Below are 72,089 nucleotides of genomic sequence, written 5' to 3'. Positions count from 1 at the left end.
GACTCCCAAACCAGATGGCTTTATGGCATTAGGCGTTCAAACACCCCTACGGACTTACAAGCTCAAATCAACTAGGCTACAAATTAAGACAACCTCCATCTAATCATTTCCTACTTCTCACCTTTTGGGAGAAGTCCTCACTTTTTATTGCTTTTGTTTTTGCTGCTTTTTTTTTTTGTAAGCAAGTTCAATTATTAACCTAGAGTTTGGGCCCTCCACCTTTCGGCGCGAGAAGTTCAGTACTTGATGAGGCTAGAATCCCGGCTACCTAGTGAAAATGGGTTGTTATCCACCTTTATCAAGAATGAAAGCTTTCAATGCACTACTAGCTCAATTGGGATATAACCAATTCAATAATCAACAAAGCATGTACCCCACAAATGCATGCTAGTGTGCGCCTGTGCTAGTGTAGAATCCTAAAGTGAATCTCAAAACAATCACAAAATCAAGATGATGTGGACCACAAATGCAAGCAAGATATCAATCTTTCAAAAAATTTACTCCTAAATGGCATCCACAAGGCATACAAGGAGTATTGGACTCTCAAGTCAAGCAATTTTTAAATTTTAAGCAATATAGTCCTCAAAAGATCAAAATCATAGCTAACATCAATCCCAAATCTCAATCATGCAATTAAAACTCAACTTTAAGTAGAATGCAACAAGACATCTTACCCCCAAACTTAAACCGCACATTGTCCTCAATGTGCAATGAGAACAATAGAAAAGATCGAAAGAGTATACCATGGTGGTGAAAACGTGAAGCCCGGCAATGATCCAATTTGAAAGACGTCTCCCCCAAACTTGGAATCAACAACCTACTTTAATAACCACACTAGCAAACTCACATCAAATATCAAATGGGATAAGAATAATCAAGCATTCTAAGGCAATATAGCACAAGGTGAAAGAGAGATATGAGATCAAGCCCAATATAAATCATAAGGTATGCATGACTACTCATAAGGGCACAATGGTGAATCTTTTTATATATATATATTTTTTATGAAAGCAAGTATATACAAAATACAAGAAAAACAAAGAATAAAATGCATGAACAAAATGCAAATGTAAAAATAAAGAAAACAAAATGCAATGAAAGAATATATACAATGTAAGAAATGAAAAACAATATGTACAATGTAAGTATATACAAAATTTTCTTACTTTTTTTTTTTTTTTTTTTTTTTAACATAACAAGTATGTATACACACATAAAAATAAAACAAATAAACATGCAAGGAAATAAAGGATACAATTTTTTTTTGTTTTTATTTATTTATTATTATTTTTTTTAAGAAAGTATGTACAATGAAACAAAATGGAAGAAAAATAAAGAAATAAAAATGAAAATTAACATGTATTAAACAAGAGATAAATGACACAATGTGTCATGTGGGTGCTAAGTTTAACGTCTCTAAGAAGACGGAATGCTACATTGAAAAACTATTTTTTATTATTATTTTTTTTTAGATAAAACAAATATGTATACAAACAAAAATAAAAAGGCAAGAAATAAAAATGCGAGAAAATAAAGAATGTAAAGAAAAATTTTTTTTTATTTTTATTTTTAGAAATTATAAATTAAGAAAAATTAAAAATTAAAGTTAAACAAAATATTTTTGGATTTTTTTTTTAATGAAAAATAAAATAAAAGAAATATTTTTGGGATTTTTGAAATATGAACAAAAATAAAAATAAAAGTAACAGTAAAAATAAATTTTCAAAACCTGCAAGCATGTTCGATCGATCTCACAAAATGCTCGATCGATCTGACAGAGAGGTGAAATATGCAGGTTTTCTGGGTTCAGAAATTTTCTAAGTGCTGGAACTTGAGATCGATCCAACGATGAAGTTGGATCGATCGAAGAACTTCAGATCGATCATGAAATGAGTTCGAACGATGGGACCGAGAGCTGAAATATGCAGGTTTATGCAGATCCAAAATTTTTCGAAGTATTGAATCATGAACGGAGTTCGATCGATCGAACTTGGAAGTTGGATCGATCGAAAACCTCATGATCGATCCAAGAGTTAGTTCGAACGATGGGACTGAGAGCTGATTTGGATGCTGGTTCCTGCAGGTTGAAAATGTTTCTAAGTGTTGGATGCAGAATGGAGTTCGATCGATCGAACTTGGAAGTTGGATCGATCGAACTCTGCAGAATACTCAATAATGACATGAAAGCTCATGCATTCCTCACCAAAGTTCCTTTCAATGCATATGAACCCAAAACAAATATCTAGGCTTCACAAGAAATTAAATTTAAAATAGAAATGAGGGAGGAATAGAATTGTGAAACTCTACGAATACTAGTGTTTAACGTCTCTAGCAAGACTTTGGGTCAACTCACTAATCAAACGAATCAAAAACTGGATATGAAACATTCTTGTTGACCCTCTTTTCACCTTTCTCATTTAATGTCCCACTTACAACAATGAAATCATCCTCCAAAATAATGACTTGAAAAGAAATAAAAGAGATAATATTGTTCCTTTCATCCACGATCTTGAAAACAAAATCAATCATGGTTAGCCTTGCCTCATTTTAGTGCTCTTGAAGTGTATTCAAAAAATCACTTCCTATGTGAATTGGCAAGTCAATGTCTTTCAAAGACTCATTTGGAATATCAAGAAACACCTTCTCTTCATCCCTCTTCTCTTCCTCAAAAATAACCATCTCCTCACCTTCCAAGTTAGCTAAGGAGTCCATTAGAGAGTTTATTTCATTTTTGGAGCTTTCAAGGTTAACACCACAATTTTTATACATTTCAAAAAGGCATGTCTCAAGAGGGTCATTGGAGATAATAGAAGGAAGACCCTCTTCAACAAGTTCCTCCTTCTTCTCTCCTACCTCAAGTGTGGTCAACATCTCCTCACTCTCTAAAGTAGCCATGTCATAGATAAAATTATAATCAAAGCAAAGAAAGTCCTCATTAATCATGTTATGCTTTATTGGATTGGCTACTAACTCACTTGCCACTTTCTCCTCTATACAAGATAGAGTGCTAGGCATTAGCTCACTTGCTACTTCTTCCTCTTCACTCTCATCATCCTCATCTATATACATTGAAGTTCTTGCCATTTTTTCATTTGCCTCTTCCTCCTCCTCTTGACGAGAAAGAGTATTTGCAATCTGCTCAACTTGAGCTTCAAGCTTGGCTAAAGTTTGAGAATGAGAATTAATAAGTGGAGTTTGTGAAATATGCACATCAAGTAAAGCTAACACTTTTTCTTCAAATCCGGGTGAGTACCTAGAAGGTGGTGGAGTTGGTTCATCATAAAATGGTAGTGGAGGGCAATAGTCATAAGAAGGATTAAATGAGTGATCAAGTCCATGATAAGATGATGCATGTTGAAATGAATTGGACTCAATCTCATAAGGATTAAAATATGATGGAGGAGCATAAGGTGAAGGGGTATAATTTCCCCCCAAACTTGGATCAAACAATTCCTCCATTCACAATTAAAATCCAAATGCAAGAAAATATTGGCCTCAACAAGGGCCTATGCTTAGACAAAGATAAAGCAATATAATGAGCCTCAATAAGGGCTATCACAAGCATTCAAAGAAGTGAAACAATTAAAATACAAGAGTTCCAAGAATTGCTCACAACGGTCCTTAAGCAAATTCAAATTTTAATATTAGCTTTAAGCTCCAATTATTGCTTCAAGTTCCAAAATTTGCCTTCCTTGTAGTCAAGTACCTAATTGAACAAATAATAATGAGAACAAGAGAAAAGAATATACAATGAAAAATAAAATAAAAATAGAAGCAATCAAATGACCACTATTGTCTAGTTTAATTCCAATGAAACCTTCAATCCCCGGCAACGGCGCCAAAATTTGACGGAGAGGCCGTTCCTATACGCTAAATTGATGCAGTAAATGTACGGTTCAAGAAAAGCCTTTTGGGTCAAGTTTAAATTTATAAAAACCACTACCAACACTACTGCTAAAGTAGCAAGAGTGAGTAGGGATCGTCCTAAGGGATTATACGTGTTGGAATTTAACTTTGACTCTAGCGTATCACAAGATTGCAAATGAGAGATTGATTGTTTGAATTAAACTAAAATTCAATTAATTAAAATGTAAGTGAAAGTAAACTAGTGAGAGATAGGGATTTAAGAGATGAGAAGAGAGGACTTAGGGTGTTGGAATCACCACTAAGCTCATGTAATTAACCACTTGCTTTCCATTAATGGGCAATACATTGTTGTAAACAAAATGAGACTACTAATTGCAATATTAAGCATGGACCATCTAATTTAAGCATGAATTGTCTTACTTAAACTAATTGTAGCACAACCCATCTAGTTTAAGCATGACCCATCTAAGTAGCAATAATTGTAGCACACATCAATCTAGAGAATCATGGAATTTGCAATAATAAGTCATGGAATATCTAAGCAATCATAGATTGTCTACCTACCTACAAGCATGAATTAAATTGTAGAACAACCCATCAAGTATAAGTATAAACCATCTAATTAATTGACAAACCCATTCAATGAAATCCCATGCTTAGCCATCACTAAATCCTTAATTAATCACGCATAAACATGCAACCAACATAGAGAATCTAGTGTAGAGATCAATTCCCCAAATAATCACACATAAGACAACATGTAATTAAAATAGAGAATCAATAGAAAGAATTAATCCATATGAATCATGTAAGAAATAATTCTTAATTTAATCACACATAGACATGTAAATAAACTAGAGAATTAATAGGAAGAATTAAACCATAGAAATCATAGAAATATACCAAGATTCATGAAATTCACAAGGTAGAATACTAATCACAACAATATATATAAATCCCCAAAAATAGAAATACAAGGGTTTAGATTACAGAAGACTTAGGGCTCATCCAAGCCCTAAGTGTAGATCTAGCCAGTCATGGAGGAGGTAGATGTGGTCATGGAATCGAGCTCCAAATATGGCTCTATCTTTTTCTTCCTCTTCTTCTTCTTCTTCTTCTTCTTCTTTGAAGCTCTAGAGATGGAGAGAGAGAGTGGTCTAGAGATGGACCCTAATCTTTAACTTTGTTAGAGAGAGAAATAAAAATTACAATGTAAAAGTAAAATGATAAAAACTTCTTTACAAATGGGTCTCTTCCCTTTATATAGAAGGTCCTTTTCTTAGTCACTAAGTCAAGAATATAGCCCCAAAAATATCTAATCCTATATTATGTGATAGGTGGACTTTTGGGTGCGCACGGAATAAGACAGCTCGCTGCCAGCAATGTTCGATCGATCAGAGAAAAAGTTGAATCGATCAGAGAAGTTGGATCGATTAGAGAAAAAGTTGGATCGATCAGAGAAGTTGGATCGATCAGAGAAAAAGTTGGATCGATCCAACTTGGCAGTTTTTCAGCATTGGCCTCCTTTTGCTCCAAATTAGCCTCTTTTTGCTCCGGATCATCACTAAGACTTAGTTTGACTCCAAAAAGGCCTTAAGAATCCAAGCCCATTTTAACATTATTGACCTGAAATAGACAAAAACACAAATAAGTACTAAAATGGGTAAATAAGATAGATAAAGGTCCTAGAACACTCAAGCTTAAGGGGTTTAAAAGTGTACTTTTCTGCGCTCATCATATCAATGAGTCAATTACAACAAGTATAAGGAACTATATTAAACAGGAAAAATCTCCAACTTTCAATATCATATCAGCAGCCATGGTCCCCATATGTCAGTTTAATCACATGTTTAACAATCTCGATCCCCAAAACTTACAATTTTAATCATGTGGCTTACTATCCATACTTATATCTAACTCATGCTATCACTCAATTCACAAGTAAACCTTTCAAATTTTGATCCCCAAGGTATTTTTCCTAATTTTTTACAGGTATGCATTTTTTTTCAAAAAGGATACTGTGCAATGTTCAAGTCTATTAAGCTGTCTAATTCACCCTTGTAACGAACTTTTAGCCAATGAATGCAAAACCAGATGGTTTTAGGGCATTAAGTGATAAAGCACCTCTCTAGACTAAATTATTCAAGTAATCTAGGCAACCTAAACCTCTTATGTAACAAGCTTTCAGCCAATGACTCCCAAACCTGATGGTCTTAGGGCATTAGGTGTCAGAACACACCCCTAAGGACTTAATTGCTCAAGCAATTTAGGTAGAGACCTGAACTTGACCCTTTTCTACTTCTTTTCTTCACTTTTTCCTCCTTTTTTTTCACATTGGTTAAAAACTTTTTTTTTTCATTGCATACAACCATATTATTTCTTTCATCATTTTTTTTTAATACCTTGGTTCTCAAAATCATCAAATTCACCTGCTCATTTCAATTTAACACAAATTAGAAAAAGATTTCAAGTTTATACCCCACAGAATGCATGTAAGTGTGAACATGTGCAAAGTGAACTGTTCTAGGAATCATAATCATCAAATTATAACTTCCCTGACAAAGTGGACCACATGCCACCAACTGATATAAAAAAATTTCAAAAATCCCTATTTAGCATGAATTCGGCATATGGTGTGTTGTCGAAGCACATGCAAGAAAAGTGTGTAGTGTGGCCAAGTTTAAATTTAGAAAATGTTAATGGTCGGAGGCCGCACTACCACCAAGTTTGAGAGTAAAATTTAAGGCGAGGGCCAAGAGTTTTACATTTATAGAAGCCACTACTACCTTTCACTATAAATTTAGCTAGGGCAAGTAGGGATTGTCCCAAGGGATTGTGAGGGTCAGACAAGGTTGTGGAATCGCTATTAAGGCTAGTAGGTTGAGTGATCAAATAATTGGTTGGTTGGTTGATTAGACTAGAGAATAACTAAATTAAACTAAGTGATAACAAAAGAATGCAATTAAGAGCAAGTAAGAGAGAGAAGAGTCTTGGGGTTTAGAGATCACCATTAAGCAATGCATTCCTATACCATTGACAAGCGATTAATGAAGGCAAATGGTGTGTTGCAATATTGGTGTGTGTGTGTGTGTGTGTTTGGTTGATTCAACAAGCAAGGATGACTAGTTAAGCATGTATTGTCTAAACATCATGTGAAAGGCACAATATATCTAAGCAATGCAGTATATATTGTCTAAACAACATGTGAAAGGCACAATAGATCAAAACAAGTCATTAATCATTTCATTAAACTCACAATCCAAATACAACACAAGGTTAGAGACATATGTTATTTGCATTCAAAAGCTTAGATCATCAAACAACAAGCATGGATTATCCTCCCATTTAACACTACACTACAACTACACTACTAGCATGAAAATAAACTAAGGGAGAGGCACAATCCATCAAGTAATAAGTATGAACCATCAAGAAAATCACAAGAGCATTCCATTAAGCACTATGTTTTGACAATCTCTAAATCTATAGTATCAATACACATAGACATGCATCAATAACACAAAATCTGGAGACAAGCACATGAACATCTATTCTAGCATACATAGACATATGGTTAGAATGAAATGATCAATTGAAAGCATTTAACCACATAAATCATTCAATAATCAAGATCTATATATATCAAAGTGTCAAAACATTAATTACAACACTAATCCCTCAATAATACACAAGATTAAGATATAGAAAGCATGCTTGGGGCTAACTCTAGCCCCAAAAGGATGTCTAGCCACTCATGGTGATATTGCTCCAAACCTCAAGGGCTAACTCCATAGAAGAAATCTACTCATTGTTGATGAAGAACTCCAATGGTGTCTCTAGCCTCCTCTTCTTTTCTTCTACACTAAGAATAGCCTCTAAAGTTGTATCTACCAAATGCTAAGTCTCTCTCTCAAAAAGTGCATCATATTTCTTTTATAGGTAGGTCAAGTGACATACCAAATGAGCTAGGGTCGTGCAAAGAATATTCTCTAATGATTGGATAGAGGACGGATTGAACAAGCTGGCTTTTTAACTTTTTCGCACTGGAGGAAGTTCGATCGATCGAACCTTGGACTTGGATCGATCGAATCCATCGAACTGAGGCTAGATCGACCCAACTGGTTGAGTTTTTTAGGAAAAGACAAATCCAAGATATTTTGGGAGATATTTTTGGGAATAGGACAAAAATGGTTAGGGGGTGGTACAGCTGTGGATGAGATCAATCATTTGAATAAGGATAAAAATGTTCGATCGATCGAAGGTGGTGTTGGATCGATCGAACTTTGGACTTTTTGCTTTTGGGTCAAGGTTTAGATCTATCTTGAAGTGCTGAGATCGATCAGTGTTCGATCGATCGAACCTTGAAGTTGGATCGATCGAACTTTGCTGCTTCCCACTTTGGCTTCATTTGCTTCCTTCTTTCTCCACTTTGCTCCTTTCTTTGTTTAATCCCAGAATTGCTTCAATTAAGCTCTTATTTGGCTGAGTTAGCTTATTTTCGGGAGAAGTGCCTGAAAATGAAAATAAAACAAAATCAATCTAAAACGGTAAAGTAAGATAGATAAAGGTACTAGAATGCCTAAGCTTAAGGGGTTTAAATATGCACTTTTCAGCGCTTATCCTACCCCCAAACTTAAATATTGCTAGTCCCTAGCAATGAACTACGAAGTAAAGAAATGAAATGAATAACTATACAAGTATGAACTAGAAAACAATAAATGGATAACGCCACTTTCATAAGGAACACGATTGCACTTAGCACATGCAACAAGCCTTTTAAACCCCTAGGTTACTCCTAGTGGACGAGTAAAGTCTCGTGAGGGTTTCTAGAAATGGTACCCACAAACATTAAGCTCATTCTTTCTAAAGAGGCACCAATATTGCAAACAAGCATCGGGAGAAAACTACCTTAAGTATGCAAATTTTCAAACATTTCCAAGCAATCTCTCAAAATCTCAACATCAAGCAAACAAGTATGGTCCTCCACACATCAAGAAAATTAACATACAAATCAAAACAACTCTAGAATCCTTTTTGAGTGGACCGGCATCAAATGTGTTACTATCTAAGTCAACTAAAGAAATGATCACATCCTTACCCTCAAACTAGCACACAAATCTAGTACCGATCATCAAGACAAAAAGTAGACCTTTTATTAAAGCTTTATTATTCTAGGTGCACTTATTCTTTTCACTCGATTTTTTTTTTTTTTTTTTTTTTTAGGATCAAAGATGGAAGCATGGTGCAATGTGTTGATCTATTAAGCTTTCTAGTGATTTATGAGGTCGAGCGTTAGGTCAATGACTCCCAAACCAGACGGCTTTAGGGCATTAGGCATTCAAATACCCCTACGGACTTACAAGCTCAAATCAACTAGGCTACAAATCAAGACAACAACCATCTAATCATTTCCCACTTCTCACCTTTTGGGAGAAGTCCTCACTTTTTTTATTGCTTTTGTAACTTTTTCTCTTTTTTTTCTATTTTTTTTTTTTTTGAACAATCTCAATTATTAACCTAGAGTTTGGGCCCTCCACCTTTCGGTGCGAGAAGTTCAGTGCTTGATGAGACTAGAATCCCGGCTACTTAGTGAAAATGGGTTGTTATCCACCTTTATCAAGAATAAAACATTTCAATGCACTACTAGCTCAATTGGGATATAACCAATTCAATAATCAATAAAGCATGTACCCCACAAATGAATGCTAGTGTGTGCATGTGCTAGTGTAGAATCCTAGAATGAATCTCAAAACAGTCACAAAATCAAGATGATGTGGACCACAAGTGCAAGCATGATATCAATCATTCGAAAAATTTACTCCTAAATGGCTTCCACAAACCATACAAGGAGTATTGGACTCTCAAGTAAGGCAATTTTTAAATTTTAAGCAATATAGTCCTCAAAAGATCAAAATCATAGTTAGATATGGACCAATCATAGAAATATCCCTCAAATACACAAGTCATGCTCAAAATTTTGAAATTTAAAGCTAACACTGCAAAGCATCATTTCCCCTAACTTAAATGGCACAATGTCCTCAATGTGCAAGAGAACAAGGGAAAGAGTATACCAGTGCAACTAAGCAAGAATGATCGGGACTGAAGTATCCAAAGTGGGTGGCATGGCCCCCCCCCCCCCCCAAACTTGGGATGAACTGTGGTCCTGAAAATTGGCACTTGGATAAACTCATCAGATAACAAAATGGGATAATTAGTGCATAATGGACATGCAAGTGTAAATGGGATAATGAAATAAAATAGGGAGAGAGATATAAGGGTGGTCCTGAAAATCGGGAAGTACTCTCTCACTGAAGTCACTGTGATGCACCTGATAGAGTCAAACATACAGATATGAGAATATAATATATGACATCCATAGCAAAAACAGATATATATATATATAACAGATAAAGTGCAGGTACAATAGAAATATCAAAGCCGACAGACCGGCTGCAAAAATAATAGTACTGTACAGTGATAAAAATAAAGTATCAATATTACAGAGGGATCATAAGATAGAAGGAACTGGGAACTCAGGAGGATGAGGTAGGATAGGCAGGTCGGGCTCCGCGGATATCTCTGGATAGATCTTGGAACATAATCGCGACATCCTTGCGAAAGGCAGTAAAATCAGCTTTGTGGGCTGTAAGATCAGCTCGTATGGCAACAACAGCATCCTCAAGAGTCTGCAGGTGTACTCCAAAGCCGGGGGTCAGATCTGGAGTCTCAGGTATAGATGAATCAGAAGAAAACTCCTGAGTCTGCTCCTAGTCGTGAATAGGCGACCCAGCTGGAGAGTACTGCTTTGTGTCGTCTGCAGGGCGCTCTAAATCAATATCTATATGCTCGACAGCTGGATCGACTGGTGCGTCATCCACTGCGGGATCTACTACTGCTGCCTCGGCTGCTGTCTGAGTTGCTGCCTCTGCTTTCTCCTCAGCCTCTAGCTCCTCTGCAGCCACTACTGCGTGGTCCTGCAGTCTAGTAATAATGGCGTTGTAGCTCTTGGTCCAGTCATTCTTTAAAAAGTGACAGGAACCTCTCTCGGGGTACTCCCGAGTATGAATAGGGTAGTGCTGGTCGATAAGAATCTGGGTGATGAGATGGCTGAATGGGAGAGACTTAGCCCGTCTGGGCGTCTCTTTGCTGATATACTCATCATATAGCTTCTTCATCACGCTCCAGATGAGCGCGGGAATAGATACCCAGTGCCCGGTGTAGAAGGTGTAGAGGGCTGTCAAATAATCTCCCCTCCTCTGAATCTTGTGCCCTACCATGTAGATGTTCCAGAAGAGCATGGAATCGAAAAACCATAGGTCATCTGGAAGGAATGTGTGGGTGGCGAAAGTCTCGCCAGCAGCATGGAGACCTGTAAGAAAGACTATCATGTCGGCATAAGAAGGCCTGTATAGCCTCGGATATGTCTCCTGAAGCTCTGGAGGACAGCGGTGTGGGCAGTGGTAAGAGCGGGCTAGTGAGTCCACTGTGATAGTGATCTGATGGCCAACTACAGAAGTGACCAGCTCTGCTGTGGTACGCGGAGATGGTCGGAGGTTCTGGTAGAACAACCGTACCAGCCGTGGGTAGACTAGCTCTGTAACTGGGGCAAGAATAGCTGTCAGGCCCCTCTGAATGATATCATGGTAAGCTAATCGGGTCAACACCGATCTGGAGAAAAAGGTCGTGTCAAACACTGACTCATGGTCGACCGCCATATGCGCATATCTAGGCATGGGCCTATCACGCTCCTGAGCTGGCTAAGCTGGCTGGCGTGGTGGAGATGGTACGGGTGAATGCTCAGCTCCAGCACGTGGTGGAGATGGAGATGGTGTAAATGCAGGCGGAGCTACAGAGGTGGATGGAATATGATCAGCCTCTGCCTCAACCTCGTGAGATGGTGACTAAGGTGGGGTAGCCTGTGCTGGCTCCTGCTGTACATGAAAGGGCTCTGCTGGGTCCTCTGTCCTTGGTCTGATATGGCGCTAAGGCCCGTGTTGCCTATTGGCAACGGTCTTCCTCTTAACCATGGCCTCAAATCGAAGGGAGAGAAGTGGATACGAAGATTAGATGAGAAATCTGAGATGAGGGAGAGAGTGTAGCTTGGATCTCGCCGGAGATGAGGAAGATGGAGAGTGGATGCGGTGGCGATGAGAGAAGCAAGGGTTTGGAGGGTTGGATCGATCTAAATGATCGATCTTGAAACCCTCCAGGTCTATTTTAAAAACATTCCCGACAGAGTTCGATCGATCGAACTTCAACTGAGATCGATCGAACTTTGATGAACTCTCCTCAAAGTATTTTTGGATTTTTGAAATTTTTGAAAAATGCAAAACTAAAATTAAAAATTAGAATTAAAATTAAAAATTGTAAAATAAAATAAAATAGAATAAATATTTTTGGATTTTTGTTATTTTTTTTTTTTGAAAAATAAATAAAATAAAACAAAATCTTTTTGTATTTTTTAAATATTTTTGAGAAATAAAATAAAATGAAATGAAATGAAAATAAAATAAAGTAAAATATAAATGAAAATATTTTTGGATTTTTGAAAATTGAAAAAGTCAAAACAAAGTCAAACAATGAAATGGAGAACTGAGATCGATCGGAACAAGAGTTCGATCAATTAGACAGAGAGCAAAAATATGCAGGTTTTTGGCTCAGAAAATTAGCTAAGTGTTGGAACTTGAAGATCGATCGAACTTGGAAGTTGGATCAATCGAAGAACTTCAGATCGATCTTGGAATGTTTCGATTGATGAGACAGAAAGCAAAAATATGCAGGTTGATGCAAGCTCAAAATTTTTCTAAGTGATGAATCATGAGATCGATCAAACTTTGAAGTTGGATCGATCGAAGGTCTCCTGATCAATCTAAGAATAAGTTCGAACGATGGGACAAATAGGTGATTTGGATGCAGGTTTCTGTAGGTCGAAAAATTTTCTAAGTGTTGGACGCAGAATGGAGTTCAATCGATCTGAGATCGATCGAACTATGCAAAATGCTCAATTACAACACAAAAATTCATGCAATCCTAATCTCAGTTCCCATTAATGCATATGAACCAAAAACAAGTATCTAGACTTCGCAAGAAATGAAATTTAAGATAGAAATGGGGGAGGAATAGGGTTTTGACACCCTATGAAATGTTTTTGTTAGTCTTTAACGTCTCTAGCAAGACATTGGGCTCTTTTAGCCCGGATCAAAGATCTTATAATGCATCCCCTCCTTGTTGGGGTGATAGATGCTTTGAACTCCACCCAACAAATGGTTCTTTGAAGAACTTGTTGGATTAAACTCAAAAGAAACTTTTGATTCTTTGTCTATGCAATCACAACTTTTGGGCTTCCATGCCCTTTCAAAGCAAGAATTTGAAACAAGACTTTTAGAATGCAAGGTTGAAGATGATTCTTTTGAAGATTTAGTTTTACACAAAAGCTCACTTCCTTAACATTGAAAATCATGACATTTATCTACAACATTAACCTCTCCTTCATATTTGTCAAATGAATTGGGTGTGGGATTAAAGATATTCAACTTCACTTTCATGTGGCCAAATAAGATCTTCATTATCCCCGTCCTACAATTGATGTTGGCATTAATGGTTGCCAAGAAAGGACGGCCAAGGATAACAGGAATTTGGCTCTTAGGATTGGGGACCGGTTCCGTGTCTATGATAATGAAATCAACGGGAAAGAAGAATTTATCAATTTTAATCAAAACATCCTCAATGATACCCCTAGGCTTCTTAATAGATCGGTCGGCAAGTTGCAAAACTACCGACGTCGGTTTCAATTCACCTAGGCCCAATTTGATATGATCACCAAAACCACTTTTCTTGATGTTTGGCTCTTATTCTTCCGCTTTTGGGTGCACAAGTCTTTCAAGAATTTAGCATAAGCCGGAATTTGCTTGATTGCATCCAATAGTGGAAGATTGACTTTTACTTGCCTAAACATTTCCATGATTTCATTGGTTTTTGCCTTTTGCTTGTCTTTTGAAATGGATCCTTTTAAGGTATCCGGAAATAGAACTTTTGGTTCAAACACTTTTTCATAATTTTCTTTTGAACTCTCTTCAACACAAGAAGTTTTTAAATCATTTTGTTTCAAATCATTTTTCAACAAAACTTTTTCAACATCATTTTTCAAAAATTCTTTTTCAAACACATTTATCAAGATTTTCTCATTCACAAGATCATGTATATGCAATAAAGGAGGAATGGGATGTGAAACGGGACGGGTGACAACTTGAGGTTGCACCGGTTCACTCTCTTCATTGGACATTTCAACTTGATTGTCCACAATCCTACCACTCCGCAAGGTAGTCACCGCATTAACTTGTTCAATGGTGTAGCCTTCCAATGAGGAATGGGTTTCCACAACACATTGTTGCTTAGGTGGGGCATTAATAGGCATCTTTCCCTTCTCTCTTGCATTGAGAGTGCTTACTATTTGCCCTACTTGGGTTTCTAGCTTCGCAATATATTGAGAGTGAGAATGAAACAATTGAGTGTTAGCCTCTAAAGTGCCCAAAACATTTAAAACTTTTTCTTTAAAAGCGGGACTTCTAGTATTTTCTTGGGAATAAGATTGGTTGGGAAAATGAGAATTAGCAAATTGATTCCCTTGTGATTGATAAGGTCTATAACCTTGAGATCCTTGGTTTTGAAGTGGATGTGGAATGTATTTCCCTTGAAAACTGCCTTGGGAAGGGTTTGAGCCCTCTCCTTGGTTTTCCCAAAAGAAATTCGGATGATTTCTCCAACTTGGATTATAGTGAGTACCATAAGGATTGTTCCCTTGGTTCACAAAAGCTGCATTGACTTGTTCATTAGGTTCATTTTGCACTTGTCCATGAGGACAATGAGATGTAGAATGAAGAACACTAGAACAAGTCATAGATGTTTCATTTGAGGCACGGTGGGAATGGTTAGGGAAGGAAGATACTTGGTTCGCCGAGTTTTGATTAATAAAAAATTGATCAAACCTTTGAGATAAAGACTTCATTTTGGCGGCTATTTCATTTGAATGGTCGACTTGATGTAAGCCAACACTCTTCCTACCTTGTGAATTTCTACCATTTTTGGATGATAATGTTCTATGCAAAGAATTTTCACTCATGCTCTCATAAAGATGCCACACGTCATCCTCATGCCTATTAATGTATGAGCCACCCATGGAAGCATCAACCATGCCTTTGTAATTGTCCGATAAGCTCTCAAAGAAATATTGAACTAATTGTCATTTGGGCATGTCATGATGTGGACACTTCCTAAGCAACTCATTGAAGCATTCGCATGCCTCATGAAACGTTTCTCCATCCCCATGTGAAAATTCTCGAATTGAGGTTCTCATGCCATTGGTCTTTGAAACCGGATAGTACTTCTTCAAGAACTCTTGTTGCATTTCTGTCTAAGAAGTGATTGAAAAAGGCCTAAGATTGTTAAACCAATACTTTGCCTTGTCTTTTAAGGTGAATGGAAAAATTTTGAGTCTTAAAACCTCTTTCGGCATGTCCGTATATTTTACGGTGGAACATGCTTCAAGAAACTCATCCAAATGCTTGTAAGGTTCTTCACTTGGAAGTCCATGATAGTTAGGAAGCATTTGAATGGTCTGTGGCTTAATTTCATAATGATGTGCTCTAAATGGAGGCAATTGAATGTATGTAGGTGCATTATACTCATTGGGCACATAATGGTCTCTTAAAGCAAGAGGTGGATTGGCTACTTGAGGTGCAACATGAATACCTTGGTTTTGAATTCCTTGATTGATGATGGGAGGTTGTGGAGCATACATTGGCCTTGGCATTCCATTGGGAACTTGGCCTTGTTATGGTGGTGGTTGGTGAATGTATGGCCTAGGCATGCCTAATGGTACTTATATGTTCTCATTGTGCATATTAGGATGAAGGATACCTTGTTGGTTTATGTGACCAAGGTCTTCAACATGATCATTATTATGGTCATCCATTGATAGATTGGTTCTATTTGAACTTCCTCTTCCCCTAGGATTTCTAACGATGGATTCAAGATGCAAATCAAGAGGGACAAGAGTGGGTCTCAATGAACGACGTCCATGCATGCACAATGCAAAACATAACAAGCACAAAAAATGACAAACACTATGCCTTCACAATAATGCAATTAAACTTCTTCCACAAACACTTAATTCATACTCCCATGCTTTAACAACAATGATGCAAAGAACAATTAAAAACAAGCCTCCACGCGGGCTGACGATTTAACTAAGGGATTGAGTAAAGAAAGTCTCACAAAGGTCCTTTAGCACTTCAACTCCAAATTTAAAGCTTAGCTTAGCAATTTTTTTATTTTTTTATTTTTAGCTTTTTACTTTCTTTGCTTTGCTTGAATGCTCCTTTGCTTGCTTCCTCTCCAACAATACACCTAGTCAAGTAAAAACAAAACAATAAGTAACCAAAAAGAAAAATAAAAGTAAAGTAAAGACACGATCAAAAGAGTAGAAATCCTAATTGATTCCACAATTCCGACGTTGCCTAATCAAATTAATTAATCCCCGGTAACGGCGCCAAAAACTAATGGTCGGAGGCCGCACTACCACCAAGTTTGAGAGTGTGAAATTTAAGGCGAGGGCTAAGAGTTTTACATTTATAGAAGCCACTACTACCTTTCACTATAAATATAGCTAGGGCGAGTAGGGATCGTCCCAAGGGATTGTGAGGGTCGGACAAGGTTGTGGAATCGCTATTAAGGCTAGTAGGTCGAACGATCAAACAATTGGTTGGTTGGTTGATTAGACTAGAGAGCAACTAAATCAAACTAAGTGATAACAAAAGAATGCAATTAAGAGTAAGTAAGAGAGAGAAGAGTCTTGGGGTTTAGAGATCACCACCAAGCAATGCATTCCTATACCATTGACAAGTGATTAATGAGGGCAAATGGTGTGTTGCAATATTGGTGTGTGTGTGTGTGTGTGTGTGTTTGGTTGATTCAACAGGTAAAGATGACTAGTTAAGCATGTATTATCTAAACATCATGTGAAAGGCACAATATATCTAAGCAATGAAGCTTATATTGTCTAAACAACATGTGAAAGGCACAATAGATCAAAACAAGTCATTAATCATTTCATTAAACTCACAATCCAAATACAACACAAGGTTAAAGACATATGCTACTTGCATTCAAAAGCTTGGATCATTAAACAACAAGCATGGATTATCCTCCCATTTAACACTACACTACAACTACACTACTAGCATGAAAATAAACTAAGGGAGAGGCACAATCCATTAAGGAATAAGTATGAACCATCAAGAAAATCATAAGAACATTCCATTAAGCACTATGTTTTGACAATCTCTAAATCTATAGTATCAATACACATAGACATGCATCAATAACACAAAATCTAGGGACAAGCACATGAACATCTATTCTAGCATACATAGACATATGGTTGGAATGAAATGATCAATTGAAAACATTTAACCACATAAATCATTGAACAATCAAGATCTATATATATCAAAGTGTCAAAACATTAATTACAACACTAATTCCTCAATATTACACAAGATTAAGATATAGAAAGCATGCTTGGGGCTAACTCTAGCCCCAAGAGGATGTCTAGCCACTCATGGTGATGTTGCTCCAACCCTCAAGGGCTAACTCCATGGAAGAAATCTGCTCCTTGTTGATGAAGAACTCCAATGGTGTCTCTAGCCTTCTCCTCTTTTCTTCTACACTAAGAATAGCCTCTAAAGTTGTATCTACCAAATGCTAAGTCTTTCTCTCAAAAAGTGCATCATATTCCTTTTATAGGTAGGTCAAGTGACACACCAAATGAGCTAGGGTCGTGCAAAGAATATTTTCTAATGATTGGATAGAGGACGGATTGAATAAGCTGGCTTTTTAACTTTTTCGCATTGGAGGAAGTTCGATCGATCGAACCTTGGAATTGGATTGATCGAACTGGCTAAGATCCATTGAACTGAGGCTGGATCGATCCAACCGGTTGAGTTTTTTGGGAAAAGACAAATTCGAGATATTTTGGGAGATATTTTTGGAAAAAGGACAAAAGTGGTTAGTGGGTGGTACAGCTATGGATAAGATCAATCATTTGAATAAGGACAAAAGTGTTCGATCGATCGAATGGTGGTGTTGGATCGATCGAACTTTGGACTTTTTCCTTTTGGGTCAAGGTTTGGATCTATCTTGAAGTGCCGAGATCGATTAGTGTTCGATCGATCGAACCTTGAAGTTGGATCGATCGAACTTTGCTGCTTCCCACCTTTGGCTTCATTTGTTTCATTCTTTCTCCACTTTGTTCCTTTCTTTGTTTAATCCCAGAATTGCTTCAATTAAGCTTTTATTTGGCTGAGTTAGCTTGTTTTCGGGATAAGTGCCTGAAAATGGAAATAATACGAAATCAATCTAAAATGGTAAAATAAGATAGATAAATGTACTAGAATGCCTAAGGTTAAGGGGTTTAAATACGCACTTTTCAGCGCTCATCAAATGCCACTACCACTTCCAACTAAAAGTATAGTTAGAGTGAGTAGGGATCGTCCCAAGGGAAATGAGGTGTATTTGTGATGGAAACTAATGTCGGATTAGTAGGTCGAATGATCAAAGATTGATTGGTGCTTGATTAATTAAATTACAATGCAATTAAAGATTAATGCAAGTAAAAAGAACAATCTAGGAAGTAGAGAAAAGATATAGGAGAGAGGTCTTGGGGCATAGAGTCACCACTAAGCTTTACTTCATCAAATACTAGCAATTGTACATTAATGTGGAAATTTAAATTGTAACTTTTATGTGTGTGACATCAATTGAAACTAAGCATGGGTGACTAATAAGTATAGATTGTCTAGCCAATTTTAATGAATAGCACAACCTATCAGATAAGACTAATATCCATTAAATTAAACCACAATTAATGCACACACAAATATCTAGATGCATACACTCTTTGCATTCAAAAGTATGGAATATCAAGAAACAAGAATGGATTGTTCACCTACCTAAGAAATTAAAGCAATTACACTACAACTAGGCTAGAGAAATTAAATTAAACTAATTAAACTAGAGATGTGGTACAATCCATCAAGAAACAAGTGTGAACCATCAAATAAATCACAAAAGTGTTCCATTAGGCACCATGCCTTGACCGTCACTAGATTAACATCATCAACACACATAGACATGCATCAACTTCATTAAATCTAAAGATAAAAACATGAACATCAATTCTACCATACATAGACATATGACTAGAGTCAAATGATCAATTGAAAGCATTAATCCATACACATCGAGTAGAAACCACAAGATAATTTATTCAAGGTCAAAACATTTATTACAACTAAAATCTCCAAAAATACACAAAAGCTAGGTTTTAGAAGCAAGCCTAAGGGCTATCTCTAGCCCCCAAGAGAATGATTTAACCACTCATTGTAGTGGACATAGAACCCTCAAGGGCTAACTTAGAGGTTGGCATCATCATCTTCATCCTCGTTTTCTTCTCCAAAACCCTAGTTCTAGAGAGGAAATTTTCTATTCTATTATTGATAATTTTCTATCTACTACAATGATGTTCAATAAATCAATTACACACCCCTTTGAGTAAGGACCAAGTCAGAATTACAGCCTCTGATTGGAGGAAATTCGCAACTACACAAGTTAGGTAGAAATCGGGGCGCTCAGGAATTAGATAGCTTACTGCCAGTAGGCATTTCGATCGATCGAAGATTTTCGATTGATCAAACACTTAGCTTCGATCAATCGAAGATGACGTGGCATCAAAAATATCTTACAGACTTTATCCAATTGGCTGAGCTAGCACCACCTTATTTTGATTGATTGAAGACCACTTCGATCGATCGGGACTTCCTTTCGATCGATCGAAGTTCCCCTGGTGCATTCTTCTTGGCTTTTTTCCAACTTTGCTCCTTAGCTCTAAAAATGGTCTAAATGGCTCTTGTTAGCCTGTTTGAACATTAGTCACCTAAAATAGGCAATAACATAAATAAGTATCTAAAACATGAAAGTAAGATAGATGAATGGACTAAAATACCCTAGCTTAGGTGCGTCACATTTGAGCACTCATCAGCATACAAGTCATCTTAAACCAATATCAGATTGCATATGGACACACAACAATCAACAGACTCAAAATCATGCTTAAGTAGTTAAATTGCATCCTCTTGTGTATAATATATCAATAACAAAATTTTAAAAGGTAGTGCCTTACCCCCAAACTTAAGATGTATATTGTCCTCAATATGTGAAAACAGATGTAGAGATAGAAAGATATTACCAAATATGCAGAACTAGCAAAGATCATGAATTATATCACAGGGGATGAAATCGTCACCTCACCCCCAAACTTAATCCTTTGTACCTGACAAAACAATCATACTCCACAATACACATTAGAGTATCAAGTATATGGCGTAAAGAGAGAGATATATATATATATATATATATATATCATACACAAGTCAATCTTTTTTTAAAAAAAAATAAAACTAACCTAATCTAAAAATAAAAAGAAAAATACACAAATAAACTAACCTAATCTTTTTGTTTTTTGTTTCAAACCTAAACTAACCTAATTTAAAAATAAAAGAAAAATAAACAAATAAATAAAAAACCTAGAAAAAATGAAAAGAATAAAAATAAACTATAGTACAAACATATAAATGCTAAGTTTAACGTCGATAGCTCGACAGCATGCTAAGTTTAACGTCGATAGCTTGACGTTAGGCCACTTTTTAGCCTATATCCAACAACTCAACTGCCTCCCTCATCCCAAAACCAGTCCTATGGGTGATTATGAAATTCGAAACAGGAGGAACCAATATGGTTCCATCAAGACCTAAAAAAGAATACTCAAGCTTATCTGGTGGTGGCTTAGGCTCAAGTTTGTGAGAAGACTAACATGAAGGACAAGAAAGATTCGAAATCAAATGAGGAGGATCTTTTGTTGGAAAGATGGTGACCGAATCCTCATCAATGACATCAATAAAAAAGCACTTATCTTTCTCTGAGGAATATGGAGTGGCATTGAAGATGTTTAATTTGAGCTTCATGTTCCCAAAAGAAATATTCATAGCCCCAGTCCTACAGTTAATGTTGGCATTTGCTGTAGCTAAGAATTGATGACCAAGGATTATAGGAATATATCTATTAGGATCATGGACATGTTCTGTATCCAGGACAAGAAAGTCAACCAAAAAAAAAACTTATCCACTTTAATGAGAACATCTTCAATGATCCCACGTGGTTGCTTCATAAATCGATCAGCAAGTTGCAACACCATTGACGTGGGTTTAAGCTCTCCCAAGCCTTATTACTCATATACGAAGTGCTCTGTCTATCACATTGTTTCTAATAGTGCACGAAATGGTAGGAGCACTAGGATCTTTGAACTTAGAAAGAGTGCTATGCTGAATGATTGCACTGACTTGCTCAGTGGGATAGATTTTCTTAGAGGCTTGGTTTTTTGATTTTCTCTTTTGAGTGTACAAGTCTTTCAAAAATTTAGCATAGGCAGGGATTTTATTGATAGAATCTAGGAGAGGAATATTGACTTTTACCTGTTTGAAGACATCCATCATATCTTGGATTTTCTCTCATAGCTTACCAAAGTAAAAGGGTCTCTTGAAACGTTTAGGAAAAGGTGTTCTTGGCTCATAAGCTGTTTTAAGGTTAGGAGTAGATGAAGAAATGACTTCACCTTCAACTCCTTTAAAGCTTGATGGAGTAGAATGTGAGGGAACATCTGTGGGATGTGGAGTTAGAAAAATAGGATTAATAGGAATCCTACGCCTTTTTTTTTCCTCAACTTGACTATCAATGATCTTTCCATTTCTCAAAGTAGTGATGGCATTAACTTGCTCATGATGAGAACTTGAAGGAGTAGTCTCATCAATCATGTAAGTCTACTTTTTTGGATTTTCCATTGGCTGACTTAGAAATTTGCCTTCCTCTTTTTGATTCAACACTTTTACTATTTCCCTAGCTTGAGTAGATATTTGCCCAACTTGAGTTTCTAGCTTAATTATAGATTAAGAAAGGGAATGCAACAATTCATTGTTAGACTTAAGGTTGCTAACTGTAACCATTACATTCTCTTCAAATGCAGACGAGTACTTAGGAGGAGGAGGATCTGGATTAGCTTGGTTCCTAAATTGAGGAGGACAGTAGAGGGAAGATGGATTGAAATAATTATTTAGCAAATGATTGGATGAATTGTGGTACTGTCCCTGAGATTGGGGAACAGTATTGCCTTGGCTTTGATTCTGCCATGATATATTGTAATGATCTTTCCAGCCAGGGTTATAAGTATTGGAATTTGGATTGTAACCCGAACTGGAGAATGCAGCATTGGTTTGCACTTGTGGATTTTCAAAAGATTGACCCATGAAGGGACAACTATTAGCATAATGAGATGGATTAGCATAGACAGAACACACCTCTTTTAGCAAAGAGGAGTGCTGAAAAGAACTAATAGTACTGACAGTTGACAAAACTTGGTCAAACTTTCGATTCAACACTTCCATTATAAACTTTCAACTTTATGGATACCAAGAGTGGACCTAGACATAGAGGAAGAAGCATGCTGAATAGAATTTTCACTTAGGGCCTCAAACAATTCCCAAGCATCATTTGGACTCTTATGAAGGAAACCACCATTACTAGAAGCATCTACCATGTTCCTATGTGGATCAGTTAATCCATCATAGAAGATTTGCACAAAATGCCATTTAGCAATATCATGGTGTGGACACTTTCTCAAAAGATTATTGTATCTTTCCCAAGTATCATGAAGTTGTTCACCCGAGATTTGGGATAACGCCATGATCTTTTTTCTCATTTGTGTGGTTTTACCCATAGTGTAGTATTTTTTTAAGAACTCTTGTTGCAACCGATCCCATGTTCGTATGGAATTATGAGGTAGGGAGTGCAACCAAGTTCTAGCTTTGTCCTTGAGAGAAAATTGGAAGAGTCTCATCCTAAACGCATCATCAGAGAGAGTGGACAACTTGGTAATTGAACACAATTCCAGAAATTCATCTATGTGCTTATATGGATCTTCAGTAGCAAACCCATGGAAAGTTGGAAGCATTTGGATCATAGCTGGCTTGATCTCAAAGTGGTTTGCATCAGATTATGGGAATTGAAAGCAATAAGGGGATGTATAAGAGGTGGGAATGAAATAATCCCTCAATTGTCGTTGTGGTGGAGGAACAGGTGCTTGTTGCACATGTGCCCCATTGCGATTATCACCATTATTAGCCATGTCTGATTTAGAGAATTCTTCTAACAATTTAAGCTAATTTCAATGGTAACAAATAGTAACAAAAAGAAAAATTACAAGTGAAGAAAAGCAACAAAAACTCACAAAAGGTCCTGAAACCAAAGCTTCTATTCCTTAGGCATCTTCATCATTGCTACTATATTACTGCACTTGAAAAGAAAAAGAAATAAGGTGAGATACCATAAAGTCCTAAAATTATAAATTAAACTAGAATTAGTCTCGAACTCTACAAATCTGTGACACAGTCCCCAGTAACGGCGCCAAAAATTGATGTTTGTTTTTATTTATTAATAATAAAATACCACTGGCAATAGAACGAATCCTTGTAGGAGAGGGCTATGTTGAGGATGTCGAACCTCAAGGACTATTGTGATACCCCTCAGATTCGAGACACGGGTTGATCAGGCCCAGGCCCAAACCCGAGGGATATCAAATAATTAATATGTTAAATCAAACACAGAATACAAAAAATGAAATAAGAAAAAATATATATAATAAGCTGAAAGAAACTAAAAGAAAATCCTTGTATCATAATTAATCAAATCCGATAATCCAAAACTCCATAAGTTTACAACTCGGGAATCCATCCAGTGGACCCCTTATTAACGTTCTCAATCCAAAACTGAAATGACTAAAATAAAGTCTAAAGCTAATATAATGAAGATTCCTACGTAGTCGGAGGAATGAATATCTGTATCTACTCTGCACGTCCAAGCTCTAACCCTGGAACTAACGACCACCTGAAAAAAATAAGAGAGTGGGCCAGGCCCACATACAAGTCCTATTCTACTACGATCCATATAGTAATCCGATACGCAGATACATCCTTGGAAGACTCAACAATATCTAGAGTAGTCCATATATGTATATATAGTACACACTATAGGATGCTCGCTAGTCCAATAAGTCTGTCTCAGCCTGAATAGAAGGCAACATGCAAATACGCACCCTAAGGTAGGCATGAGTACCTAGACCTACCAGAGAACAACAACTATGTCCAGTTATCCATCATAGGTGATATACGCGCCTTAACCATGGTCCTGAGACTCAGGCTCATACCATGGCACATATAATATATATATAAAGTCCGTACTCCTCCCAATACAAAATATCATCCAACTTTGTAGTGGTTTGATATAATATATAACGCATCCATCCTGAAACCAAAAGTAGGTCACTCAATTCACAATTGATATGACACATGTAGGTGATGGACTTAACCTTTATGATTAATCCATACCTTAATCCAAATTAGGTAGAACTTAGTGTCTTAACTAGTCCATCCCTAGTATGTCACCGTCCCATACCGATACATACAATCCTCAGGCTAACACAATTGACAAATACAGTACTAAATAGTCATCAACCATACTCCAGAATATGCACAAGATAAATTAAATGCATATACATAAATATTAGGCATTCAGTACAGAGCCTAAAATTATATCCAATGTTGTAAACTGCAATGACAAATGCAACCCTTTACATCCTCCAACAAAATATGCTTCAATATAAATTCATACATATATAACAAAATTAGGTAATCAATTCAGAACCTAAATATCATGCTCCAACAATTTAAATAGCTAAAATAAGTCATAACATTTAAATTCTCCATATAGTTCGTAAACTGATACAATTAACAGCCATTACGTACCAATTTATTTCAAACCAATCATAGTTGAATTTACAGATAATCCCCTATGTTTATAACATGGTGAAAATATGATTTAATATAATTAATTCATATACCAAATATTTGCTAAGTTCCGGTACTTAAATTTCTTAGCAAAACAGTGTAACGTATAGATTTTTCCTTGAGCTATTCGTTACTCCTTTCCTTAATCCATTATTGTAACAAATGTTTCCAATATTTATATAAGTCCAAAACATTTAATTACAGCTTACAATAGCCTTTAAATAGCTTCTGAAAACACTGTACAGCCCAAACACGCACAAAAACATACTGTATGAGATTTCTGGGCAAGAGCAGGCTCTAAAAAAATTGAGCCTGCTCTTTTATTTGATTGAGCCGACTCTAAGGCTCTAAGAGCCGGCTCTAAGGCTGCCAAGATCCAGCTCCAACGTTTGGGAGCCAGCTCTAAGGGTTACAGAGCCGGCTCTGTCCCCTTTTGGAGCTTGCTCTCATTCCCTTAGATGCCGTCGACCGTTTCTGCTTCATCTTCTTCAACTCCGGTGTTTTCCCAGACCTCTGTACTGTTTTTAATAGTTGTCCTAGGGTTCAATCTTTGTCCTAGATTAATCCTAACCCATTGATATGCAACCACGATCTGAATTAGACACAAGTTTTGAAGCAACGATTATAAAATTTCCGATAGCAACTTTAAGCAACTTACAACAGATTTATTTAGTAAAAGTCAAAACTGTTTTAAGATCTTGTTCTAGGGTTTAAACTCACTCCTAGACTAGTTACAAGGCATCCAATATAAAATTTGCAAACCTCAGTTTAAAACAAACTTAACCACGAACTACAGAAAAAATAGAGTATCACAATTAAGCAAAATAGTTAATTCACGAGCATTAAACCAGATTCGTATATACACAAAACATGTTATTATGTTTGTTTACAACTATTTTAGCCTTTATTAAGTCCCTAGGGTCTAACTAGGCATGCACAGAACACAAATTAAAGGGAAAGAGTAAGAATTAAGACTTGCCTCTGATTTCCGGTTGAAAATCTAAAACTGTCGTCACTAGCAACTCCGGCAACGTCAATTGTTATTATCAACCTCTGCCGCTCCTAGTTAAATCCAAAACTCCTCCTTGAATCCCTTCCTTAATCTCTTAAGGTTCTCTCTGTATTTTGTCTCACAAAACACACTCAATTGCTCTCTGTAATCTCTCTGTATCTTAGGTACGTGGATATGGTGAATAGGGTTTACAAAAACCCTTGGCAGACGTATACCTATATATTTATAGCTTTTATTTGAAACCCTAAATTTAAATCCTAAACCAACTACAAGTTGGCTCAAACCCAAGATACGATTTAATTTAAGCAAAACCCTAAGTCAATTCACGTAATTAATTTAATCCATTTTAAAAAAATAAAATCCAATTAAATACACATGAGATTAAAAAAATTAACCACATAACATAAAAATAAAATCATTTAATTTAAAGAAAATAAAACACAAGTAAATAACAATAATACAACAAGTAATTCAAATAAAAACACTTAAATAATTAAACCAATTAAAATAATTCAATAAAATTACACATAATCAAATAAAATGCAATTAAATACAATAATTAAATTTCAGAAGTGTCCTTGTAAAATTAGGGGTATTACAACTGTGGTGGTTTATCGAGTCTTCAATTAATTACTATTTTAATTTAGGAAGAAGATTTGATTTTGTGTGTTGTGTTGCAATTCAATAACATAAAAGAAAATAAACGGAATAAAAGGATTGAGATCAAGAGAAGAAATACTTAGGGATTGACTTCACCAAGATCCGCCTACTATGGTCAAATGCTCAACCTTGGGATTTCAACAATTATGTATAATATGGAATTAAACTCAATAACATTTATTTAATTCAGATTTAAAGAAAGATGTTTCATGAATTTCAGTTAATAATAACTTATCTTCGGTTGGCATGAATTATCTACCTACCTACTTCTAACTAATTTTGCAATTTAACTCGTCTTCCCTAGGCATAGACTATGAAAACATTCATTCATGAAAAGCGTTTGAACACCATTGCATGATCTTCATTTTTATGTCCGATAGGCCTCCACCAAATACCATCCAATAAGAATGGGTTGAATATAATTTAAGAACAATTAAATCTAAGACAAGATATTAATCATTCAAAAACTATGTAATCATTAAAAACCAATTGAATTAAGTCAATTGCTCATAATCATGCAATCAAAATACATAATATATTAAATTCTCAAAGTACAGAACAATCAAACCATAGTATTCGGATTCGGGCTACATCAATGCCCTAAGAGAGGAATTAGCTACTCATGATGACGCAATATATCATCTATATTGTTGGTCTTCATCGCCATGGACCGCCAAAACTCCTTTTGGATCTTCTTCTTTAAAACCCTAAAAGCCGCAATGAGAGAGAGATATGAGAGAGCCGATATGATGGCCTTCTGCCTCTTTTTATAGAAGAATTAACTTCTAATAATGGTTGAATGGGCTTTTAGGTCTTCTGGGGTAATCTGGGCCATCTGGGATGAATTATGATTGAATTAGAACAAATCCCGCAACTTGAAAATTCTTACTTAACAGTAAAGCTCGAGCTTTGGGTAAAAGGCTCAAGCTTTTTGTACAGGGCTCGAGCTTTCGGGAATGGTGCTCGATCCCTACTTCTATATTTAGCCAAAGTTCTTCCAATATTTTTCGAAGCGTCTTTTCCATCAACACTTATTTTTGGGTTTTTCCTTTTAATAGTGCTCGATCCCCTGCCATGGTGTTCGATCTTTGATTTTTGGGTTAAGGTTCAAGCTTTTGGTACTTAAAGCTCAAGCTTTTGGTACAGGGCTCGAGCTTTCAAGAATAAGGCTCGAGCCCAAGCGATTTTGACCCATTTAGAGTGCGAATTTGGAGATGGCTATTAGAGATAAAAACATCAGGCTTCGAATCTTCTTTCCAGAGTTGCTGAGTTTGCTCAATTTGGAGTTTTGAGTGAAAAGTTATGCCCAAAATACTGAAGTAGGTCCAGAATTCTCAACATTTTTACTCCAAGCTTGCTTTAGATGCTTCAATATCAGTCTTTTCATCGAATGATCATGGTTTTAACTTGTTCTTTGGGAAAGTACCTATAAACACGAAATAAACATAAATCAGTTTAAAACTGGATAGGAGTATCACTTTAGGTCTTAACATACATATATTTAGGGGCTCGAATATGCAATATTTAGCGTTCATCACACCCCCAAACTTACATATTGCTAGTTCCTTAGCAATACAGAAATAAAAAACCGCTTTCATGGGAATCACAGTTGCATTTAGCTTATGCAACAAGCCTTTAAACCCCTAGGTTATCCTAAGTGGACGAGTTGTAGTCTCGTGAGGGTTTCTAGGGAAGATACGCACAAACTTCAAATCAATGCCTTAATTGCACGGTAGGCTCATTTGAACCTGTTTTCATATCATAATGTCCCAGCAATGCATCAATCAGTCAACTACAATAAGTATAAGGAACTATATTAAATAGGAAAAATCTCCAACTCTCAAAGATGGATCTTTTGCACACATGATTATATATATACAGACAGTATACACGCTTATATATATATATATAAACATAGAGGAAAAAGGAAAGGGGACGTGTGGGGGGGTATTTTAGGGAATATATATTTTTTTAATAAGCAAGTGTTGCTCACGTGCTCTAACCCAAACGGTAGGTTAACGGATTTGAACGGAAAATGGGGCAATGTGATGATGGTTTATAGTTCGGGGGGTGTTTAATTTTTATGAGTTTTTTTTGAACGAAAATGATAGTACTGGAGGTTATGTGATTTTCTCCCTATTTTTATTGAAGGGAATCGCTAAATTGATGTTAGTTAAATCAATATAATATAGAGAAGAGGTACCTAGCATTCAATATAAAGCTATTATGCATTACTTTAAAATAATGCAAATAAATATTATCAATTAATATTTTAGTTATAATATTTGTCGTATTTATCTTTTTTGTACTACTTAATTAACATATTATTTTGCAAAGTTTTTTTTTTTTCTTTTTCCCTTTTGATTTCCTAGTTGAATTTCCTTTTTTATCAAGTACACTTATAAAATTTCATTTCCTGAAAATAAAAAGCAAACAAACTCTAGTACTCTATTATTCACAGGAAGGCTCAAAAGTTTAAAAAAGAAAAAGAAAAAGATAAGCTAAAAAAAAAAAAAAAAAAAAAAAAAAAAAAAAGATAATATTTGATATCTTCGTTATGTGAATCAAAAATAAATGAACAATTATTATTTTAATTATCAAATCATAGATGATAATCAAATCACTATCTCTGATTTGATAAGTGAATACGAACCCACTATCTTTAATTTGATAATTAAAAATCACATGTCAATTTATTATTGATGCACATGAGTATGTTGTAAATCCTTACTAGTGAGGAGTTGAGGACTTAAGTATTGTCTAAAAATAAATCAGTTAATAAAAGATAAAAGGAACAGTATAAACCATGCTATTAGTAAAAATAAATAAATAAATACGGATATAATAAATAAATAAACAGGAGAGCTCAAAAGTTCAAAACCACCACCAAAGGGGGAAAAAAATAAGTGAGACATTCCGATACTTGTGTAGGGCTTAAAGTTAGAGATAACAGAGTTGCAATCAGCGCTCTTATTTGGGTAAATCTCTGATTCGTTGCCCTTCTTACTTCGTTTTATTGTAATAAATCGATTAATATCTGTGGAATTTTTATGTTTTATATATACATGTACATTTGCACGCTTGCTTATATTAGGCTGTTTTAATGTTTGGTTCTGTGTTGGATTGATTCCTCTGTTGGGTTGTTTTCTTCTTTTTGTTTGGGATATTCCTCTTGCCAATTTCAATTGAATATAATTCTTACTGCTTGCGTTTTCCTATAAATAAATAAAAAACACACACACACACACATTCAAGAAAATCAACCATGCCTACCTAATCATGCACATTCGGTGGCATTTGTGACTGTTTTAGTAGAAAGCTAAAGTCCATGTAGAAATCTGTTGAATTTGTAGATTATGCCTGTAAAAGTTTGAATCAATTCACGCTCAAGTGCATTACCCTTTAATACCATTAGTTATGTCTTTTCTGGTAGAAATGCTCCATATGTGGCACTTTTGTTTTGTAGACCGAATAATACCAGATGGGTTTTATATATAATTTTCCAGTGGTTTTGAAATATTGCGCAAAGTGTATGCGAATTGGTGGGGTAAAGAGTGCCATGGGGTGTTCGTTAAGATGCACTTCTAGAGCAATCTTTATGTTTTTTATTTTTAATTTTTATTTCGTTGTGATAGGTAAATTAGTCACACACATCCATTGCCGTCCCATTGGGGACTCGAACCTTCCGTTTGAAAGGCAGAGGTGGTACCACTTGAGCAATCTCTATGTTAATAACTCACTCCATTTATATGGAGTTTGTGGTGAATGCAGTCGTGCTAATAGAACGTTTGATGGCAAGCGTATGAGAGATGTGGATTATTTGATGAGGAAGGTTCTGTTTTGAACATGGATATAGAGCAAGTGGAACTATTTTTGCTGGCATGCTTGTAGCTTGTGGTGACTAGAAATTTGAATATGGGGAAGGGTATTCACCAATTGATTTTTAAGCGTGTTTCTGAAGTGGATTTGGTGTTCAGCAATGCTTTATTATATATGTACGTCAAGCGTGAATGCTTATGTGATGTAAAACAACTATTTGATGATCTCCATAGAGACATTTCGATGAATTGTATAATAAGTGAATTTGTGTAGTGGAAATACCCAAAGGAGTTGCTGGAATCGTTTAATGCCATGCAAAATTTCAGACATAAATTAACCAGGTGATGCCTACTACTGTGTTATTGGCTTGTTCAAGTCTTCGGGCTCTTCATTATGGGAGATGGTTCCATGAGTATATTGATCGTTGGGGCATCAAATGGGATATTCATATTGTAATGGGCAATGACCATGATTGATATGTATGCAAAACATGGTTAGCAGAGGTGGCACGGAGACCTTTTATGGAATATTCAATGGGTATGTCTTTGCTTTGAATGCCTTGCTGGGTTATCTAGCAATGCAAGGACATTTACATGGATATGAGGCAGTCAAAACATTTTGAACAACTGGAAGTCAAATGAGGTGACATTTCTTGCATTTTGACAACTTCTTGTATTTTGGGTTTGGTTGACAAAAGATGATAGGTCAACACTAGTATTGTTCTCCACGGTTAGAACATTATGGATGCATGGTTAGTATTCTGTGAAAGGCTAACCTTTTGGGCAAAGCACAAGAGATCATCAAGAGTATGCCTATGCAATCTGATGTGCTCTTGGTCTTCTTAGCGATCAGGACGTGAATGGAAAAGTGGAACTCTCTCAAGATATATAGACCACCTAAATGAGCTCAAGTCACAGCACAAGGGGATTTATTTGCTTCTGTCCAACATATATGTTACTAATGAAATATGGTGTTAGGTCAATAAGACTCAGGTTGGTTGTAACTTTTGTTATAATTTCTAGCTTAGGTTAGAAGTTTTCAAGTGTTAGTCAATGTTATTTCTTACTTGAGTTACCTCCCAAGTTCGAAGAAGGAAATCCATGCTACATTTAATTTTTGTCTACAATGGTAAAAAGGTAATTCAACACATTAATTCACTCACCAAATTAGAGTGCATAATTAGGGTTTTTATTTTTTTTACTTGATTTCAATTTGTTTTGATTCCCTAAATCTTTCAAACCATGCATCAAAAGAGTTTTTGGAAACTTTCTATTGAATTTTTTTTTCTTCTAAGTATTGAACTAAAGTAGATTGATCGATGGACGGCTCGATGAGGGCTTTTGGAGTATCATCGACCGATCAACGATAATTTCAATCAATCGAGCTGGTCAGAAATATATATATATATTTTTTTCAAGTTGGTTTTAAACTATTCTCTTTATACTTTTATGTTGCCTATCTATCTATCTATATATATCTATATCTATATATATATATATGTATATATATATATGACACTAGGGTGGAATAATATACATAGAGAATACATATAGGGAGAACATTATTTGGGAGCTTTAAAGTGCATCTTTATTTTTCTTTCTGCATTCATCATTATAGTATTGATGAGTGTGAATTCTTGTGTTGACAACTGCTACTGCGTACTCAATTTGATAGTTCAACTCAACCATTTAATCCATCATTAGTGATTGAAGCTTGGATGACCAGTGGCTGAGACTGAAATCACTAGAGAAGCAGATTCGTTAGGGGCAAATGCTATTGACGAGCAGAGAAACAACCTCAAGACTTTTTAGGAAAAGTTTGGCGTTATCTTTGTAAGGAGGTAACTAGGGAGTTCTTGGGGTGGAGTCTATTAACCTAGGTTTCTCTCTGTTTCTCACATACTGAATTTTGGTTTGCCCAGATGAGGTTCTATGTTTTTTCCCTTTAGGGTTTCAACATAAATATCTAGTGTTCATTCCTTTATTTTTATGTGCTTATAATTGCTATGGATTGATGGATTTTTATTCTATACTATGATCTAAGATCATAATTCTGTTAATTTAGTTTAAATTTACAAAGTAGTTAATTTCAGTAGTTAATTCTACAAGACCTATTCACCCCCCTCTAGGTCTAGACTAAGGACCTTGTGCAACTCTTTATCAGAGCTTTGGGTTCCAGTCTCTCCCATCAGATGGAATTATCTAACAAGGGTTATAAGATCGATGAAAGAGAAAGGTATAAAGCCTCTAGTTCAAGTGATTCATAGCTGGAGATACTGACTACTCTTATAATGAGGATATCATATATTGGGTAATCTTTCTAATCAATTCATCTTGTAGGAAATTTGCCCCGCCATTCTTGTAACTTAGTGGAAGAACTGAAGAGCCTCTATCTGGTTGAATTCAATGTAACAACTTGTGTTATATAGTTTTAGACCTTTTGGTGCTTTCTAAACTTGAAGATATTTATATTACCTTATAAGATAGATTTGTGACTGTAGTTGTTGACTTTTCATGTAATTCTACTGTGGATATGGCACATATTGAAGAGCAAATAATACGGGAAAGAGATATCGGACATATCATTAAGTTTGTTGGCACTCAATTGAACTTATTTCTCTCAGCTTGTGTGTGTAAAGACAAGTTTAGTTCAATTGTGGACTTGAGTTACATGAGGAAGATGAGTACATTTAGTACGGTTTACGGATTTGTGTTGGTGTAACTTTTGATATTAAACTTAGCCTTCTTCTCTCTCAGTTTCAGCACATGATTATAATTCAATTTAGATTTGAGATGCATGTTGAAGTGGTGCATTGCTTCATTTAATGGTAAAAACTTGGGCTCACAAGCATGAGATGCATGGATAATGAGAGAAGCCACTTTATGGAAAACAATGTCAAATGTCAGGTCTCTTTCTAGTTTTCCCTCCAGCACCCTGCAAAGGTGGGACTAACACCTTTAATGGTCTTTTCTTTCAGATGCATGTGGAAGCTAAGTTCATTTAATATTGGTACATGAATTAACTCAGAATTGACAAGTGAGACATCCATTGGGCACCCAAAGGCAGGATCCTGTAACTTGGCTATGTGTTTCACAAACCTACTAGTTTTTATTTTTTTATTTTTTTCCCTATAACAGCAGTGATTTTGACACTAAGGAGTAGGGAACAAATGAAATATTAGTATACAATACAATATGTAAACTCTATGCTGAGTTAGAAGAAGGAAAAGTGGAGTTATTGTCTATCCTCTTACACTGAGATTTGTTAAGATCTGTTAATGGCAGGGGTGATATCTGAAAGACCTCCGGAACTGGAAGTTGATAGTAAAATTAAATACTAGGTATGCTGGCATTATTTTTGTTTGCTTGTCCTCAACTATAATGGCAAAATCATGTTCATCCATCTTCCATAAAGTAATTTGATGATGCACCCTTCCTGTACTTCTAGTGAAGATTTAAGTTGGTTGATAAAAGTGTTACCATACCCTACTATACCCTTTTATTTTATGTTTTAAAGTGAAGAATCCTCAAGAAGAAGCAAAGGAAAATCAGTTCAAATGGAATATAATTATATAAGTCATGGCTTCATGGTACTAATTCCCGGCAAAAAATATAGTAGCCATTAAACTTTCATTCATTATCTGAGCCAGTTCAATCATCATCTTGCGCAGCATATCCAAGAGCTGGGTATGATGACAGAGAATCCTGCTGTACAATGTCCTATACTACAGCTTACAACATCTGAATGATCTGAATATAACACACCATGTTTAGTGGCAATGATCTCTGCCAGGAGAGATCTGGACATATGATTGCCTACTAAGGAACTCATGAACGAACCTCTGAGATGGCATAGGATCTGGAAAGCGCATCAAAACTTTAAATGCACTAGTTTTAGCTAAAATCAAGCATATGCTTTATCTGGAATATTAACACATGGATGTGGCAACATCCACACTAATGAAATACCTGAAAGGCCCAAATTCCATGATTGCAAAACTCGATAATCTGATTTGACCTTTGATATCTCTTGTGGCCATTGCTTGTGCACTCGTAAAATGCTCGGGCTGTCAAGGTTCAATTCTCAGAAGCAGCCATTTTGTGTAAACTAAATGTTAGGTTTCTAGTCCACCCTTCCCAGTAGCTCAATTGACAAGGGACACACTGGGGAATGACTAATGTTATCTCATTGTCGTAATGTCAGCTGCATGTTTTTCAATTGGTAGTGGACCTAGTGGTACTTCTAACAAACTTTTAAAAAATAAATTAGCATTAAATATCCTTTTTTAACCAATTTGAAAGAGTGCAAACTGTAAGCTTACAACTAAAAAATGGATTGCTTCAATTGTGAGGAGCATTGCACAACTTTCAAGCTTTGTCTCTCTCCTCTAGAGAATAGAAATATGAGGACAATTCATGCAGATCTTGTATTTGACATTTCAAATTTATCATTTTGTGTTGTTTTTTCTTCTTTTTTGCCCTGAATATTGCAATTGCTTAAGGATTAATCTCCTCATTGTTCTCTTCAACAATCCATCTATCGACATATCTGTTGATATGGTTCCTTCTGCAATTTAACAGAGAGTAGTAAAGTATACTTAAGAGGATTTAATGATACTAAAGTTGTGTGTTATACGAATATATAAACCAATGCCACAATTTTATCTTTCTTTGGATTCATTGTGTCCAATTTTTAATTTGTACAATAGAAATTTTGAAGATTTATGGTAGGGCACTGCCAATTGCTAGCTTGAGTGGTATTTCCTGCCTCCACCAAAGGGGTAGGTGTAAGGCTCAAGTCCGAGTTGAGGTGCTGGTGTGTGTGTTTTGCTTATCAAAAAAGGAAAATTTTAGTTTGTGGTAGAATTTTTTAAATAGGAAATTGAATAACCATGCTTAAACTACAGGCTCCAGACAGATTGGAACTACAGAAATAAGAATTTCTGGTACACACTGCGTCTAGGTGACATAAGGAACTAACAATAATGAATGTTAATAGTGTTTATTTTAATTATTTTGTAAGTGTTTCTCGATGGGCTTATTGTTGTAATTGCTCTAGCATTCACATTGATGCCTTTGACCCAGGTCTGTCATTCTGGAAAATTTATTGCCCTTCCTTTCTTGTCATTAAGATAATACCTTCCTTGTGCAAATGCTACTATTTATGAGTAGCTTGTTCCTTTCTCGCCTCATCTCCCTTTTCATGTGGCAAGTGGCATTTAACTTCTAATGCAGTAAAGGTCTTGAGCTTCTTTGCCAGAAGGAAGATTCAAAATGTATACATCAATATTCACGCTGGAGAAGATTATGATATTATTCTTGATCCATTCTTGGCAGAAGAAAATGTTATGATATCACGACTATGTGATATCTTTTTGCATGTTTAGTTAATCAATGTAACTATCTCCATGCTTTTCTCAGTTAAAAATGAGAGTTGCTTACCTGTTCTGCCCCCATTTGATTGAAGATATTTCTGAAATCATCATTAAAGGCGATTGGATGTAGGTCCCACTGACTACTTTTTTTTTTTCCTTGGAAAGCTGAATAAACATAATACCGAATTACATACACACAAAACACACACACACACACATATATATAAGCATAGAATTTTTAGATAAATGTAAATCACTAATTCCTTTTTTTTTTCCCCCGCTTATGGTAGCTAAGAAATGAACACACCCAACACACACACACACACACGATCTCCAATAGTTGCTTGAAATTTCCACCTTCCATATGTGACGAGGAAGAGATATCACTACGGCTAGGCCTTGATAATTTTATTTGTTTTTTAATTCTGTCATTATGAAGGTTTGTCTACCTCTATGTGCGGGAGACCTGGCGTTTTAGTTCTTGTAAACGATTGTGGTTGGGAATTAAGTGGCCAGCTTGCTACTATATTGAAAGAGAAGGATAAAATTGCAACCTTTCATGGTGGTCAATTTCTTAAAGTACTGTTTTGGATGATAACACTCTACACTTTTTAGTACAATCTGGCATCATTATCTTGATTTGAACGTCTTCATTTCTAAATATTGTGATGTTGTGGCCCAAATTTGGTGAGCTTTGCGTGGGTCTTTTGACCCCTTTTTTTCTTGTGGATCGTGGACCCTAATTAGTACTCTCTTGTAGCCCGATATATAAGAACGTTTTGGGTTTGGAGTGCGGAGAGATTTTGAGATACTGAAAATCGCAGAGAAAGAAAGTGGGGGGCTGAAACTTGTAATCTCCTTTTTTTCGCATAGTGAAGACTTTCGCCGGATCTCCACCGTGGACGTAGACTTTGCCCAACCACGTGTAATTCTGTTGTGTTCTTTGTGTGGCTTGTTTATTTTTTGTCGTGATTCTTGGTTTTAGCTTGGGTTTGTTGCGTTTGTCGTAACAAATTTTTTTTTATGTTCAGGAGATCAAGAAGTCGACGATAATAAGGTTGATTCTTGTTGTGGATATTCTTGTCTTCTTTCAAACAGGTTCTTTAATAGTTTCTGAAAGAAAAGACTTAGAAGGAAAGAAGCTAAAACTTAATCTGAATATCTTGATAGATAGTCTTGTTATAAAGAAAATTATTTTGTTACGATTACTAATAATGTGCACACTTGCTAAGAATTTCCTCACATGTTCCTTGGGTGAGAGCTTTTGGTTGGAATCATGTTTCTACAATCTAAGGGTGCACCTTATGTACATGGTTCTCTTCCATTGAGAAATAGAAATGATATATCTCTCTTTTTTTTTTTCACAGTAAATAGTTGTTATGAATCTCTTCTACTATTTCTCACTTATTAATTGCTGAACAAAATCTTTTTTGGATAATGTGTTCCATTTTACGAGGTAACTTATTCAGGAGCAAGGATTTCTAAGATATTAAGAAATATTAGTGCATACTCCCGTCGTGGGGTACAAATTGTGATTTCGTACGTAATAGTTCACCTTAATATTTAATTAGAAAGAAAATCAAAACAAAAGAACCTGTAGTTAATCATGGTGGTAATGATGCAAGTGACAGATGACACTGCAGTCACATTATAGGTGAAAATTTTCTCAGTATTAGATTTATTTTCCTGCTAAATTGCATGGACTAGAAGTAGATGTCAAAAGCATAGTGAACAATGGTGTATGTGAAATGATTGCATGTTTTGTTTTGGACACCGTCGCCTGGAAGAACAAATGAGTGTATCTTTCTATTTGTTTGATCATACACACTAGCAAATGCACTAGCAAATGTACAATTCTGAGCTGAATGCACAGTATTTGTGTTGGAACTTCATAATCTTAATGAATAATTGAATACATTATGTTTATACTTCGACAGTCTTCTGGTTCAGAGCTGTGTATCTCCATCTCTCCTTCTCCACAAAGTCTGCATCTAGGAACTGAGCAACAAAAGACCAAAGCCGGTAGGTGTCCTCAAAATCAGTAAGGAAGCCGAGTGCAGCAGTAACCACTCTTATACCCTGACCAGCTTTGCTTTTCCTCTTGTTCCCCGCTATGTTACATTCTTCAGTTTTTCTTCTCTCTATGACTCTGTCTTTCTCTTCTTCATACTTATCTGAGAACCAAATTTGGTGTAAGTGCCCATAGCTTAGAGAAATATTGCTTCGATCAGCAAGCTTCTGTACAAGAACAGGTTCAACCTTTTCTCCTTTCCAATCATACACATTGAACGCCAATGCTGATCCACGGTTAAATTTTATCTTTGGTCCATAGATTCTGACCAGGGGAACCTTATCCTCTGTGTTAGGATGCTGGAGCTTCATCAAAGCGTTCACTAACCAATTGATCAAGCATCTTGCTCTGCTACTGATCAGTGTCAGTCCCAATGAATCGACATGATCCAAGCCGCTGCATTCAATCACCTCACTCGAGTCACTCCTATTCCCACTGATTTCGGTGCTCTCATGTTGAACTAAATCAGTGTTTTCTTCTGATTCCACAGTTTCTGAAGTTTTAGATTCCTTTTTTTTTGCTGTGACTTCTGTTTTGCTCATCTCAGAGTTCTCTCCTCGATGAGATCTTCCAGAACGCATCCTTGCAGCAGATATAGGACCAGTGAAAGAGCTTGCTTTCACTAAATCTTCTTGTGTCCCATAATTTGATGTTTGTTCGAGTTCTGTGTCAGTGCCCGAAGAATATTCAGGTGACTGAAAGAGCTTATTTGCAGGGAGAAGACTTACTATTCCTGTGCTTGTAGATGCTTCCAAGACCGGAACAGTTGATTTTTTGACAAAGAGGCAAGCAAATCCAGTTGGGGTTTCACCAAAAACCTTGTAGAAGGAACAAATGAGGAAGTCCGGGCGAAAGAGAGAGAGGCCGAAACTGTCCATGTCCTTTGGTCCCAATGCACAAGCATCAAGCAAGACATGCCACCCATTTTCTTGGGCTACACTCATCCATTGATAAGAATAACTGGCTCCAGTCATCCTAGACTGAAGTGGGAAGACTAATAGTCCTCTCTTCTTCTTTTTCTTCCTCTTGCTCACGATCATGTTCTTCAATTTTGCTGAGTGAACCCTTAGTCTTGGCCATTTGAACTCAGCCGACATGATTCGGGCTCCTCTTTTCTCTGATGTATCGACCATGGCTTCCACTGCCTCGCTCTGATAGTCATAAACTGTCAGAAGCTTCCGGCTAGATTGGAAGGGGTAAGATTCTGCTAAAAGTTTAAAAGCTGATGATCTGTTCGCAGTAAAAACCATGGAGTAATCATTCTCAGAGATGTTAAGAAAATCCATGATCCTTTTCTTGATTGCAGATTCCAATTCTGATCCTTGGCCACCATGAAGCAGCTCCAACTTTAGATTTACCAACTTGTAGGAGATGCTGAAAAATGGAAAATCCGAATATTGAGGCTGTGGAGGTGTCGGCAAAGAAGAGGAGGCAACTGGGACCGTTGATGACGACTGAGTGTGAAGCTGCGCGTGGGAGAAGAGACCGATGCCAATATAATCAAGGCAGACGTGATTCGAAAGGGATAGATGGTAGTATTCTTTGGCACGGATTTTGTCTGCCCTTTTCGTATTGGAATATTGTGGATACGCTTTCTTGAACTGAGCAAACGATTCTTGCAGGGAAGGGAGAGACTCATGGTTGGTGAATTTGGTGCTCGGGAAGAAGGACGAAGTGGTCGCCGCCACAAAGTAGCGCCGACAGGTAGCAGAGGTGCTGCTGGACTTGGAAATGGTGTTTTGGGGCTCAGGGAAGTTGAGGAAAGGTCCGTGGCAGCAGCCGTCAAGGCATACTAGTGTGACCTCTCTCAAGCGAGGTGACTGCATATTTTTTTCTGGTCTCTTCCTCTCAACCAACTATTCTTGATATATTTTCCTCTTCTATATCTCTCTTGTTGCTTTCTTTCTTTCAATTAATTTTGATGATTTAATAGGGGGTTAGCTTATTGGTTAAGAAAAGTGTGCCAGTCTTTTTGAAGTGTCTTTGGACAGTTGGTTGGATGGGTCATTCTATTTGATTGTATTGAACGGGTCAGATTAGATTACTTAGGTGACCTTGTCTTCCTTCTTAACAAAAGTGACATTTGCTTTATTTATATCATTGAAAATGTAGAACAGTGGATGCTCAGTACCATCTAGCTGATAGACTTGTAGATCTGAGCCGTAGAATAGGTAGGTACTGAGTCATGATTTATTTTTGTGTGTGTGATTATGTGTTGATTCAATTTTTAATCATGGGATGGATTACATTGGATCAGTTGTGTAGTTGCTCTTTTTTTGAGAATGTGTTAGAAGTGTTTGTTGTGTCATATGTTAGGTTTTCGACTTTGGGAAGCATAGTGGGGGTGAAAAGAAAGCAACAACTGGAAGTGGAGGACAAAAAGAGACTTTGTAGTGGCCGGCATCATCGATGCTTGCCGAAAGAAGATGCTTTGGAGCTTTCTTTGGGCAACTTCTTTTTCGAGTTTTGACCGAGTCTCTCTCTCTCTCTCGGTTATTCGGTAGAAAAGAGGCGGATTTGGATCTTCTCCATTAGGATTTGCTTGGTTAGTCAGAAATTGACGGTGGGAAGTGAAAGGAAAAGAAAATTATGTTTCTATTATGCATTTGGTTAGTATGATTTTTTTTGTAAAACTTTTGTGAAAAAATGTTGTTTCATTAATTTGGTTAGCAAGAAACTGAAAAGAAAATGATTTATATGATAAAACTATCCTTATGAATTTAGTACCAAGTAACATACATCATGCAACAGGCAAAAGTATATGTGCGTGCATATATATAGAGTCCCAATTTAAAGAGTTACAAAATTATAACTTAATTAGGAGTCTTAATTTAAAGAGTCAGAAGATTGTAACTTAATTAGGAGTCTTAATTTAAAGAGTCAGAAGATTGTAACTTAATTAGGAGTCCTAATTTAAAGAGTTAGAAAGTTGTAATATAATTAAGAGTCCTAATTTATAAAAAAGAAGTTCCTCCTTTTTTGAGTTTGAAAAAGAAGGAAGAGAAATACTCCGTAATTGATAAGGGTATTATTGAAAATTAATATATAATGATAAACTTTCACGGGAAATTAAAATTTTCGCGTGTTTTATAGAGGAAATATTTTGAAGAAAATCAACCAATTGTGGGAATGTCACTTTCTTCAAAACTTTCTTTGTCAAGCTGACCAAATTACAAAACAATTTAAAAATTTTCCGTTTCTTTTCCTTTCTAATTAATTGATGCTAACCAAACAAACCCTTAGTTTTTTTCTCCGATTTTTCTTGATGTTTGATCCTATGGTTCAGAATGTACCGCATCAGCTCATCTTTCTTCAATTAACATCATCTCTGTTGAAAAAATTGATGTAAAAGTTGAAATGTTGCATTCTGAATCATAGCATGGGGAAATAAATAAAGGAGAGGACCCTTGTCCAAGGACTGATAAGTCTTGCCATTCATACTCGAAGAAGTGTAACTTACAATTTGGTTTGGGTAATAAACCACTACATTCGTGATAATAGGTTTAATTTGACCGTATGATTTGGTTTTTGAACTTGGTCTTCAATGAAATCATTTCCTTCTAGTGGTTGAGACTTTTTCTTGACGTGTTCTTGCTTTGAAACATAATTCAAATGAGGTGTGTGTGAGTGGGAGAGTAGATCCCACGACATTAGAAGGGTGATGGAATATGATGAGACCCACGTTTTTACTCACATCACTAATATTTGGCATTCTCTGAATTGGGAGGATGTTTCTTTCTTTTCTTTTTCTTTTTTTTTATTTTCTTTTCTCAATAAGTGTACGTTTGAATTAAGAGATTTGGAGGATAGTGAGATAAAAAAAAGAAAGAATAGTGTAAATTATGTTTGGGTTGTTTAAAATGAAAGAAAAGAAAGAATATAAAGAGATAGAGAAAGATAACTATCCCTTCTTATCCTCGTATCCCATCCATTCAAAAAAAAAAAAAAAAAAAAAAGAGAAAAGATGGTGTTTAAGTGGTAGTTCCATAATTTCAAAACTATCCTCAACAATTAAAAGGAGGAAATTATTATTCCGATTATGTCTCATCTATTTAAAAGGGTATGATAGTAATTTGATTGTTATAATTTCTTTTATTTTCTCTCCGTCTCTTATATCCAAACAATAATATTATTATTATTATTATTATTTTTCTCTCATATATATTCAAACATGAATAGAGATTATTGTTTTCCTTTTATTTCTTTTTTCTTTTCACATAATTAATACTATCGTTTTCTTTATTTTCTCTCATGTGTATCCAAACGGAACTTAAAATCAATCCGAAAAATAATGAAATTGGTACGAGGACAAATCATTTTGTGTAAATAATGAGTCCAAGAGGGTTAGAGAGACATTATTAATGAGGTAATTTTGCATTTTAGTGTGATTAATGTGCAATTTTGCATTTGTTGTTGTAGGGGTGTCATGTAGCTTCTTCCGCATTTGGTCATGCACACCTTTTTCTTTGACCTGGCACTTAGTATTGCTTCTTCCATCAACCTATTTGTCTTTCTTCTTTGGTTGCAAACTCCCTCTCCCTCACTCAACACACACTCTGTGTGTGTGACTGTGTTTGCCACATTAGTTTTGTAACAAGTGGCACTCAGATTTTGTGCCACTTGTCTTTTGCGAGTGATTAAGGACAGCTATTACATTCCTTTGTAGCCGTTAAAATTGTTAAGAAGGAAAATTCTATAGTCGGCTAAACCCCAACTCAGCCAAAAAAGAACAGATCAATTTTGAAATAAAATAATACTCTAAACTCACTGGCCGCCTTTGACTTGGCTAATTAAAATGTTTTTAATCATTTGTTGATGTACTTACAAAAACGAATCACATCGCTACAGTAGATGCAACAACCATGTTTTATTTATATATCTCCATCTCTCTTAATGTGCTTTTATATATATTAGGAAAAAATACGTACGAGGCACGTGGTGAATATTTTGTAACTTATAAAATTTTTATTTTTATTAATTAATAAAAATTTATTTTATATTAATAAATAAATACTGAAATATTTTGAAATTGGTGATAGAGTTTAAGTTTCATAAATTAATAAATTCTTTTATATTTTTATATTAATACTGAAATATGTATATTTTATTTTTTATTAAATAATAATTTTTTATTTTAATAGTGAAATATTTGAGTTTTGCAAAGTAACAAATTTTTTTAGATAATTTGAATTTTATTAGCTAATTTGTAATTTGAATTTTATTAGATAATTTGAAATTTAGTATAATTTTTAATTTACAATAGAAATTCAATTATATTAAATTTTAATTAAATTTTAAAATAGAAATTCCATTATACTAATTACACATCAGATTGAAATTGATATAAAAATTTATTATATGGAGTTTGTGGTTTTTAGAAGACCCTAGGTTATATTTTATTTTCTTTAAATATGTAATTTGTGGTAGAATTTTATAGAAATTATTTTATTTTATTTAGATATATCTTTATAAAATTAGATTTTTTTTAATTAAAAAACTCATAAAAAAATAGATAAATACAAGGGTTATATACTTATATGTCATAGAGTTCTCTTTTTGTATTAATTAATAAATATTTTTTATATTAAAAAATAAATACTGAAATGTTCAAATTCTTTTAACATTTATATTTTATTTATATGTATTATTATATTATCATATATTTTCTTTAAATATATCCTTGTCTAATGTGATAGAGTTTTAAAGAAAATAAAATACTTAATTTGTGGCAAAGTTTTGGTAATTTTTGTTAGAGTTTTATAAAAATTATTTAAATATATCCTTATCTAATGTGATAGAGTTTCATTGCAAATAAAATAAGTAATTTGTGGTAGAATTTTATATAAATTATTTATTTTCTTTAAATATATATATCCTTGTCTAATTAGATTTTTTTTTTTTAATTAAACAACTCATAATAAAAGATAATTTGTGGTTGAGTTTTAGAAAAATTATTTTATTTTTTATACCAATTACTAAATATTTTTTATATTAATAATTCTTGTTTAGTTATATTATATTTTATTAAAAAATTCATAATTACATAAATAGTAAATTTTTATTAGAATTATATATAAACTCTTTTTAAAAAATATTTTATTTTCTTTAAATATATCGTTGTCTAATTAGATTTCCTTCATCAAAAAACTCACAATAAATAGATAAAAACAAGTTATATATGATAGAGTTTTAAAGAAAATAAAATAGATAATTTGTGGTAGAGTTTTATAGAAATTATTATATTTTCTGAAAATCTATTTATAATAAATAAATAAATAGGTAATTTGTGTTACAGTTTAATAGAAATTCTTTAAAAAACACTTTTTATATCAATTAATAAATATTTTTTTATATTAATAATTCTTGTCTAATTAGATTTCTTTTTATTAAAAAACTCATAATAAATAGATAAATAGGTAATTTGTGTTAGAGTTTTATAAAAACTCTTTTCAAACCTCTTTTTATATTAATTAATAAATATTTTTTTATCTTAATAATGCTTGTCTAATGAGATTTTCTTTTATTAAAAAAACTCATAATAAATAGATAAATAAGTAATTTGTAATATAGTTTTATAGAAACTCTTTTAAAAACTCTTTTTAGATCAATTAATAAATAATTATTTATATTAATAATACTTGTCTAATTAGATCTCCTTTTATTAAAAAAAAAAAAAAACACTTAATAAATATATAAATAGAAAATTTGAGTTCAAATTTTATAGAAACTCTTCAAATATTATATCTTTGTCTCCTGTGATAGAGTTTTATTGAAAATAAAATTTGTGATTTGTGATAGAGTTTTATAAAAATTATTTTATTTTCTTTAAATATATCCTTGTTTAATTAGATTTAATTTTATTAAAAAACTCACACTAAAAGTTAATTTGTGGCAGAGTTTTAAAAAAATTATTTTATTTTATATATCAATTAATAAATATTTTTTATATTAATAATTCTAGTCTAATTATATTTTCTTTTATTAAAAAATTTATAATAATAAATAGATAAATAGATTAACTTAAATTTTAATAGATAGATTTTAGAGTTTGATTGACAATTTTTTTTTTTGTTATAAAAACTCTTTGCATATCAGTTAATAAATATTTTATTTATATAAAAATAGACAGTTAAATACTGAAACTCTTTGCACATGTAATAATACTATAGATAAAAACATTTTTTATATCAATTAATAAATATTTTTTTATATAAATAAATAAATACTTGAACAACTTGGCACAACTTCTGTATTTTATTCAGAAAATTAGATTTTCTATTATTAAAAAATTCATAATAATAAATAGATTAATTTAAATTTTATTAGGTAGATTTTAGAGTTTTATAGAAGTTTTTTTTTCTACAACAACTCTTTTCATATCAATTAATGAATATTTTTTCATATAAATAAATAAATACTGAAATACTAAAACTCTTTTCACATTTAATAAATATTTTTTAAATAAATACTGAAACTTTAGATTTAGTTTTATTAAAAAATTCATAATAATAAATAGATAAATAGGTTAATTTGAATTTTATTTGGTAGATTTTAGAGTTTTTTTTTCTTTTATTTATTTTTTTTTATAAAAACTCTTTTTATATCAATCAATAAATATTTTTTGAATAAATAAATAAATACTGAAATACTGAAACTCTTTGCACATTTAATGTTTTATTTTCTTTAAATATATCCTTGTCTAATTAAATTTAATTTTATTAAGAAAGTCATAATAAAAGTTAATTTGTTGTAGAGTTTTAGAAAAATTATTTTATTTTATATATCAATTAATAAGTATTTTTTATATTAATATTTCTTGTCTAATTCAATTTTCTTTTATTAAGAAATTCATAATAATAAATAGATAAGTAGGTTAATTTAAATTTTATTAGATAGATTTTGAAGTTGGATAGAGTTTTTTTTTTTTTTTTTTAAAAAAAAATACTTTTCATATCAATTAATAAATATATTTTTTTATAAATAGATACTTAAATACTGAAACTCTTTGCACATTTAATAGTAGTATAGATAAAATCTTTTTTTATATTAATTAATAAATAGTTTTATATAATTAAATAAATACTGAAACACTTTGGTAGAACTTCTGTATTTTATTCAGAAAATTAGATTTTCTTTTATTAAAAAATTATAATTTGTAATACGTGTTAGAGTATTATAGAAAATATTTTTAAACTCTTTTTACATGAATTAATAAATATTTTTATATTTTAATAATTCCTATATAATTAGATTAGCTTTTATTAAAAAAAAAAAAAAAACTCATAATAAAAGGTAATTTGTGGTAGAATTTTAGAAAAATTATTTTATTTTTTATATTAATAATTCTAGTCTACTTAGATTTTCTTTAATTAAAAAACTTATAATAAATAAATAGGTAATTTGTATTAGAGCTTAATATAAACTCTTTTTATATCAATTAATAAATATTTTTTATTTTAATAATTATTGTCTAATTACATTTAGTTTCATTAAAAAACTAATAATAAATAGATAAATAGGTAATTTGTGTTAGAGTTTTTTAAAAACTCTTTTAAAACCTCTTTTTGTATCAGTTAATAAATAATTTTTTATATTAATAATACTTGTTTAATTAGGTTTCTTTTTATTAAAAAAATTCATAATAAATAGATAAATAGGTAATTTGTGTTAGAGTTTTATAGAAACTCCGTTGATAGAGTTTTATGGAAAATAAAATAGGTAATTTGTAATAGAGTTTTATAGAAATTATTTTATTTTCTTTAAATATATACTTGTCTAATTAGATTTAATTTTATTTAGAAACTCATAGTAGAGTTATATAAAAATTATTTTCTTTTTTATATATCAATTAATAAATATTTTTTATATTAATAATTTTGTCTAATTATATTTATTTTATTAAAAAATTGATAATAATAAATAGATAAATAGGTTAATTTAAATTTTATTATGTAAATTTTAGTATTTTATCATATTATTTAATAAATATTTTTTTACACAAATAAATAAATACTGAAACTCTTTACACATCTAATAATAGTATAGATAAAAACTTTTTTTACAGAGCTTCTGTATTTTACTCTGGAATTCAACTCTTTTTATATCAATTAATAAATATTTTTTAATATAAATAAATAAATAAATAAATACTGAAACTCTTTCGCAGAACTTCTGTATTTTACTCTGCAATTCTAGATTTCTAGAATTCTCAATTTCTGCACCCCTTCCTCCTTCCTCCATGCCTTTATTTATAGGTTTCTTGGATGAATAGGATAATGACGTGTGTCCTTTTCTGATAATAACATAATCATAACTGGGCCGGGCCAGTTATATTGTGATAATTATCCATAAAAAATAACTAAAAATAAGAGTTTTATGTAGAATATGATTGATTTTATTAGGTGATTTTTAGATTTTTATAAAAACTATAATTATCCATAAAAAAAAAAAAAAAAAACTAAAAATAAGAGTTTTATATAGAATGTAATTGGCTTTATTAGGTAAATTAGATTTTTTTTCATTAAAAAACTTGTAAGAAATAAATAATAGGTAATTGGTGTTAGAGTTTAATATAAACTCTTTTAAAAACTCTTTTTATATCAATTAATAAATATTTTTTATTTTAATAATTTAAAAACCTCCTTTTGTATCAGTTAATAAATAATTTTTTATATTAATAATACTTGTCTAATTAGGTTTCCTTTTATTAAAAAACTTATGATAAATTGATAAATTAGTAATTTGTGTTAGAGTTTTATACAAACTCTTTAAATATATCTTTGTTAAAGAGTTTTATTGATAATAAAATAGGTAATTTGTAATAGAGTTTTATTGAAATTATTTTATTTTCTTTAAATATATACTTGTCTAATTAGTTTTAATTTTATTAAGATACTCCTAATAAAAGTTAATTTGTGGTAGAGTTTTATAAAAATTATTTTATTTTATATATCAATTAATAAATATTTTTTATATTAATAAATCTTGTCTAATTAGATTTTCTTGTCTAATTAGATTTACTTTTGGTAAAAAAAACTTAAAATAAATAGATAAATAGGTAATTTGTGTTTTAAAAACCTCCTTTTGTATCAGTTAATAAATAATTTTTTATATTAATAATACTTGTCTAATTAGGTCTCTTTTTTTCAAAAAACTCATGATAAATTGATAATTGGTAATTTGTGTTAGTGTTTTATATAAACTCTTTAAATATATCTTTATTGATAGAGTTTTATTGATAATAAAATAGGTAATTTGTAATAGAGTTTTATTGAAATTATTTTATTTTCTTTAAATATATACTTGTCTAATTAGTTTTAATTTTATTAAGATACTCATAATAAAAGCTAATTTGTGGTAGAGTTTTAAAAAAATTATTTTATTTTATATATCAATTAATAAATATTTTTTCTATTAATAAATCTTGTCTATAATAAATAGATAAATAGGTTAATTTAAATTTTATTATGTAGATTTCACTGTTTTATAGATTTTTTTTTTTTTAGTAAAAACTCTTATCATATCATTTAATAAATATTTTTTTATATAAATAAATAGTGAAACTCTATACACATCTAATAATAATATAGATAAAAACTTTTTTTATATCAATTAATAAATATTTTTTTATATAAATAAATAAATACTGAAAACTCTTGACAGAATTTTTGTATTTTATTCTGAAATTCAACTCAATTAATAAATATTTTTTATATAAATGAATAAATACTAAAACTCTTTGGCAGAGTTTCTGTATTTTATTCTGAAATTCTGGATTTATAGAATTCTCAATTTTTGTACCCCTTCCTCATTCCTCCATGCCTCTATTTATAGGCTTCTTGGATGAATAAGATGATGACATGTGTCCTTTTTTTGGTAATGATAATCATAATTGGGCCGAGCCGGTACAAAAACTATTTTTATATCAATTAATAAATATTTTTTGATATAAATAAATAAATACTGAAATAGTAAAATAGTGAAACACTTTGCATATTTAATAATAGTATAAATATATATATCTATTTCTAGTTTTTAATTATTTGGAATCCGAATAATATTTATGTAAATGAGTTCCGATATTATTATTATTTTATTAATATTTATGAAGTCACGATGATATCAACTTCTAATCATCATAAAATTAATTCAATTGTTGACTCTTATCATTATAGAGAATTAGACTTAGAGCATCCCATCGCATCCATACTTAGATATTGGCCGAACGCTGTGGCAATAGAAATGATTTGGTATGGGAATTCCACACTTGTGACCCTTACGCTAGAATTCACACTGCATGAAGTGGGGTCTGACAAAATAAGAAATGGTGGGCCTTGTGTCTAATTATACTTTACAAGAAAAAAAGTTAGTGTAAAATAATTATTGTATGTATTGTATCAATTAATTAATTAAAAAAGTGTTATAATTTAATTGATTAAAAAGTGGGCCCCATGTGGATCCCACTTTTAGGGTTGAACTAAGGCTGTGTGACTTCATAATGTAGGCATTCAATGCATGGCAAATCCTGGTAGTAGAGATTAGAGCATAGTTTGTAGGGTAGGACAGTGATCCATCAGTTGAATAAATCATAGGTTGGGTCCTTGACAATGTAAGTGGTACTAATTACTAATTGGACTTTGAATGAAGACACTCCCTAGAGTCAAATCCAATATAAGTTACCCAACTTGGAGTGGACCCTTTAATAGGATTTGTATACATGGGCCGAGGATGGACCCAGATATTTCAAAGAGACACTTGCAGATTTTTTTGTTTTCGGTTGAATTCAAGTTACACAATTTTTTTGGAATATGTATCGTTTTTATGTTTAGAGTTTTTATGTTTCAAGCGCGCTCTCGCTCTCGTTTAAATTCTCAATATTTATGACTTAATTCTACCTCTTTCGAATTTACTCTCGCTCCCGTTCCTGCTTTATGTGACTTAGGGTTGAATGCAATAAAGTGGGATTAAACTTTAAATTGTAAAGATTTTGCTATAATTACGATGATAATAACTTATTTTATAAATTTTATTAAAATATTTTTAACTAGAAGTTAAAGTAACAAATAGTTGGATTTATTCATTTTCTACACATGTCTAATTCTTAGGATTAAGATAGTCTGAAAATAGACTTTCTATCATAATTGATTATTTTAAAACCAACATCACTATTAAAATAGTAAGGGAATTTATATAATTCAATTAGTTAGGCAAAAAAAACAAACCTATTTTTTTTTTTTTTTTCCTACTCCACCCATTTCAATCAACTCTCTTCTTTCAGAAAAGCAACTTATATTATTAGGACAAAAGAGGAAATTAAAAGTTTTAAAAGTGTTAAAATTGAAAATTAAACTTCCAAGTTTTTAATTTCCATTAATAAATTGTTCGAGCATCACACCATAACAATATTATATATATCTATGTAGAAACAAAAAGAAAAACAAAAAATCAGTATCTAAAACATAAATAAATAAACGTAACCAACAAAATGTCAATTAAATTTTTTTAAAAAGTAAGAGTTTATTATCTGATAACTGAGGAGGCATGTTTCTTAAACTTTGTTTTTGCTAAATGTTAAGGCCTGATGCTAACTCTAAAAATAAAAAAACACTCAAGTTGTGAGGAAAATGTTTCACAATCTCACTGATAACAATTAAAACACTACCATCTAAGTAGTATCTGTATCATGTATCAACCCAACCCAATTATGATTTCAGTCAAAATGTTAAACACCTATCCGTAGAAAGAGGTGTGATTACGAATAGATGTGATTAACACATATTATACTCTAACTCTTATGTTAAATTAATTCAATAACAAGGTACAATGCATCAGTTTAGGAGTAATCTTCAAAATTAACAAATCAATATCCTGATATTATGCATTATAATAACAAAAGAAAATTAAAAATAAAAATTTGAAAATAAAAATATGACAGAAAGGTTGAATATATCCTTCCTATATTACACAAATTGTATTTCTATATAAAACAAAACATCTAGGATTTCTCAATAGGCTAAATCAAAATATATCAACCAAAATCAACTCAATTTTACTTTAGACAATTGACCGAATAATGCATAGAAAATCCTATTTGGATAATTAATAAAAAAAATTATCAATTTATTTGTGAACAATTCACCTAATCCTATTTGAGAATCAACTAGTGGAAGCAGAGTATGGGGCAGTTCATGCCAAGCCCCTTCCGACACTACGGAATTCACTCAAAAGCATGCTTTTTGTAACTATTTTATTTTTCAAGAAGTAACTCTAGAGCTTTACACTTTTGCTTGTCAAAATTCTTGTTATGATTTTTTATTATTTTTATTCTGAAAAGATTTCCATCTTCAAAAAGTTTGGCATGTTGATAAAAATTGTTTCAGATTCAATCTCTGCAGATTTCTAATCCAATTCAGATTTTTTAGAAGAAGAAGAAGAAGAAGAAGAAGTAGAAGTTATAGAAATTAAAAAAAAAAAATGTTTGTTTTGCTGAAATAAAATGTAGATTACTGTGATTACCTCAAAATGCAATGCAATGATTACCTCAAAATGCAATGCAAATTTTGTTACTTTATATCGTAAAAAAAAATATATATATATAAAAAAGATAATAAAAAATTTCACATTTAACAGACCTTGAATAGTTGATTTAGAAAAAAACATTAAAACAAAACCCATACGTACAAGTTAGCAGTTGCAGAGAGAGAGAGAGAGGCGGGCAAGCTTGAGAGTTGAGAGACAGCAGGCCAGCGGCTGAAGCTTGCGAACGGCGAACCCGAACTGGAACAGCGGGCAATGGAAACTGAAAGATATGGGTTTTGACTTTTTGAACAATCTGAAATGATATGCCGATATGGATTTTGATAAATGTCATATGTAATTTGCCCAAACCTCAAGGGACGTCGATCGTGAAGGCTGAAAGGCTCTGACTCTCTTGTGCGGCTGTGAAGGCAGACTAACAGTAAAGTGGTAAGTAACTTAAATCCAATTGTGAGCTTCAGTGCAAGTGCTTTGTCCTTAAGGCGTAGGTATGAAACAACATCGTGGATCAAACCTGAACAAATGAGTTGCATCATAAGTCTCCAACGTGGTTTCAGTTATGACTATCCATTGGAGCAAGTCGTTCATCTTCAAGCTCAAGGCCACATCTTTCGTGCTCATGAGGAGACCTCAGTGGCAGCTCTATCACCATTTGATCACAGCATGCATTCCCAAGAATCCGTCTGTTTCACTTCGTTGCTTTGCATCAAAATCAAAATCAAAACCAAAACCAAAACCCAACAATTCCAGGACCATAGACTTCATCTCGTTGAACTACAACATCACGTGTTTAATCCGAAATGGTCGAATCGATGATGCCAGGACAATGTTTGATAAAATGACCCAACGAAACACTGTCACGTGGAATTCAATGATTACTGGGTATGTGAAACGAAGAGAGATGTCAGAGGCACGGAAACTGTTCGACGAAATGCCAGAAAGGGACATTGTGTCTTGGAATTTGATGATATCCGGATATATATGGTGCCGTGGGAGTAGATATATAGAGGAAGGGAGGAATTTATTTGATCGAATGCCTAAAAGGGATTTTGTATCTTGGAATACAATGATCAGTGGGTATGCGAGAAATGGGAGGATGGATGATGCATTACGTCTTTTTAATAGTATGCCCGAGCGGAATGTGGTCTCTTGGAATGCAATGATTACTGGGTTTTTACAGAATGGTGATGTGAAAAGTGCAGTTGAATTTTTTGAGAGAATGCCCACACGTGATGCCGCTTCCCTTAGTGCACTTGTATCGGGTCTAATTCAGAATGGCGGATTAGACAAGGCTGCATCTGTGCTGCTTGAAAGTGGGAAGAGGGATGATGGTAGAGTAGATTTAGTTCATGCTTATAACACCTTAATTGCGGGTTATGGTCATAGAGGGAGGGTTGATGAAGCTAGACGCCTTTTTGATCAAATTCCATTTTACCATGATCAAGAAAATGGTGATAATGGGCGGTTTGAAAGAAATGTGGTATCATGGAATACCATGATAATGTGCTATGTGAAACAAGGCGATATTCTTTCTGCTCGGGAGCTCTTTGACCGAATGACAGTGCGTGATACTTTCTCTTGGAACACCGTGATCAGTGGTTACGTTCACATGTCAAATATGGAAGAAGCCTTAAATTTGTTCCATAAAATGCCAAATCCTGATGATTTTTCATGGAATTGTATGATCACGGGATTTTCCCAGATGGGTAACTTGGAACGTGCTCGTGGTTTTTTTGAAAGGATGCCCCAGAAAAACCTGGTTTCATGGAATTCCATGATAGCAGGATATGAGAAAAATGGAGACTGTGTGCAAGCAATAAAGCTTTTCAGTCAGATGCAAGTTGAAGGGGAGAAACCTGATCGACACACCTTGTCTTCGATTCTCAGTGTTTGTGCTGATTTTGTGGTGCTGCCTCTGGGTATGCAGATACATCAGCGGGTCATTAAAGTATTTATTCCAGACGTACCATTAAATAATTCCCTGATTACTATGTATGGGAGATGTGGTGCAATATCCGAGGCAAGGGCCATTTTTGATGACATGAAATTGCAGGAAAATGTAATCTCCTGGAATGCCATGATTGGAGGATATGCATCTCATGGATTTGCAGCAGAGGCTCTAGAACTTTTTGAATTAATGAAGAGGCTTAAAGTGCAGCCTACTTATATTACATTTATTTCAGTTTTGAATGCATGCGCCCATGCTGGCTTAGTGGAACAGGGCAGGATGCATTTCAAATCCATGGTTAGTGATTTTGGCATTGAGCCAAGGATAGAACATTTTGCCTCCCTTGTGGACATTGTGGGTCGGCATGGCCAAGTTGAGGAGGCAATGAACTTGATTAAAAGCATGCCCTATGAGCCAGATAAGGCTGTATGGGGTGCACTATTGGGTGCTTGTAGGGTGCATAACAAGATAGAGTTAGCCAGAGTTGCAGCTGAAGCATTGATGAGGCTCGAACCAGAAAGCCCTGCTCCTTATGTGTTGCTATATAATATGTATGCTGATGTTGGCCAATGGGATGATGCAGCCGAAATTAGGATTATGATGGAAAGATGTAATATCAAAAAGCAAGCCGGATATAGTTGGGTAGACTCCTCCAATTGCTAATGATATTTATGTACTGATCGGAAGTTGTGATCAAATTTTCAAAGTTTTGACATTGACATCAATTGGGTGCCATTTGTGTATACAACACATCCCAAGAGTTATGATTTGCAATTGTGGAAGTAGAATTATGAAGCAATCATTTAAATGCTGCCGAGACATATTATTCATTTTTACTGCTTTATGGAAATGGGACTACACTTGAGGCATTTTTGAACATTGGGACCTTCAATTTGCTTTGGGAGAATTTGTTCGTGTTGACAAACTCTTGCAGCTAGTGATGGACCCAGGTAAGAGTGTATCATGGACTCATGTTACAAGCCCGCAAGCACTTGTACAAAATTATCCAAATGTTTATGAAAGGCAAACTTTATACTGTTACTTTTTCTTTCTTCATCTAGTTTATACAATCCAGTTTGTTGGGTATGGTTCAATTGTTTGGAAATCATTCAGAAAACATTAAGAACTTTTCACTTCTACCTAAAGGCTAAAGTTGTAGTAGTATCCCGATTTATTGCACAATTCTGGAATGATGACATGTACTTCTTAATTCTTGTGTTTTTCAGAACAAGTAAAGCCTTTTCCCTTTTCTTATTACTGATATATATATATTATATTTCTATTGTTGCTATGAATCTGCTCTTTGTTGGGTATGTTTGGGCTTGATAAGTGGACTATACTTGGTCTATTAATCATAAAAAAATAGTTTATAGTGTATTTTGGAAGACAATTTGTAAAACTATGAAATTTCTGTGACTTTAGAGAGTCAAATGCAATTATAATTACCAATTATAATTAGTTTCTTTCTAAAAAAGGTTTTCTGCAGGAGGTGCATCACTGTTGTGTTTCTCTCCTTTATATTAAGAGGTTTTGAGAAAAATGGAAATGAACCCAAGTGTATTCTATGCAGTGGTGACTTTGTGAAGATACAAGGATTAAGGCAACTCATTTGATATGAAATTGCAGTATCCTGTGTCAGTTGTAAGTTAGTCTACTGTGGATGATGTGGTATTAGCCTCAATATACGGGATTTTCAGGGAAAAAAAAAAAAAGAAGCTATTCTGTAGCTGCATATGAGCTTCCTCCCTCAAGAGGCCATGTAGGATGGCATCCTTGACTTGCATTTATAAAGTACAATAATGAAGTGAAGCATCTTTGGAGCTTATGGCCTTGATAGTACTTGAAAAGATGATAGAATTGAAAATCTAAGTTTTGCTTTGATGCCAACCCTCCTCTCTCCCAACAAAATCAAAATAAATAAAGCTAAGATCCACAATAAAGCAGGCCCTTGCCTTTAATGACACTGAAAGCAACAAATAGGGTGCAAACCCATGTAAATGTATCCAAGATTTGTGAAAACCTTTCCCTAGTGTTCCAGCCAAAATTGTTTTCAGTCTTTAACTGATTTATCTTAATGTACTTTATTGAGCCACTATTTTATCTGGTACTTAGAAGTCTTTACGGTGGTCCAAACCTTAGTTGAACCTTTCCCTTAACAAATGAAGCAATTCTAGAATGCGGAGAATGTCATTTTTGGTCCGTTTTTCAGCCGTGGAGTGCTTGAATCTTCTTACAACTCATAGAATTTTGCTTTTAATTGGAATAATTCGTACTTTCTGGAGTGCCATAATAGCTGATCTAATTGATGATCTGGGCATTGCCATACATTATAATACTCTCTACAGCCTTTTTGAGACATCTCCACTATACTTTGGGGTTGTTTGTGAGAGACGAGCTTGAAAATTCGTGTCTTCAAGTTTGATGATTTTTTCTTGTTTAGAGTATATCCCCTCAATTTATTGTGGTTTTTCTAGGATAAGGCTTCCACATCAGTCATCACCTTGCATTTTTATGTGGTATTCATTTTTTCGTTAGTTGAGAGAGACAGTAGGAGTCCTTACAGAAGCCTCCTCACCCACATCCACAAATTACTATTTTCTTTTCTAAGATCAGACTTAAGGCAAAGAAGAAAGTAGGATTTCAGTATGGCTATTCAGTGGGATCGTGGAAGAAACTTTATTTATTCTAATTTTGGAAGCATGGAAGAAGCTTTTTTTTTTTTTTTTTAATTTTTTATTACTATTTTAAATCTTGTATTTTGGGTCTGTATTTGAAGGAAATAGACAAGAGATGAACATCTTTTGCTTAAGACTCTATGAAACCATTTTTTCGGCAAAGAGAAGTTATATCTCAGGAGGAGGGTTGATGGGGGAGTGGGTGACCTTGTTGGAGGCTATGACCCTGATTGTGACTATTTTAAGTTTAAGATATAGAAAGTGTTTTTTTTTTTTTTTTTTTCTGGCAAGGGTGTCTTTTCTGTTGTCTAACCTTAATGTATGGATTTAGGAAAAGAAGGATCCGTGGGGTTCATAAACAGAATGGTAGAAGTATAACTGCTAAGTTGGAAGTCATTGTTTTCAATCTCATGATGTTGAAAGTGGAGAACAGAAGAAATTTTAACTTCTGAAAGGTTTGTGGAAAGAAATGGAGATTTGCAAATGGTCTTTCCAATACTTACGTCTTATATGCAGTAATTTAGAGTGATGGTATATAATCTGGTACAATTTGAGGACTTATGATGATGCTCTTATTTTTGTTATGTTTAGAGAATGCGCATGGCTTTTGGGATACAACCTGCCCTGCCTATTTTGATGAAGCATTTGGGCTCACAAATGGTGCATCAGGTTGTGATGGTGATTTTAAAATTTGTTTGATTCATATTTCGACTCAGGAACCTTCCATCAGATTTGATTCAGATTTGACTTTTCCAAGACTCATAGACCGCCTCCCACTTGTGACATTTGTTTTAGTGGAGATCCAACTGTCTTTCAAATGGAGAACACATGACTTGCATAATAAACTCTTTCTATTTTGGTTTCCAAATGGTGGGTATCCATATATCTGATACCTTGTTTGCTTCGGCTTCAATCTCTGGAAGCTTTATAAGCTAAAACAGCGGAATGAAATAATTTTTTTTTTTTTTTTTTTTTTTTTTTTTTTACAGTGCTAGGTGTTTTAAGTTTATTTACCCTGAAAGGATTGTGACACTGATTCGTATTGGAGGATCCGAAAAGAAAAGGGTATGGTAGCTAAAATAATTTCAGGAGTGTGCCTCTCCTTAAAGAGGTAAGGTAGAAATGGAAGTAACATATTAGATGGTCATCTGAGGCCCGCAAAGCATATGAAGTTTCTTCTGTGGGACTGCATTCAGTGTACAAAAACAGAACTAGGTATTTGTACTGAGGTGGTAAATATTAGATTGATATATGGAGTCATAGAAGAAGTGCCAGTTGAGATTTTTGTTGCTTCATTACATATTAGGTCTGAACGGGCTGAACTAATCTCTTTCCAGAGCAGCGGGTAAATTATGTGAAGAGTGGGTGAGGAGAAGAATAAATGATATCAGTAGCGTACTTATCTCTGATGTTAGGTCCGCTTTCTCTGGTTCTATACTAGAAGGATGTGGGTCAGAAATTTACAGAGGTTATGGGGAACATTTTGCGGTAGAGCAGTATGACAAGGGAAGTGATATTGTTTTTATATCATTAAATTTTTGATGATTTCATAATGATAGTACTTCATTTTTATTCATGAAATTTGGTAGGAGCTTGTACATGGTCATTGCTATGGGGTATGGTGTATTGTATTTGGCTTGAGGGCTGCATCATGTTTTTTATGTCTAATTTCGTATCTGTTTCCAGATGTAGGTCTGTTGTCATTTTCTTAAACTAGTGTCTTTCTACTGAAAAATTATGGGAGTACGATCGGGCTTCTAGTAATCTTATTCTAACATTTTCCTGATGCCCACACGAATAGTAACAGTTCCTTTATTCTATGGTAGTAGAATACCAAAATGCATATTTAGTTAAATCCTCTTGAAATTCATATATGATGAAAGGATTTGTAGCTAATGGGTTACATTATACTTCCAGGAGCAGGAATGCTTAGAGCTTAGAAAGGAAAGAGACAAGAAAGAGGAGCAGCTTAAGTCTGTATTTTCACACGTTGAAGCAAAAGATGCTGAGGGTCATTGTTCAAAGATTAAAAACTTGTAAGTTGAACATATCTTTCACTTTTATACGGTATCCACTAGTTGGCTGCTTAGTTGATTTTCAGTCTCATGTTCCTCCTTAATCATTCAAGTCACTTTGGAGTTGAACAAAAGGTACTGTAGTCTTAATAATAGTTTGAAATGGACTTACAGTATCATATTAGTTTGAGTCATTAAAGTTAATATGGCCATAGTGAAGTTTATATCATTTTCCCCTTTTTCTTTTCAGAGGTCCTTCCATTGCCTGTCTTTTTTTTTTTTTGTTTTTTTTGGGTCAATTTTATTAATCTGACTGGTGGTTTCTTCTTTCTGTTTATCTTTTAGTATCTGAAGAATGGATCATTACATCTGCTGCGTCATTTGAGGATGAAAATTTAAACTGTGACTGATGAAAAAAAAAACAAAAAACTTTGTGCATTCTAAATTTAGTCTGGCGAGGGAAACTGTTACTTGTTTTTCAAGCACACAGATATATAAATGGTCTCTATGTATGTATGCATGTATGAATGACGGCCATGGTTGTACACCTACAATGCACTCGCTTTAGAGAGATTCAGCAAATTGAACTCCATCTTTGGTCTTATATTTCATATTTGGAGAGGCTTCCAGGTTTTAGCTTGGTTTTGTATTAGAGCTAGGCAGCTAACTCTTGAAATGGAGCGGGTTTGACCCGAGATTTGATCTGTTCTGAAGTCCATTTTAACGGATTTGGTTTTGGATTTTGAATCTGTATTAAAAAGGGTCGATATGGATTTTCGTTAAATGGATCGGGCTTTGGATCAAATATTTTTTATTATATTTGGATCTTGTTTAAGTCATATGGGTCATATATAGACCCTGACACTAAAATATGGATCTGTGCCCAGTATCATATGAATCCACTCCATTTCGAGCCCTTTATAGAGCTAGGAGGGAGGCTGATTAACAGAATCAGTGATTTATTTTAGGCCTCATGTGCCTTCAGAAGTGTTTCTTTGTTTTTTATTGTTTGAATATATATACGTGTGTGTGTGTGTGTGTGTGTATATATATATATATATATATTTATGTTCAGCAATTTTGAGTTTTGGGCTAAGTTGCAACCTTGAATATCTAATTGCTGCAGTTTCCATCCACAACTGTTTTGTTTATTGAATTTATCAAATAATAGTGGATTGGATCGGTCAGTTTTGGAGATGCTCAATAAGTTTCTTTGATCTCTAATTGGGTTTTCTGATGTTAGGTGAAAGTTCCATATTTTGTCTGCCTTGTAGTCTCCTGTACGTATGGCCTATTCATGCTTGCACCAGTGTCCGCTTCCTGTTTTTGTTGTTCCATGAGAGTATAAAGGAGAAAACTGGTGGGATTTCTATGCAAGGGATTGTTTCTGTATAGAAAGCAAAGTTGCTGCTGATGCATATGTTGATATGGAATGGTGTTTCAATGATCTTAAAGAAAGAAAAGGTTCATGCCTAGAAATTTACCGGACATCGTGTGCTTATCTGCTCTGCCTTTGTCTGTAAGGATATTCCAAGAATGCCACTTCATTTTTTTTAGATCACACTTTGTACGGTAAGGGTATGCCCTCCTTACCTTTCCACTTAATTTCTTGAAGTTAATATTATAACTCCTTCAAGATCTGTCTTGCCATTTTTGACTCTTTTGTCTGCATTGAGCAAGAATTAGAGGAGAGGCAAGCCAGAAAATTGAATGCTTTCAAAGTGAAGTTGCCTATGGGGGATGGAATCCAGTGGACTGAGTCATCAGTTGATGGTGCAGGATGCGCAATGTGAGCTAAGGGACATGTGAGAGCTCCCATTGTTGAACTTCTTTTTTTATTGACAAAAAACTCACACAGATGGGTGGACTTAGAAGTTTAGTTAAGGGAGGCAAGATTGAAATTTTGTAATAATTTCAGGGGGGAAAGCAAAAAATAATATGGTATATTAGTCAAAAAAATAAAAATTCAAGGAGGACAACTGCCCCCCTCACTTACACATAGGTCCGTCTCTGCACATGCCTTCACTTTGTTCTTTTAAAGATTCAAATCTTTACTTTGCTCTTTTAAAAACTCGAATCTTCATCATCCACTTCGAGAGGTAGAAGAGTTATCACTCTTTTAAAGACTCGAATCTTCACCCCTTTTTTTTTTTTTTTTTTTTTTTTTCAGTTAGGTACTCACACACACATGCATTCATGGAGGTTCGAATCCCTGACTTCTCTTTGAGAAGTAAAAACTTAATACCGTTAGGTCACTGACTTATTAATCCTTATCTTGTTCTTTTAAAGACTCAAATTCTCATCATCCACTTCGGGGAGATGGAAGAGCTACCACGCAACCAAGGCACTTTGTCAAAATGATGTACAGTTGTATTGGTCATTCATGTTATTTGTCCTATCTCATTGTTGAACTAATTTTTTAATTTTTTTTGGTTTAAATAATAAGTGGATGTCTTATATCGGGCCTATGATTCTTCTTTTGCCAACTCAATTTTGTAAAATCAGAGCTCTGAATATGTCCACCAAAAAAAAAAAAAATTAAATAAAAAGAATTGGTACATGTCTAAATTCTCAATTGTTTGAATTTGAAGATGAACCATGATTACTTGTGGCATGTACTGAATGGAGAGGGTTGGATTTTATTAAAAAGGAAATTGCAAAAATAAAAGAAAAAATCATTTTGACTTGAGGGGATGTAGAGTTCTTTGTTCAAATGATGGGGATGGATCTGCTATGGAGGTTTGTTTAAATTAGCACATTTTGGAGAAAATAAATAAATAACTAAATATCATAAACTCTTTTTTAAATTAGCACATTTTTAAGAAAAAAAAAATAAATTAATGCATAAATTACATCGTTGCGTAATCAATATTAGAGTGATCTCACTTTAAAATAAAAAAGAATATTCATATCAAAATATCATAAAATAAAATTATATGAGTGGAACAAAGATGATAGTTTAATTTGGTTAAATAAAATCAAAATAAAATAAATGCAAAACTCTAATTGATTTGTGTGATCATCTAATGTCATGAAATTTTGGTACGAAATGTTCACTTTATAATAATTCTCATATAATTCTCTATCACAAAAAATAAAAAAATAATAAAAAATTTAAAAAACTAATGATATACAAAAAGAAAGAATATAATAGTTTTAGATTCCCAACTCATTGTCACGTTTGCTAACACGTGATAAAGTGAAAATGAGTACTGTATTTTATTTTACTCTATTTTATCTAAAGGAAGAAACTTAAACTTAACATGCGAACTTTAACTTTAATTGGTGGTTGTGGTCAAGTAATATCTTATTTATTTTTTAAGGTGAATGGTAAGAGTTCGAGTTTTCAGATAAGCGAATTGGGTGTGTAAGTGATATGCGTGCATTTCTTGCCAAAAAAAAAAAAAAAAAAAAACTAGTGGTGGTTGAACGGATAGTGATGAATAATGGTGTTTAAGTTAGCATATTAAAAATTATTTCCAAATCTGCTCTCTTATTTTCTAACCCCTTTTCTACCTCCCACCTTCTATCCTATTTATAAAGTTTACAAGGGAATGGTTGAGAGGAAAAAAGAACATTTTAAAAATCAAATTATAAGAGGGAAAATAAAAAATACATTTAAATATTCCTAAAGTCATGCTAATTTCCTTTTTCTAATAACATTTGTGTCATGTAATCAAATATTGACTCTTGAGACCTCTTACAAAGTTAGCTATGCACTTAACCCTATCTCCTTCAATGCTTCTGGTGCCCTTCTTTAATTATAAATAAACTCTCATCATTTATTCGGTCATAATTTTTTATATTTTTGTCATTTTTGTCTCTTTTTTTTTTAATAATTATGAAATTAGTCCCTATAAAACATAAAAAGTGAGGATAAAAATATTTAACTAATAAAAAAAATTAATTAAATATTTATTTTTAAATACAAAATAACAAATTTTGTACACTTATCACGATGAATAATAGTAATTTTATATGGATTCTAACATGTGGTCTTTTTCTTTTTCTTTTCTTTCTTCTTCTTCTTCTTCTTTTTTTTTTTTTTTTTTAACAAACATGCTCAGGAGCAACATATTTTACTTTTATTTTTTCAATGTATGTCATTGTAATGTTTTGGTTATATTAAAAATCTACAAATTAAAAATCATAAATATTATTTTTCTCTTTTTCTTTTAAATTTTTATTTATTTATTTATTTATTTTTATCAAAGTTCACTATGGATTTGAAGTTTATAGATATAATAGAATTACAAGTTGGTTGCATTTAAAGAATGTAAGAATTATTTTTAATTATTTCAATAAGGTGCTTATTTGCGAATTAGGTCCTGAACCATGTCCCAATAACATATACAGTCTATATATAAGCCACCCAGCTTCAGGTGACTGTTTATATACAAAGAGTCAAAGACATATATATATATATCTAGAGAGAGAGAGAGATAGAGAGAGGAGCTGAAAGATGATGAAAAGAAGTGTTATTGCCTCGTCAAAGTATATATATGGTGGTTCTCTCCCTCTCCAGAAAGGTCCTCGTGAGTTTAAAACTTCTCTTATTTTCTTCATTGATTATACATTTGCTAGCGACAATTTAAGGGCTTCGTTTCATTCCCAAACTGGTCAAGATCATAAACCACATAGTACAAGTAGTCGAACCCAATTCAAGACGTTTGTGCGAAATCAAAGTGTATCTGATTTCACTAGCCTTGACGATGCAGTCGCACTGTTCGATCAAATGTCTCAAATGCGACCTCTTCCTTCGGTTGTGCGTTTTAATCAATTGTTGGGGGCCATTGTGAAAAGGAAACATTACAACACAGCAATTTCTTTGCTTAAGCAAATGGAATCCTTAGAAATGGCTGAGCCAGACGCTTATACTCTGGGCATCTTGCTCAATTGTTACTGCCATTTGAATCGGGTCGATTTGGGTTTCTCGGTTCTGGGGAGAATCTTGAAGCTTGGCTATGAAGTGAACTGCACAAATCTCACCACTTTGATGAGAGGACTCTGTAATGAGGATAAAATAGGGCAGGCAGTAGAGTTGTTTAATGACATGGGGGCAAAAGGATTTCGACCTGATGCCGTTACTTGCGGAACGATTATAAATGGGTTGTGCAAAACGGGGAACACTAACGCGGCTATTGAGTTGGTTAAGAAGATGGAAGAAAGAAATTGGGCAACCAATGTAAATGTGTATAACATGATCATTGACAGTCTTTGCAAGGACAGACTGATAGGTGAGGCATTTCAATTTTTTTCAGAAATGATCGGTAAAGGCATTTCGCCGAATGTTGTCACTTACAATTCCTTAATCCATGCCCTATGCAACTCAAACCAGTGGAAAGAGGCTACAAGATTTTTGAATGAAATGGTGAACCAAAATATCAAACCAAATGTAATAACCTTCAATATGTTAGTGGATGCACTTTGTAATGAAGGGAAGGTTGCAGAAGCAGTAGAAATAGTTGAAGTGATGATTCAAAGAGGTGTGGAGCCTAATACAGTCACTTACAATGCATTGATGGATGGATATTGTATGCAAAGCAAATTTCATGAGGCAAAGAAGATACTTGATTTGATGGTTGGTAAGGGTTGTGCCCCTAATGTTCGTAGCTATAACATCTTGATTAATGGATATTGTAAGAAGCCAAGAATGGATGATGCTCTAAGACTTTTTCATAAAATTTCTCAGTTAGGATTGGTTCCTAATACTGTTACTTACACCACTCTTATAAGTGGTTTCTGCAAAGTGGGAAAACCTCTAAGCGCGCAACAACTTCTGAATGAGATGCGATCCCGTGGCCAACATCCTAATCTTATGACGTACTCTACTTTGTTAGATGGGTTGTGTAAGAACCAGTGTCTTGTTGAGGCAATGGCCTTGTTTCAACACATGGAGGAAATTGCATTGCATCTAGATATTGTGGTTTACAACATCCTCATTGATGGTATGTGCAGGGCTGGAAACATTAAAGCCGCAAGGGACCTCTTTTATAGTCTTTCTTGCAAAAGGTTGCAACCTAATGTTCGCACATATAATATTATGATCAATGGACTCTGCAAGGAAGGGTTGTTAAGTGAAGCAAACATATTGCTCAAGAAAATGGAAGAGAGTGGTTGCTCGCCAGATGGTATCACTTACAATACAATTGTCCAGGGATTTCTTCGAAACAATGAAACGTTAAAAGCAATGCAACTTCTTCACGAAATGGTTGAGAAGGGATTCTCTACTAATGCAGGTACTATGACCCTGTTCATGAATTTATCAAATAACGGTGAATTGGATTAGTCAGTTTTGGAGATGCTCAAGAAGTTTCTGTGAGCTCTATTTGGTTTCCTCATGTGAGTTGGAAGTTTCATAATTTGTTGTCCTTGCAGTGTGGCTATAAGTATGGCATTTTGATGGTTACATCATCAGTGTCTTCGTCATGTTTTTGGGGTGAAATTATGAGGAGAATAAGGAAGTTGACTTAGTGAAAACAAGCAAGGGTTTGTTTCTCTGAAAGAAAGCATACTTGTTGCTGAAGCATATGGGAATGGTGTTCCAATATAGAGAAGTTTCAAAGCTCTGAAGGCTACCAAACAACGTGTGCTTATCTGCGCTGCCTTTTTTCTGTCGGGATGTTTCAAGAATGGCATGTCATAAACTTCATTTTCCTTCCTTGTTTACAATTTGTACAATGAGGGTGTGCCATGCCCTCCTTATCCATGTACCTAATTGCTTGATGTTAATATATTCTTGACAATATCATGCTTGATCTACCTTCTTCTTCTTCTTCGTGTAAACTAAATTGAAGTGCTTAAGGATTGAAATTTTCTTCTACTAAAGACCTAAGGCTGTAGGTATCCAAGAACACCATGGTAAAGAATTACTGAAATAAGCTGAAGATGCTAGCTAGCTAGTACGTCTAACAATCTTGGATTCACAAACTTATATTATATCCTAAATTCGACCACGTTAGGAGATTGAGCTTGAATTTTTGTCATATTTACGAAAATTTTAAAATCTATATGTATGATATTCATACCTGCACGTTTTCGACTGTGTAGCCATTCCACATTGCACAGTGGTCTTGACCCTGCGATTTTCATCTTCCTCAGTTGTTTCATTTCTGTTGTAACACAATAACATTACCACTTTTCTAAACGACGATTTCGAAACATCGTCTCTAGTCTACTAGTATGATATCTACTTAGCATATATAGTAAAATGTATACATAACTTGAGATGCCTTCTTAATAAATTTCAACTAAAAACAAAAACAAAAACAAAAAAAAAACCACAAAGTATCCCATGCTCAGGTGCTGAAGCAAGTCCAAGTACTGAATATCTCATGGTTTGAATACCTACATATGGTTGTTTGTAACTGTGTGTGGATAGAGAGAGAGAGAGTGAGGAGCTGAAAATAATGAAAAGAAGTGTTGTTGCCACATCAAAATTTGGATACGGTGGTGCTCGATCTTTCTCTCCAGAAAGATACTTGTCTTAAACATTGTATTATTTTCTTCATTGATTATCCAATTGCTAGCGATAATTAGGCTGAAGCAATGAACAAAGGTTCACAAGGAAGAGCCCTAAACGATTGAATTTGGTGGAAAGCAATTTTTGCGATCGAGTTAGGCCGTTTCTGATTAGGGTCTTTTCGGGTTAAAACGTATTCAAAGAAATAGTTCAGAAAAAACTGAGTCAGCCCGCCATTTGACTTATTTGACGGCCCAAACAGACTCCAAAATCTTCAGCAACTTGTCATGCATCACGTGACATTCGAGAATAGGAAAGATTTGGGACTGGTAATTATTTTTTCTATAACGTTAATGTCAGTCCAAATATATGAAGATCCGTCGAATTAGCAGTTTTGTTTTGTCTAGATACCTTAAAAAAAATTGCATTGAAACCATTTATGTTTATCAATTTTTCTCTCAAAATCTGAGAACTTGTGTGATGATATTTTAATCCCTCTTTCCATTCCCATTCCGAAAAATGCATTTAGCCTTATTTGTCGACCAATTTTTTTTTTAAACAATATGAAAATTGTGATGAAATTTGTGTTCCACCCAGATTTTTATAACGAAGGTTTTGAACCAACTAAGATACCTACAATTAGTTTTGTATTTTCCAAACATGAATTAGATTGCCAACTTATAGTAGTACTGTTGTGATTTTTCATACCATGGATTAGAACAACTCTGACATGTTTGGTTCTTGTTAATTTTTCTTTTTATTTATTTATTTATTATTATTATTTTTTTGAAGCTATAACTAGTATTTGGAACCTGTTGGATACGTAAATCAGTTCATTGCCAACATGGAATTTGTAGAACATTGTCACTATTTGGAAAGGCTTCACATATGCAGCTATTTTTATTCCATCATGAAACATTTGCCAATGTGGGACACTTACCTTATTTATTTGCCCTACATTAGATTCATGATAAGGGTATTTTAAATCTTTAATTTTCTACCAAAATAAATACTGTAGCTTATGCTTCCGTATAGGTATTATATGCTAGCCGATTTTGTCATTTTTGGTAGTATTGCAAAAATGGTGCAATAAAAGTTTCTTGCTTTCTTGTTTTCAATAGGAGAAAAAATACTGTTTTATCTTGATTTTATCGTTTGATTTGGCTAAAGTACTTTACAAACCTTCGACCTTTTATTTTGAAATACAAAGAAATATCACTAAGTTACAACCTCTGATGATGTTATGTATAAGCTAACATGAGATGAAAACAAGGGTAAATTGTCATTGAATAAATTGAAGGTAAAAGACCTCATTCAAACATGATCATCTTTTACTATAAACTTTGACTTTTAAATATAAAATGGGATTTGGACTCTAAAAAACAACTCATTATAATCTTTAACCTCGTATTTAAATTTATAATTATACTTCTTGTAAATATAATTCTCACATGTTTGAGCAAATTCACTTCTTGAATTTTTATAGGTAGAGTTTGAATAGTGGTCTTTTTAATCTAGATTTATTTCAGATTGAGAGCAATATATGAGGCCACCAAAATTCAGGGTGATTTTTTTTGGGGTATATATATATATAGTTATTAGATTGAAAAACATAATGAGTCACTTTTCAAAGTCTAACATTAGATCAAGAATCTTGTGAAACAGTGGTATCTCTTTTATTTATCAAAGTGAACGGTGAGAGTTCGAATCTCCAAAGGATACTTCGGAATTAATCCTATTTTGTTTCTAATTTTGCAAGGAATGAGACCCAAGTTTACTTTGTAGTGGCTAAACAATTACTTAATATCTCATTATAATATTTGTGTAATTATGTTTGTGATGAGAGAGAAAGAGATAGATTTGCTTTGTGGATGGAAAGAGGGGTAAAAGATCTTGATTAAGAAGGAAAGTAAAAACAAAGAGAAAGGAAAAAACAGTTTAACCCTTAAAATATGGGTAATGCCCATCTTTAATTTTTTTTAAACATGTGTTCTAATTATATTGGACCATATAAGCGGAAGGATGACCTTCATCCCTGTAAGGGAAGGATCCAAGCATTTTCCTTTTATGATTTTCTATACATATTGTTTTCATGTTTAAAATTATGAAACTCATTAGATTTTGTAATTGATTAGCTTTTTTATAACTATAGTGCAAATAAATATGGTCATTGATAAGAATTCATCGGAGGAGTCAGACTGGGCATGTCTTCCTGAGAATTTATTGGATATGATTGTGGACAAGTTGGTTTCGCTCTCCGACTATGTTCCCTTTGTTGACCAATTCCCTGAGCTTGCTAGCATTGACCCACCCACCATGGCTGGAGATAGCTCTGTCTGGATCCCATCACCAACAGGCGATTTCTCACTTTGCCATACGATAGGATGGCTTGAGACACAGCGACAGGCGAAACCTTGGACCACTTAATTTGGAACACCTTTTCTATCCCAAGATGTAAGTTCTCCCTCTGGCTTGCAATACAGAAGAGGCTCCCACACTTGATCGAAGCAGCATGAGGTCCTTCGCGGTCCAAGAACCTGTCATCTATGCAGCCTGGTTGATGAATCACACAACCATCTCTTCTTCGCATGCTCCTTTACCAGACCAATATTTTGGATTGCACTTTCACAAAAATGCAGATTTCATTCGCCCCCCCCTCATCTTGGGCTGATCTGGTCGAATGGACAACAGCACGATGGTTAAATAGGGATTTGAGGTCCTTGGTAAACAAGCTCATGCTCTCTACCACCATCAATTGGATCTGGATGCACCGCAATAACAGACTTTTCAAAAACCAAAAATCAATACAAAACATTGTTTTTAGGAAAATCAATGATATGATCCGATCGAAATTGATTACCACAACAGTCAAAGACTCCTTTCTTGCAAGACGGCTGCAACTGGACCGGGATCTGCCGTTGTTCATCAGGCCATCGCCGGTTCTGAACCCTAATTTCTGTTCTCACCGGATGAATGTATAATTTAGACATGCATGGTCTAGGGTTTGATAGACTAAAAGTGTCTTTATGCTACTGTTAGGCCTGGGCCTCTATATGGCTTTGTTGTTTTGGGCTCTCCCTGTGTCTTCTATTTGTATGCTCTTGATGGTTTAGGCTGTCCACATTTTGTGGGTCTCCCTTTGTATACTGTATTTTTCCATTTTCAATGACACTTACTTTCATCATTTATAAAAAAAAAAAAAAAACTTATTGTCATAATACGTGATAAAGTGGAAATGAGCACTTTATTTTATTTTACTCTATTTTATCCAAGCAAAATATTTAGCCTAAAATGACGTCTTTCAACTTCAACCGGTGATGGTTGTGGTACAGTAGTATTTTCGATCTCTATTTTTTAAGAGTGTGTGAGTGATATGTGTGCATTTCTTTCTAATGAAAAAAAAAAAAAAATCAATGGTGGTTGCACGGAAAGTGATGTGTAATCAATTTTTCAATAATGAGAAAAAGAAAAACTATTTCCAAGTCTACTCTCTTATTTTCTAATCCCTTTTCTACCTCCCACCTTCTATCCTATTTATAGAGTACACAAGAAATGCACACATACCACTAACACAAGCGTGCAAATAACATTTTAAAAATCAATTTATAAGAAAAAAATAAAAAATATATTTAAATATTCCTAAAATCCTGCTAATTTTTTTTTTTTTTTAATAACATTTGTGTTATGTAATCAAGTATTGACTCTTAAGACCTCTCACAAAGTTAGTTATGCACTTAACCATATCTCCTACAATGCTTCTCTTCTTATGCTTTTCTTTAATTATAAATAAACTCTCATCATTTATGCCGTCATAATTTCTTATATTTGTGCCATTTCTACTTCTTTTATTCTCATTATGAAATTAGCCCCATAAAAAGTAAGGATAAAAATATTTAACTAATAAAAAAATTAATTAAATATTTCTTTTTAAGTACAAAATAACAAATTTTGTGCATTTACCAAGATGAATAATAGTAATTTTATATGGATTCTAACATGTGGTCTTTATATATATATATATATATATATATATATATATATATATATAAATTTATCTTTAACAAATATGCTCAGATATTCAAAGTAACATATTTTAATTTTATATTTTCAATGTATGTTACTGTAATGTGTTGGTCATACTAAAAATGTACAAATTAAAAATCATAAAAATTACTTTTCCTTTTTTCTCTAAAATTTTTGTTTATTTATTTTTATCAAACTTCACTATGGATTTGAAGTTAATAGATAAAATAGGAGGGTAAAGTGCAAATAATCCCCTGAACTTTACTCTCTTTTCCTAAAAACTCCCTGAATTTTTTTTTTACAATTAACCCCCTAAACTATCAAATTGTTGCAAAAGTTACCCACCGGCAAGTTTCCATTTGGTTCTTCCAGCTAAATAAGAGTGCGATTTTCACATCACAGGCTGTAAACTTAATATAACGAAACTACCCTTGCTACCTTATCACCCACAATTTCTAAATATAAGATTCTTTCCAACCCCTTTTTTTTTTTTCGAATTGAAGAGATCACCAAATTGAACCCGGAATCAATCGTCGAATGTTGAAATCCTATCAATACCATATCGCCATCTCTATTTGGAACAATTGAATGCAGAGAAGATAAAATAAAATTTCCAAATTGATAATACTTTCCAATTTTTTTTTTTTTTTTTTTTCAATTGAAGAGATCACCAAATTAAACCCAAATCATTCGTCGAAAGTTAAAATCCTAACCTACCAAATCGCCATCACTGATTGGAACAATTGAATGTGGAGAAGAGTCAAATGCCTCCATCTCCCTCTCGGTTCATCGTAGAAATCTAGAAATTCAGATTTCTTTGTTCATCTTTTTTAGCACAACTTAGATCAAGGGAGGTTGTTGGCACCAAGGAGGGCTTGGCGGCGGTGGTGAGTGGTGGTGTTCGGTGAGACACGTAGTCAATAATTTTGTTAAAGGTGCGATTGGAAGTGCAAACTCAGAAGCTTGAGCCATGGTTGGCGCCGTGACAACGAGGAGAGAGAAATTAAGGTTAGAGAAAGAAATGTTACGGCGAAACTCATTTTTGTGGCTCTCATGGTTTGGTTCTTGAGTTAGTGGGGTGTTGTGAGAAGAAGGAAAATGGAGAGGGAGGTTGGTCGGAGGGGGTTGGGAGCGGCCGTGAATGGTGGAGGTAGTTGGGGAAGAGGCGACCATGAACATGGAAGGAGGAGTAATAAAATGAGGTGGGGAACATGTGTTCCACGCTAAAGTGTGATGGATAGGTGCTGTTTTGTGATAAGATGATGAGTTGTTCAATTCTTATTGGTTATTGGAATTTTGTTTTGACACATCAGCAACACAAGTTTATAAAACACTCAAATGGCGTAAGTTAACTAAAGGATAATTTAGTAATCTTCTTTTTCCGGTACTGGAAATCTTACTGTTGTCCTCAACTGCAACTTTTTAATAGTTTAAGGGGCACTTGTTAAATCAGGAGGCTTTTGTGCAAATACTTAAAAGTTTAGGGGTTATTTGCACTTTACCCTAAATAAAATTTCAAGTTGGTTGCATTTAAAGAATGTTAAAAATTATTTTTAATTATTTCAAGAAGGTTGTTATTTGCGAATGAAGTCTTGGGTCCTGAAACATGTCCCAATAACAAATATATAAGCCACCCAGCTTTGGGTGACTGTTTATATACAAAGAGTCACAGACACACACACACACATATATATATATATCGAGAGAGAGAGAGAGAGAGAGAGAGAGAGAGAGAGAGGAGCTGAAAGATGATGAAAATAAGTGTTATTGCCTCGTCAAAGTGTATATATGGTGGTTCTCTCCCTCTCTAGAAAGGTCCTCGTGAGTCTACAACTTCTCTTTTTTTCTTCATTGATTATACATTTGCTAGCGATAATTTAAGGGCTTCGTTTCATTCCCAAACTGGCCAAGATCATAAACCACAGAGTACAAGTAGTCGAACCCAATTCAAGATGTTTGTGAGAAATCAAAGTGTGTTTGATTTCACTAACCTAGACGATGCACTCGCACTGTTCGATCAAATGTCTCAAATGCGACCTCTTCATTCGGTTGTGCGTTTTAATCAATTGTTAGGGGCCATTGTGAAAATGAAACATTACAACACAGCAATTTTGTTGATTAAGCAAATGGAATCATTAGAAATGGCTGAGCTAGACGCTTATACTCTGGGCATCTTGCTTAATTGTTATTGCCATTTGAATCGGGTCAATTTGGGTTTCTCTGTTCTGGGGAGAATCTTGAAGCTTGGCTATGAAGTGAACTGCACAAATCTCGCCACTTTGATGAGAGGACTCTGTAATGAGGATAAAATAGGGCAGGCAGTAGAGTTGTTTAATGACATCGGGGCAAAAGGATTTCGACCTGATGCAGTTACTTTTGGAACGATTATAAATGGGTTGTGCAAAACGGGGAACACCAGTGCAGCTATTGAACTGGTTAAGAAGATGGAAGAGAGAAATTGGGTGAAGATGCAAAGAATTAACTCTCACTATTTTGACAGAGTCTCATTACATTTTCAATTAAAAAATCCTCCTTACATTCTCTCCTTCCTGCCTATTTATAGGCATTTACTAGTGCTATTAGAATGCTATAAGTGATTCCCTAAGTTGGGTCCCTCGA

At 33.8% G+C, this 72,089-nt stretch overlaps 3 protein-coding genes and 1 long non-coding RNA gene across 4 annotated transcripts; 2 read left to right on the top strand and 2 right to left on the bottom strand.

Moving 5' to 3' along the window:
* Positions 1–37,480: 37,480 nt before the first annotated feature.
* LOC132271900 (uncharacterized) lies at positions 37,481–39,848 on the bottom strand. Its single transcript, XM_059773406.1, has one exon. The coding sequence runs from the start codon at positions 39,635–39,637 to the stop codon at positions 37,664–37,666; it is 1,974 nt and encodes a 657-aa protein (XP_059629389.1). The 5' UTR covers positions 39,638–39,848; the 3' UTR covers positions 37,481–37,663.
* An 11,149-nt stretch (positions 39,849–50,997) lies between these two features.
* On the top strand, positions 50,998–60,908 carry LOC132271899 (pentatricopeptide repeat-containing protein At1g62260, mitochondrial). Its single transcript, XM_059773405.1, has 3 exons — positions 50,998–54,245; positions 57,888–58,006; positions 59,229–60,908. The coding sequence occupies exon 1, from the start codon at positions 51,907–51,909 to the stop codon at positions 53,956–53,958; it is 2,052 nt and encodes a 683-aa protein (XP_059629388.1). The 5' UTR covers positions 50,998–51,906; the 3' UTR covers positions 53,959–54,245; positions 57,888–58,006; positions 59,229–60,908.
* A 1,494-nt stretch (positions 60,909–62,402) lies between these two features.
* Positions 62,403–64,724, top strand: LOC132271898 (putative pentatricopeptide repeat-containing protein At1g12700, mitochondrial). The gene has a single exon (XM_059773404.1). It carries the CDS (start codon positions 62,448–62,450, stop codon positions 64,272–64,274), a length of 1,827 nt encoding a protein of 608 aa, XP_059629387.1. The 5' UTR covers positions 62,403–62,447; the 3' UTR covers positions 64,275–64,724.
* Positions 64,725–67,566: 2,842 nt separating this feature from the next.
* LOC132268675 (uncharacterized) lies at positions 67,567–69,062 on the bottom strand. Its single transcript, XR_009469336.1, has 2 exons — positions 68,308–69,062; positions 67,567–68,208 (listed from the first exon to the last, which is right to left on the bottom strand). It is a non-coding gene; the product is annotated as an uncharacterized LOC132268675 (long non-coding RNA).
* Positions 69,063–72,089: the final 3,027 nt, after the last annotated feature.

The sequence above is a fragment of the Cornus florida genome, unplaced genomic scaffold (assembly GCF_030987335.1).
Source record: "Cornus florida cultivar Cherokee Brave unplaced genomic scaffold, ASM3098733v1 CherokeeBrave_3.0.0_Hap2_Chr08, whole genome shotgun sequence".
Classification (NCBI taxonomy): Eukaryota; Viridiplantae; Streptophyta; class Magnoliopsida; order Cornales; family Cornaceae; genus Cornus; species Cornus florida.
Note: the sequence above shows the minus strand (reverse complement) of the source record. Positions and strands in the feature narration are given on the sequence as shown.

Excerpts from the sequence above, each read along its gene's own strand:
- LOC132271899 (XM_059773405.1), top strand. The coding sequence starts at position 51,907 with ATGACTATCCATTGGAGCAAGTCGTTCATCTTCAAGCTCAAGGCCACA.
- LOC132271898 (XM_059773404.1), top strand. The coding sequence starts at position 62,448 with ATGATGAAAAGAAGTGTTATTGCCTCGTCAAAGTATATATATGGTGGT.
- LOC132271900 (XM_059773406.1), bottom strand. The coding sequence starts at position 39,637 with ATGCAGTCACCTCGCTTGAGAGAGGTCACACTAGTATGCCTTGACGGC.